Source organism: Ylistrum balloti, unplaced genomic scaffold (assembly GCF_031769215.1).
Source record: "Ylistrum balloti isolate Yb309-2 unplaced genomic scaffold, AGI_CSIRO_Ybal_v1 Utg369760, whole genome shotgun sequence".
NCBI lineage: Eukaryota > Metazoa > Mollusca > Bivalvia > Pectinida > Pectinidae > Ylistrum > Ylistrum balloti.
The window spans coordinates 152287-224375 of record NW_026781959.1 but is presented as its reverse complement, the minus strand read 5'-3'; the positions used below and the strand labels follow the sequence as shown (position 1 = coordinate 224375).

General features: G+C 35.9%; 1 protein-coding gene and 2 pseudogenes across 1 annotated transcript; 2 read left to right on the top strand and 1 right to left on the bottom strand.

Moving 5' to 3' along the window:
- Positions 1–13610, top strand: part of LOC132543660 (dehydrogenase/reductase SDR family member 1-like) — a 15483-nt pseudogene extending 1873 nt beyond the window's left edge.
- Positions 13611–25167: 11557 nt separating this feature from the next.
- On the top strand, positions 25168–34263 carry LOC132543630 (dehydrogenase/reductase SDR family member 1-like; annotated as a pseudogene).
- A 14495-nt stretch (positions 34264–48758) lies between these two features.
- Positions 48759–69401, bottom strand: LOC132543629 (calcium-transporting ATPase type 2C member 1-like). Its single transcript, XM_060207146.1, has 23 exons — positions 69216–69401; positions 68821–68910; positions 68236–68271; positions 67939–68000; positions 67295–67403; positions 66640–66795; positions 66442–66510; positions 64481–64623; positions 63883–64007; positions 62571–62668; positions 61903–62088; positions 61493–61597; positions 59890–60046; positions 58972–59142; positions 57824–57972; positions 57223–57314; positions 56294–56335; positions 55610–55678; positions 54833–54949; positions 54325–54472; positions 52846–52941; positions 49270–49411; positions 48759–48908 (listed from the first exon to the last, which is right to left on the bottom strand). The coding sequence occupies exons 1-23, from the start codon at positions 69399–69401 to the stop codon at positions 48775–48777; spliced, it is 2682 nt and encodes an 893-aa protein (XP_060063129.1). The 3' UTR covers positions 48759–48774.
- Between the last annotated feature and the right edge of the window lie 2688 nt (positions 69402–72089).

Genomic DNA, 72089 nt, shown 5'->3' with positions numbered 1-72089 from the left:
TGGTTAGTGTATAACATAACTTAATAGCTGGATGGTATGGTTAGTGTATAACATAACTTTATAGCTGGATGGTTTGGTTAGTGTATAACATAACTTAATGTCTGGATGGTTGAGCTAGTGTAGAACACAACTTTATAGCTGGATGTTTTGGTTAGTGTTTAACATAATTTCATAGCTGGATGGTTGGGTTAGTGTATAACACAACTTTATAGCTGGATGGTTGGTTAGTGTATAACACAACTTTATAGCTGGATGGTTGAGCTAGTGTATAACATAACTTTATAGCTGGAGGGTTGGTTAGTGTATAACATAACTTTATAGATGGATGGTTGGTTAGTGTATAACACAACTTTATATCTGGATGGTTGAGCTAGTGTATAACATAACTTTATATCTGGATGGTTGAGCTAGTGTAGAACATAACTTTATAGCTGGAGGGTTGGTTAGTGTATAACACAACTTTATATCTGGATGGTTGAGCTAGTGTATAACATAACTTTATATCTGGATGGGTGAACTAGTGTAGAACATAACTTTATAGCTGGAGGGTTGGTTAGTGTATAACATAACTTTATAGCTGGATGGTTGAGCTAGTGTATAACATAACTTTATAGTGAATGGTTGGGTTAGTGTATAACATAACTTTATAGTGAATGGTTGGGTTAGTGTATAACATAACTTTATAGTGAATGGTTGGTTAGTGTATAACACAACTTTATATCTGGATGGTTGAGCTAGTGTATAACATAACTTTATATCTGGATGGTTGAGCTAGTGTAGAACATAACTTTATAGCTGGATGGTTGGTTAGTGTATAACATAACTTTATATCTGGATGGTTTAGCTAGTGTAGAACACAACTTTATAGTGAATGGTTGGGTTAGTGTATAACATAACTTTATAGTGAATGGTTGGTTAGTGTATAACACAACTTTATAGCTGGATGGTTGAGCTAGTGTATAACATAACTTTATAGCTGGAGGGTTGGTTAGTGTATAACACAACTTTATATCTGGATGGTTGAGCTAGTGTATAACATAACTTTATATCTGGATGGTTGAGCTAGTGTAGAACATAACTTTATATCTGGATGGTTGAACTAGTGTAGAACATAACTTTATAGCTGGAGGGTTGGTTAGTGTATAACATAACTTTATAGATGGATGGTTGGTTAGTGTATAACACAACTTTATATCTGGATGGTTGAGCTAGTGTATAACATAACTTTATAGCTGGAGGGTTGGTTAGTGTATAACATAACTTTATAGCTGGATGGTTGAGCTAGTGTAGAACATAACTTTATAGTGAATGGTTGGTTAGTGTAGAACACAACTTTATATCTGGATGGTTGAGCTAGTGTATAACATAACTTTATAGCTGGATGGTTTGGTTAGTGTAGAACACAACTTTATATCTGGATGGTTGAGCTAGTGTATAACATAACTTTATAGCTGGAGGGTTGGTTAGTGTATAACATAACTTTATATCTGGATGGTTTGGTTAGTGTAGAACATAACTTTATAGTGAATGGTTGGTTAGTGTAGAACATAACTTTATAGCTGGATGGTTTGGTTAGTGTGGAACATAACTTTATATCTGGATGGTTTGGTTAGTGTAGAACATAACTTTATATCTGGATGGTTGAGCTAGTGTATAACATAACTTTATAGCTGGATGGTTTGGTTAGTGTAGAACATAACTTTATAGCTGGATGGTTTGGTTAGTGTAGAACATAACTTTATAGCTGGATGGTTTGGTTAGTGTAGAACATAACTTTATATCTGGATGGTTGAGCTAGTGTATAACATAACTTTATATCTGGATGGTTGAACTAGTGTAGAACATAACTTTATAGCTGGAGGGTTGGTTAGTGTATAACATAACTTTATAGATGGATGGTTGGTTAGTGTATAACACAACTTTATATCTGGATGGTTGAGCTAGTGTATAACATAACTTTATAGCTGGAGGGTTGGTTAGTGTATAACATAACTTTATAGCTGGATGGTTGAGCTAGTGTAGAACATAACTTTATAGTGAATGGTTGGTTAGTGTAGAACACAACTTTATATCTGGATGGTTGAGCTAGTGTATAACATAACTTTATAGCTGGATGGTTTGGTTAGTGTAGAACACAACTTTATATCTGGATGGTTGAGCTAGTGTATAACATAACTTTATAGCTGGAGGGTTGGTTAGTGTATAACATAACTTTATATCTGGATGGTTGGTTAGTGTATAACATAATTTCATAGCTGGATGGTTTGGTTAGTGTAGAACATAACTTTATAGCTGGATGGTTTGGTTAGTGTAGAACATAACTTTATAGCTGGATGGTTTGGTTAGTGTATAACATAACTTTATAGCTGGATGGTTGGTTAGTGTATAACATAACTTTATAGCTGGATGGTTTGGTTAGTGTATAACATAACTTTATAGCTGGATGGTTGAACTAGTGTAGAACATAACTTTATAGCTGGATGGTTTGGTTAGTGTATAACATAACTTAATGTCTGGATGGTTGAGCTAGTGTAGAACATAACTTTATAGCTGGAGGGTTGGTTAGTGTATAACATAACTTAATGTCTGGATGGTTGAGCTAGTGTAGAACATAACTTTATAGCTGGAGGGTTGGTTAGTGTATAACATAACTTTATAGCTGGATGGTTTGGTTAGTGTATAACATAACTTTATAGCTGGATGGTTGAGCTAGTGTAGAACATAACTTTATATCTGGATGGTTGAACTAGTGTAGAACATACCTTAATAGCTGGATGGTTTGGTTAGTGTATAACATAACTTTATAGCTGGATGGTTTGGTTAGTGTAGAACACAACTTTATAGCTGGATGGTTTGGTTAGTGTAGAACATAACTTTATAGCTGGATGGTTTGGTTAGTGTTTAATATAACTTTATAGCTGGATGGTTTGGTTAGTGTAGAACACAACTTTATATCTGGATGGTTGAGCTAGTGTATAACATAACTTTATAGCTGGAGGGTTGGTTAGTGTATAACATAACTTTATATCTGGATGGTTGGTTAGTGTATAACATAATTTCATAGCTGGATGGTTTGGTTAGTGTAGAACATAACTTTATAGTGAATGGTTGGTTAGTGTAGAACATAACTTTATAGCTGGATGGTTTGGTTAGTGTGGAACATAACTTTATAGCTGGATGGTTTGGTTAGTGTAGAACATAACTTTATAGCTGGATGGTTTGGTTAGTGTAGAACATAACTTTATAGCTGGATGGTTGGTTAGTGTATAACATAACTTTATAGCTGGATGTTTTGGTTAGTGTATAACATAACTTTATATCTGGATGGTTGAGCTAGTGTATAACATAACTTTATATCTGGATGGTTGAACTAGTGTAGAACATAACTTTATAGCTGGAGGGTTGGTTAGTGTATAACATAACTTTATAGATGGATGGTTGGTTAGTGTATAACACAACTTTATATCTGGATGGTTGAGCTAGTGTATAACATAACTTTATAGCTGGAGGGTTGGTTAGTGTATAACATAACTTTATAGCTGGATGGTTGAGCTAGTGTAGAACATAACTTTATAGTGAATGGTTGGTTAGTGTAGAACACAACTTTATAACATAACTTTATAGCTGGATGGTTGAGCTAGTGTAGAACATAACTTTATAGTGAATGGTTGGTTAGTGTAGAACACAACTTTATAGCTGGATGGTTTGGTTAGTGTTTAATATAACTTTATAGCTGGATGGTTTGGTTAGTGTATAACACAACTTTATATCTGGATGGTTGATAGTGTAGATAACTTTATATCTGGATGGTTGAACTAGTGTAGAACATACCTTAATAGCTGGATGGTTTGGTTAGTGTATAACATAACTTTATAGCTGGATGGTTTGGTTAGTGTAGAACACAACTTTATAGCTGGATGGTTTGGTTAGTGTAGAACATAACTTTATAGCTGGAGGGTTGGTTAGTGTATAACATAACTTTATAGCTGGATGGTTTGGTTAGTGTAGAACACAACTTTATAGCTGGATGGTTTGGTTAGTGTAGAACATAACTTTATAGCTGGATGGTTTGGTTAGTGTTTAATATAACTTTATAGCTGGATGGTTTGGTTAGTGTATAACACAACTTTATAGCTGGATGTTTTGGTTAGTGTAGAACATAACTTTATAGTGAATGGTTGGGTTAGCACATGACATAACTTTATAGCTGGATGGTTGGTTAGTGTATAACATAATTTCATAGCTGGATGGTTGGTTAGTGTATAACATAACTTTATAGTGAATAGTTGGGTTAGTGTATAACATAACTTTATAGCTGGATAGCTGGGAAACGGTAGAAGAAAAAACTGAACTGGATAGTAAAGCTAGCACAGATTGGTAGTAAAAGCAGCAGCCCGGATACGGCTAGGACAGAATGAAGAAACCTGATAGTTAAATTGGCAACTTGGGTACGGGTAGGGCAGAAAAGGAAACCTGATATCTAAATTAGCAGCTCAGCTCGGGTAAGAATAGAGGATAGAACTTAATGATTAACCTAGCAACTTGGGATACAAATCTACATATGTTGTATGTATAACGGTATGTATGGTACCTTAAGTAACAAACAATATCTATATAACATTCCACATTTTCTCCAGCAATAGACTGTGACTGTAACATTTAATCATGTGTCTGTGTTTAATCGGAAATGTGCCACTTATTGTACATAATCCAATTTAGAATATAACTTTTTAATTGATTGAAACTGGAACATATTTTCTCTGTTATTTTGATTGTCGATAAAGGAGCCCATCTCACTGTTTTAGAAAAATAAAATTAGTCGAAATTGAATGACGGAAAGAAACTAGAGACAATAAAGATGACCCTAGTAAGCCCCGTGGGAATACAAAACTTTGCAGTTAATGAGTCAGAAATATTTTACAGGTAGAACATTAGCAACTGCCAATGACAGCGTAGTAGGTGGGTCACTTTGTGAAACGGCCACACAGGTAAGTAGTAATTTTCCTTCAGTGATAATACATCATTTTTTTCAAGACATATATTACTTGCAGTCGCGGCAAGCTGCACTGAAAGCAAAGGGATCCACTATGTAAATCTTATAGGTAAAGGAGAGGGAAATGTATACCTGAACAATGTGACCACTATATAAATATCACAGGTAAAGGAGAGGGAAATATATACCTGTACAATGTGACCACTATATAAATATCACAGGTAGAGGAGAGGAAGTGTATACTTGTACAATGTGACCACTATATAGATATTAGAGGTAAAGATGACCACTATATAAATATCACAGATAGAGGAGAGGGAAATGTATACCTGTACAATGTGACCACCATATAGATATTACGGGTAGAGATGGCAACTATATAGATATTACAGGTAGAGATGACCGCTATATAGATATAACAGGTAGAGATGGCAACTTTATAGATATTACAGGTAGAGATGACCACTATGTAGATATTACAGGTAGAGATGACAATTATATAGATATTAAAGTTAGATATAACCACTATATAGATATTACAGGTAGAAATGACCACTATATAGATATTATAGGTAGATATGACCACTATATAGATATTACGGGTAGAGATGGCAACTATATAGATATTACAGGTAGAGATGACCGCTATATAGATATAACAGGTAGAGATGGCAACTTTATAGATATTACAGGTAGAGATGACCACTATGTAGATATTACAGGTAGAGATGACAATTATATAGATATTAAAGTTAGATATAACCACTATATAGATATGAAAGGTAGATATGACCACTATATAGATATTACAGGTAGAAATGACCACTATATAGATATTATAAGTAGAGATGACCACTATATAGATATTACAGGTAGAGATGACAACTATATAGATATTATAGGTAGAAATGACCACTATATAGATATTATACCACTATATAGATATTACAGGTAGAGATGACCACTATATAGATATTACAGGTAGAGATGACAATTATATAGATATTAAAGTTGGATATAACCACTATATAGATATGAAAGGTAGATATGACCACTATATAGATATTACAGGTAGGGATGACCACTATATAGATAGTATAGGTAGATATGACCATTATACAGATGTTAAAGGTAGAGGAGAGGAGACTGTTTACCTGTATAACGTATCCGCTGTATATATATATTATTAGTGGAGAAGAATGAAGTAATAAATGTACAATGTGACCACTATATAAGTATTTCAGATAGAAGGGATGTGAGGGAAGTTTTTACCTTCATGATACGACCACTACATAAATGTAAAATGTGAGCACTATATAGATAATACTGGTAGAGGAGAGGAAGTGTATATCTGTACAATGTGACCGCTGTATAAATATCACAGGTAGAGGAGTGGGAAATGTATACCTGTACAATGTGACCACTATATAAATATCACAGGTAGAGGAGAGGGAAATGAATACCTGTACAATGTGACCACTATATAAATATCACAGGTAGAGGAGAGGAAATGTATACCTGAACAATGTGACCACTATATAAATATCACAGGTAGAGGAGAGGGAAATGTATACCTGTACAATGTGACCACTATATAAATATCACAGGTAGAGGAGAGGGAAATGTATACCTGTACAATGGGACCACTATATAAATATTACTGGTAAGGGAGAGAAGTGTATACCTCTGCAATGTGACCACTATATAGATATCACAGGTAGAGGAGAGGGAAATATATACCTGTACAATGGGACCACTATATAGATATCACAGGTAGAGGAGAGGGAAATATATACCTGTACAATGGGACCACTATATAAATATTACTGGTAAGGGAGAGAAGTGTATACCTCTGCAATGTGACCACTTTATAAAAATTACAGATAGAAGAGAGAGGAGGGAAGTGTTTACCTGTACAATGTGACCACTATATAAATATTACTGGTAAGGGAGAGAATTGTATACCTCTGCAATGTGACCACTTTATAAAAATTACAGATAGAAGAGAGGGGAGGGAAGTGTTTACCTGTACAATGTGACCACTATATAAATATTACTGGTAAGGGAGAGAATTGTATACCTCTGCAATGTGACCACTTTATAAAAATTACAGATAGAAGAGAGGGGAGGGAAGTGTATTCCTGTACAATGTGACCACACAAAAGATGGAGAAGTAAAACAGCTTTTTGACAAAGTCAAGAGGGAGCAGGATGGTCAGTTGGATATCCTCGTCAATAACGCCTACAACGCTGTCAAGGTATGTCTAACCTGTCAAACCTATCAATCAGCTTAGGTATGTCTCACCTATCATACCGAAACAATCAGCTTAGGTATATGTCTCACCTGTCATACCGAAACATTCAGCTTAGGTATGTCTCACCTGTCATACCGAAACAATCAGCTTAGGTATGTCTCACCTGTCATACCGAAACAATCAGCTTAGGTATATCTCACCTGTCATACCGAAACAATCAGCTTAGGTATATGTCTCACCTGTCATACCGAAACAATCTGCTTAGGTGTGTCTCACCTATCAAACCGAACAATCTACTTAGGTGTGTCTAACTGTCATACCGAAACAATCAGCTTAGGTATGTCTAACTGTCATACCGAAACAATCAGCTTAGGTGTGTCTCACCTGTCAAACCGAACAATCTGCTTAGGTGTGTCTCACCTGTCAAACCGAACAATCTACTTAGGTGAGTCTCACCTGTCATACCGAAACAATCTGCTTAGGTGTGTCTCACCTGTCATACAGAAACATATCTTACCTATTGCACCGAAAAACCTGCTGAGGTATGTCTTACCTATCACACCAAACAATCTGAATATTTCTGTTTTACCTGTAACATCGAACAACCATTAATTAACAACCTGCTCCCTTATTTTTACAGGTCATCTTCGACAATTTGAATGTGCCTTTTTGGGAGCTCCCAAAGGACATGTGGGATACTGTCAACAATGTTGGACTGCGGTAATTTTTGTCACTGATGATCGTAAGAGTCAACTATATCAATGAAAAAACAATGACTCAAATCAAATTTAATGCATATCTCCCTTTTGTCCCCCAAGTTAATGACTTGTTGTTTGATTGGTAGTGTAGAAGTTAAAACGAACCATAAGATGGTAGCAGAGACTAATTCTGTATTGCTGTTCTTGTATCATTACCATTTAATCTTGTAATAACAATAAGAAACAATACTAGAGTGGGGTTTATGACAAAGTATCTCGTTATAGAAGATACCGTCAAGTAGCATCTTCTTAAATTCAAGAGAAACAAAAACGACCATTAATTATTAACAATATCTACATTAACTATACCGACCATTAGATATTAACAATATCTACATTAACTATACCGACCATTAGATATTAACAATATCTACATTAACTATACCGACCATTAGATATTAACAATATCTACATTACCAAAACTGATCAGTACTAATTAATATTACCGACCATTAGTTATCAACCATGCTGACCATTAGTTAATAACAATACCGGTCATTAGTTGACATACAATACCGGTCATCAATTATCAACCATACCGACCATTAGTTAATAACAATACCGACGGTTAGTATTAACAATGGTATTAGAAAATATAAAAACATCTTGTAATAAATGTGAATTCTAGACACTTGTATTTTCTGTAAGACCTATCTCACTAGATTACTTGTTCTTATTACTTCAGAGTTCCTCATGATTTATTATATAAAAGTTTGTCTGCCGATTGAACATGAGAGGCAGAAGCTCAGATGAGAAAATATATGTAATATTTTACTTTATTTCGGGGCTAGAGCATCACCACATCTAGATTTTAGCTTACTTGGCGTCTGTCAACATTTACTATACATTGCAATTATATATGTTATATTTTACTTTATTTCGGGGCTAGAGCATCACCACATCTAGATTTTAGCTTACCTGGCGTCTGTCAACATTTACTATACATTGCAATTATTCATGAACAACTGAGAATAGCATGCCTGAGTGAAGGAAAATCAGTTTTGTATGAATGGTGTGTCTTGGCCCCCTGGGGCCAGAGGGGCGGGGCCCGATAGAGAAAATTTGTCAACTTCTTTAAAATCCATTGTGTTCTTCAGTAATTGAAGGATATTGTCCATATTTGGTCTGAAGCATGCTTGGTGGATTTAGTTCTTTTTGATATCATTGCTTTGCGCCATCAACAATTTATTTGGATCCCCACTGAATAATTATAGCATTGCTGAACATCAGGAAATAAAACACAACCATAACTTATAATTTGTCCTGGGGTCTGGTCTCATCCAAGGACAGATTATATCTTTGAAGTCACTGAGATTACCATCCATAACTTATTAGCATTGCTGGACATCAAGAGATTTACAACTGATATAAGTCCCCACAGCTGTATCTGTTGGGTGGGGCTCATTAGGGGAAATGTTTAACTTATCAAGAAATGTAAAGCTATTATTTATTTGTGCGACATTTATGTAAAATCCTTTAAGACTGATTTGTTTGTAACAATTCAGATGCAGATCTGTTACCCTCCGAGCCAAGTACCAACAACAGCCTATACTTCAGTGTAATTCCTTATATAAACAATATATTCAGATGACCAATGCTTTCAGAAATCATTACCCGTGTACAACCCACGCTGCTAGGATGATGGTTCCCAGGAAAAAAGGACTTATTGTCAATATATCATCTATTTGGGGACTTACTTACATCTTAAATGTGCCATATGGTATTGGTAAAGAGGCAGTAAGTTTATTCATGATTCTCTTCAAAAGTTGTATGTATTTAACACTGTGAACAAGTATATAAAAAACCCGTCATTGTCATTGTGATACATAAATTGTCTTTTAAGTCCCTGCCGATGAAACCGAAGGGTACAATAGTGTTTGCCATTGTCTGTCCGTCTGTCCGTCCGTGGATGAATGGTTTCCAGATTATAATTTGAGTAAGGGATAGCCAGTTAGGTAGAACCTTGATCCGATCATAGTTTAGTTGCAGACTAAGTGTAGGATTGTGTTTGGGCTCAAATGGTCAACCACAAAGGTCACTGTTGCTGACAATAGATTTTTGATTTGCAGATAATTACTTGATTAGGGACGCTCTATTCGGATGAAATTTAATATAGTAATTAGGAGACCTACGATAGGATTGTATTGGTGGCCAAAAGGTCAACTACAAAGGTCACCGTTGCTAACAATAAATATTTGACTACTAGATGATAACTTGCTTGAAAGATGCTAATTATGGCAGGGGACGTGTGTTGCTCGTAACACTAACTATAAATTAGTTTAAACAGTGAAACTTAAAGCAGAACATTTTTGCAATCAGAATAGTGTCACTTCTTGTAATACTAAATATCAATGAGCATTAATTGCTTGTATTGTGTTTTATTGATACAGATGCAAATAATTTTTGAAAATGTTAAGAATCTGATCTCTAACGACAATAATCCTTTTTGTCTCTTTCGCAGTGTGATAGAATGGCTGTGGATTGTGCTATAGAATTGAAGAAACACAATGTAGCCATGGTCAGTTTGTGGCCTGGACCAGTTAAAACAGAACGTATTAACTGGTTCCTTAATCAGAGTAACTCAGACACCCATGTGAGTTTTAATTATAGTGATTTTTAATCATTGTTTAGTACAAGTAAGAACCTTGCTTGTTCGTCTACTTTCTGATATAGTTGCCCTGTATGATATGCTTTTGAAAAGCAAACCAGGAAACATGTTGAATATGCTACATGGAGTCAGTTAGCCATATAACTCACCTAAATATTTTTTCATTTCATGCTTTGTCGGCATTTATTGTCTTGAATTATGATGGAACAGAGCTGACTACCGATATCTTTGCTAAAATCTTTATTTCTTGATCAATTGCAATATTGCTACATATTAAACGTACTCATAACACCGGACTTTCACTTTGTATTAATTTTCGTGGTTAACTTCACATGATGTTGGATTAGCATAATTATTACTGATGTAACCTTGAAAATATACTGTTTTCAACTTGCAGTGTCAGTTTTAAGTATGTTATGTTTTTGTAGGGTGATGTTGATTTCAGGAGGTAATTTGAAGTTGGAGAGTCCATAGAGTACTCTGGTAAAGCGTTGGTCTGCCTAGCATCTGGTAAGACTGAATTTATTATCGTCTCATTCGTTGATCCAATTGTTAGTGAACTTTCCTGGCCTACTTACTAATCCATTTAGTAATGACCTTTCCAGACATATTAAATGACCTTTCTTGACCTACTTGCTTATCCATTTATTGATTACCTTTCCAGACCTACTTACTAATTCATTTATAAATGAACTTCCCTTAATAATTTTCCAAGACCGGAAACTCAAAGTGTCATAATATCGTTGACCCCGTGTCTGTCAATGATATATATATTTTTTAATTTTTGTAATCAAGTTTTATTTAAGAACCCGAGTATGATTAACCATTTGCTAGCTGCAGTTTGTATTTCTTTTAACTGCTTTTTGATATCATCCTTTAGATCCAAACATCATGAAGAAGACGGGAAAGATTCTGATGTCAGCAGACCTGGGATACGAGTATGGTTTCAAGGACATTGATGGTATGTTTTATGCACACTAGGTCCATACATCAAATCAGAGGTAAAATATAGGTTGACTTGTGCATTCCTTCTTTAAGAGTTGGTTCGGTTTGATTTCAAATCAAAATATGAATTCATTTGTGGTCTGGAGAAAAAGATTGACAGATAAAGAGATGAACGCCTCCCTAGTTAATACAGAATCCCAAGTACTGGGGCTATGATAGAGAGAGACTAAACCAAAGTCAATACAGAATCCCCAGTACTGGGGCTCTGATAGAGAGATGCTTAGCCCAAGTCAATACAGAATCCCCAGTACTGGGGCTCTGATAGAGAGAGACTTAGTCAATACAGAATCCCCAGTACTGGGGCTCTGATAGAGAGAGACTTAGTCCAAGTCAATACAGCATCCCAAGTACTGGGGCTCTGATAGAGAGAGACATAGTCCAAGTCAATACAGCATCCCAAGAACTGGGGCTCTGACAGAAGAGACTTAGTCAATACAGAATCCCAAGTACTGGGGCTCTGATAGAGAGAGACTTAGCCCAAGTCAATACAGAATCCCAAGTACTGGGGCTCTGATAGAAGAGACTTAGCCCAAGTCAATACAGAATCCCAAGTACTGGGGCTCTGATAGAGAGAGACTTAGTCCAAGTCAATACAGAATCCCAAGTACTGGGGCTCTGACAGAAGAGACTTAGTCAATACAGAATCCCAAGTACTGGGGCTCTGATAGAGAGAGACTTAGCCCAAGTCAATACAGAATCCCCAGTACTGGGGCTCTGATAGAGAGAGACATAGTCCAAGTCAATACAGCATCCCAAGTACTGGGGCTCTGATAGAGAGAGACTTAGTCCAAGTCAATACAGAATCCCAAGTACTGGGGCTCTGATAGAAGAGACTAAGCCCAAGTCAATACAGAATCCCAAGAACTGGGGCTCTGACAGAAGAGACTTAGTCAATACAGAATCCCAAGTACTGGGGCTCTGATAGAGAGAGACTTAGCCCAAGTCAATACAGAATCCCAAGTACTGGGGCTCTGATAGAAGAGACTTAGCCCAAGTCAATACAGAATCCCAAGTACTGGGGCTCTGATAGAGAGAGACTTAGCCCAAGTCAATACAGAATCCCAAGTACTGGGGCTCTGATAGAGGAGACTAAGCCCAAGTCAATACAGAATCCCAAGTACTGGGGCTCTGATAGAGAGAGACTTAGTCCAAGTCAATACAGAATCCCCAGTACTGAGGCTCTGATAGAGAGAGACTTAGTCCAAGTCAATACAGAATCCCCAGTACTGGGGCTCTGATAGAAGAGACTAAGCCCAAGTCAATACAGAATCCCAAGTACTGGGGCTCTGATAGAGAGAGACTTAGTCCAAGTCAATACAGAATCCCCAGTACTGAGGCTCTGATAGAGAGAGACTTAGTCCAAGTCAATACAGAATCCCAAGTACTGGGGCTCTGACAGAAGAGACTTAGTCAATACAGAATCCCAAGTACTGGGGCTCTGATAGAGAGAGACCTAGCCCAAGTCAATACAGAATCCCAAGTACTGGGGCTCTGATAGAAGAGACTTAGCCCAAGTCAATACAGAATCCCAAGTACTGGGGCTCTGATAGAGAGAGACTTAGTCCAAGTCAATACAGAATCCCCAGTACTGAGGCTCTGATAGAGAGAGACTTAGTCCAAGTCAATACAGAATCCCCAGTACTGGGGCTCTGATAGAAGAGACTTAGTCAATACAGAATCCCAAGTACTGGGGCTCTGATAGAGAGAGACTTAGTCCAAGTCAATACAGAATCCCAAGTAGTGAGGCTCTAGATTCGAACTTATTAGTGAATGCGATATGTATATTAGCTTGTATACTAATCAACAGATAACCCAACACATTGATTAATATAGTGTATATCTTTATCTATTTAAGGTAAGGAGAGGATATCTTTCCGGAACCTGAGGGAAGCCATGATGCTCTCTCCAAAGACACAATGGATAGGAAGGTTAATACCGGGTTTTATATACATCCCAAAGTGGATTGTGGCTTTGGTAGGGAATAAATTCTGAGCTGTTTGTGTAAGATTGTGTTGTTATAAAGATCAGATCAGATCAGAAACACTTTGCGATGACTATTTAATTAAACTCCTGGTCTTGGAAAGTTTCAAATCTTTTCAGTTACTGATCTTCAAATATTACTGTTGTGTACTAATTGACCCTCCATATCGACATAAATGCAACGACTATGGTTTCTCAATACTTATCATCCCTACTGTGTATCTTCGTCATAAAACTCCTACTTTGAACGACACTATATTCAGCAATGAAAGTGTCAGTTTCAGACAGGGTAACAAAGGTTTCAATGCGTCAGTTAGTGCAATAAAAACTAGAACAGATTAAGATAACAAATACAAAACAGGGCTTGTTACTTTGATTGTGGTTAAAATTTCTCAAAGAAACCTGTTACACACATAAAATCTTTAAAAAAAACTCAGTTCAAAGAGGTACTTGGTTGTGTGGCTATGCACACTCAAGGAAAAACAAAGCAGTGTGGAGGAAATAGTGAGAGAATGGTCAACAAAAAACTTCGAAAGTATCAAAAATTTTATGGATGTGATTTGTTACAACACAAGACTATCTTTTAAGTGTATTGAACGAGTTCGTATAGATAGGCCATCGGCGTAAAACAGATAAAAGATTGATAAATTAATTTATGAGTATGCATGTATGAGCGGAAAATATAATATTTTGTCTCACACACAATTTCCTATGAGGAAACGTTAACCGTTCGTACTTAAAACTCATTGTTTATAGTTTGGTCTCTAAAATATTGCTGTAAAAAGTCGCTGTTTCTTATTAAATTCGTCAAGTGTTGTAATTTTCAGGTGATCTACTAGGTAAAATCTAACAGATGTATACACAAATTTTCTGTGATGGTGAGTCGAACAGGGAGAAGGAGGAGGGGCGGCGGTTGGGGTGATGAGTCTACTCAAAATCAACAACAAAGAAAAGATCGCCAGGTCAACTGAATATTAACTCGAACTAAAATCAAATGAAACTACCAAAATAAGAAGATTTACACGGCAGCACCTGAAGAAAAACAAGAATACTAAGACCATGTGTTCCGGAAGGGCATGCATATTCAGCATCAACGACACCTGTCATGTACATCTTCCAAAATAAGAACAAGGTTAAACGACAATGGAACATACATACGAACATCAAAGCACTCTCAATTTCATATCATAGTTTCGGTAAGTAGGTGTGTTGTTATTTAGAAATGGAACATTCACAATAGCAACAGAAATATCGAAAACAAATAGATTGGTGAAAAGCTGCTTTTGTTGATGTTGGAAAATATGGAGGTAATTGACTGACATAGAAGGATCTCGCTGCTACTGTGTAACGGCGAAGTGAGTGTTATATCATTGTTGATTTTCTCGTGTTTATGTCATTTTAGCTCACCTGGCTTAAAGGGCCAAGTGAGCTATAGGGATGTTGCAGCGTCTGTCGTCTTTCATCCACCTGTCAACTTTTCCTACAAGTCTCTATTTGTCATGAACGACTGAACGGATATTGCATGTATGATTCAATCTTGCCCAAATTTTGTCTGATGCATTCTTGGTGAAGTGTAATTAATTTTGTACGAATCGGTAGTCTCAGTCCCCCTGTGCGGGAGGGACGGGGCCTAAGAGGGGAAATAGAGCACATATTTAGTCTGAAGCACTGGAGTGAATGGGAATCAAGTTTGTATAAATGGTCGGTCAAAAACTCCTAGGATACCAACAAAGTGAGTTAAATATAGTGTGTTAGTGTGACCTCTAGCAGCACTATTGACAGCTAGTCAGCACACAGTCGAACGGTATACAACACCAATACATATTACGTACGTAGCAATAAAATGTATAACTGTATGCCTGTCCGCAGAATTTAAGTCCAACTATACTTATCTCTGTTGTAAGATATATAAATCACCTCTGTAACATATATTTGAATAAGCAATGTTATTATTAATATTCTTGAATATATGACATAGATGTATGTCTTTTAAATGAAGTGATATGCATAAGTTTGTGGAATTGTAAAGTGTGGGAGTTATGTCCCTTGATTTATTTTGTGTATTCTAAATGATTGTATTGTCTTTGTATGGGGTTTGAAATATGATTTCATAGAAAAAACGAGAGCTTGAAGAAAAACCAAGTTGTCGGGTGTTTACATTCCAACCCAGTTATATTAAATGCTATACCATATTTTAACGCTTTATAATATATCTATATTCCACACACATAATAGTGACTGACGTGTGCGTAGTACCTTAATACATATTTATATTCCACACACGAAATAGTGACTAACGTATGCACAGTACCTTAATACATATTTATACTCCACACACGTAACAGTGACTAACGTATGCACAGTACCTTAATATATATTGATATTCCACACACGAAATAGTGACTAACGTATGCACAGTACCTTAATACATATGTATACTCCACACACGTAACAGTGACTAACGTATGCACAGTATCTTAATATATATTGATATTCCACACACGAAATAGGGACTAACGTATGCATAGTACCTTAATACATATGTATACTCCACACACGTAACAGTAACTAACGTATGCACAGTACCTTAATATATATTGATATTCCACACACGAAATAGTGACTAACGTATGCATAGTACCTTAATACATATTTATACTCCACACACGTAACAGTAACTAACGTATGCACAGTACCTTAATATATATTGATATTCCACACACGTAATAGTGACTAACGTATGCACAGTACACAGTAGATCAATTACATTTACATACATAGCAACTATTTTACAAAAGGGTAATTAAATTACTAAGACCAATACACTAATGATATTAAATATTATGCAACGTACATGTTTTACTGATATTCATATGTGATTGACTATCAAGTAGAGATATTTGGTCAACTTAACCAATAAATACATATAAATTCATGGTAGGGTTACATCAATATGAAATTACTTAGTTTATTCAACAAAAGTTACTTCCTCGTTACATCAACATGAGTGAACAATGAATAAAAACTTCTAGGCTGTCTAGCTATGTTTTATATCAATCACGGTTATCTATCTTGAATATCATCATGAACATATGGTAACAGTATTTCTTTTATTTCATTATTCAGTGTTTTTTACGTTAAGATTTCCGTCCTAATTCCTTGTATACATGTTCATGAGGTGTTCCTCTATGTAAACATTTAATTGATCTTGCAGCATCTAGTTGTATCGATTGTAATCGATTTTTCTGAGCCAGTGTACAATTGTCCCACACAACAATGGCACACTAAATAATTGGTCTTATGTAGGATGTATATTTCTATCAATTTTATTTTTCAATGACCTTAATGTATTTATTCTTTTCGAAGATATTTTTTATATGTATCAGATATATGTGATTTCCATTTAGCTTCATCACTTAGTGTTAGACCCAGCTGTGTATGTAGTTTACCGACTGTTTTATGTTACATATGTGCGAGTTCCATTTAGCTTCATCACTTAGTGTTAGACCCAGATGTGTATGTAGTTAACCGACTGGTATATGTTACATACGTCCAAGTTCCATTTAGCTTCATCACTTAGAATTGGAACCAGATGTGTATGTAGTTTACCGACTGTTATATGTTACATATGTGTCGGTTATTGGTTCATCGTAAAACGTTGTGATAGGGTTGTTTTAATCGGTTTTTCTGAAGAAAATTACAGATTCGGTTTTATGAGGGTTAAATTCGATATCCGATTTCTCGGCCCACAGTGTTTAATGTTGGTCATCAGAGTGATTCTGTGCCAATTCCACAGGATTACTATCACATTACCATAAAGTGAGGTGTCATCAGCAAATGATTTGATTTTGTTGGAAATGCATGCAACAATATCATTTATATATATTAAAAACAATAACAGAACCTTGTGAAACTCCTGCCCGAACAGGTTGATATATAATATTCAGTTGAAACTCTGTTTTCTAAAATATTTGAAACCAGTTTAGAAGATTATCTTTAACACAACGAGATTACAGAATAACTGATACTGTAGATAGACAGTTTCCTGTCACACAGGAAACAGAAAGTAAATGGAGTCAGTTCTATTTGAACAGAAGTTACTACAGGAATTCCTCAGGGAGCTGTAATTGGACAAGTGGTGTTGTGATTATCAACGACCTGCCCAGCATAGTGGACTTAGAGATATTTTTATTTGCAGATTGTACTAAAATCTTTTGAGTTGTAACAGACAGGAAGGGCCAGGAAATTTTACAGACTGATCTGGAGAAGATGTCAGTATGGAGTGAGGACAGATTGCTGAAACTTCATCCTGAGAAATGTAAGCATATGCATATAAGTAGGGCTCAAGACCTAGAACGAGTAAGAAAAAGCCCTGCAGCTTGCATTGGAGGGAAAAGACATTGGTGTCATTATTGACACGCAGCTGAAATTTTATGATCACGTCCATGAGAAAGTTTTAATAAATAAATTATATCTATGTTTGCCCTGATAAGAAGAAGCTTGCAGTATCTAAATGAAACGAATCTCAAACCACTGTACAAAAGTATTGTTAGAACTCAACTATAATTTGCCAGTCCCAAGCAAAGTCAAATATATCCAGATTAGAAATTGTACCTGTGCAGTAAGACCGGACACCTGTTCTATTCTGGTCGAAAGGTCAACGTTCGCGTAATGCAATGTATGGTGTGTTAGATCGTGTGAGTCAAGTTGCCAATGGTTTTCTTCGTGAGTTGTGTTCCTTAGTTCGGTCAGACAGAGCCGAACTATTCGATCGTGCAGAAAGGTTTTGACACTTAGCTCTATATTTTACACAATGTACTCGCTGCATTGTAGAGTATCTGTCTTATTCATATTTGTACACTAGTAAATGTAAATCTCTATCGCTGAATACAGCTTTTAAAGTACACATCTTAGTCTACGAGTACTTTTTCTCGGTCTTATTGGTTTTTATTTACCAACTGTCATAAATTCATTGCACAGGCCCCAAACAAATAATTGTTGACAATGCTAAATATCACAATATCAAACTTTGCATGAACAATATGACAGAGATGCAAACAACTTTCAAACAACAAGGGAAAACTTCAAAGATATATCAGGCACGCAATCTTATATCAATCAATTGTAAGACAGAGCAGTCATTGGGAGTGGCGGTACACCAATACCTTTTGCCTAATCAAAGGAGTCTTGAACAGAGGCAAATTAAGGCCTGATCCAGTAATAAAGTAATACCTTTCCTTTTAAACCGTCAAAAAACATTAAGAAAATAAGAACATGGTAATTTAATCATAATTCAAACATAAATTCCTCAAAACTAAGGCAAAATATGAACAAAAGAGAGGAGACTCCTGAAAATTCACAAGGTGAACAAGGTGTTCCGGAAGAGTAAGTCTTTTCTGTTTCTTCGACGACACCCGCCATGTACGCCTTGGCTAATCCAAGTAAGTAATGTCACATTCTCAAAGTTATCTTAATGAAAGTTGTTATACACCTTTGTTACTAGCTGCGATAATATGTATCGAGACAAAGAGGCGCTGATTGCAATTGACGTTTTATTAAGTTAATACCAACAACTAGATAAAAACTGAGAGAAATTCTGTGATCGAGGCATGGTGCCTTCTCCTTTCTCCCACTTTTTGAGAAAACATTAATGCAGTAGTTAAAGTCAGCTCATGTTTTACCTGTGTTGTTCTCCCACCTGTTTACCTGTATTCTCCCACACCACTTGAATTACACTCTCGTATATATATATATTCTTTACTCTTCAGTTTTAAATTATTTTACATTCTATGTACCAATTTCATCAGGTAGATCTTTAGAAAACAGCAATGTGACAAAGATGTTTATGATATTGTATAATAGTGTAAATATGTTTAATTGTTTGACTCTACGGTATCTAACTCTAATGCTTTGTTAAAAGCTGTTATTTACTTGTATATCTGTTGTACGAAATTGTAGAAAGTGATGCTATTGGCTCGAATGATTACTTTTGGAGAATAGATATTGCAAATATTTTCAATAAGCAAGTTAAATTCATATTAGAACATTATTTACGTATCTTCGCTCAAAAAACTTTTATTTTACTATTTTACACTTAAAACATAATAATTAGTTATGGTTGTGTTAGACAACACCATACTTTGTGATCCTGTAGAGATTATAAGATTATGAAATTGTGGGCTGATATTTTTAAAGTATATATACAGTGTATAAAAGAATGTCAGATGGTAACGTCTAGCTCATAATTAAATGCGTAGATCCAAGTGACTTAACAAGGTAGACAGAACATCACGTACACATCTACCAGAAACACACGCCATCCCTATAATCAGAGACCAGATGTAACCACTTGTATTCAGTCTACTTCCCTGCAAGAACCAAGCAACATACTAACCTTTTTTCATGCTACTCAAGACCAAGATAATGGAACTCTACCTCAACCTCAATTTTCTTGGCGTGCCAGGCCAGTAACGATGTAACGCACATCCAACAAGTAACAGGAAGTCAACCGAGACACTGGGTAAAACGATTACGTAACACACACATCAACCAATTCAAGGAACGTTTGGACAATAGTACGGTTGATGTTATCCAGTACAGAGAATCCCTTTTTATACATTTAGCTTATCGTGGACTTTCTTCATATCTTATTAGTGCTGTTAGGTTAGCACATGTATTAGATATGTATATATTTTAATTAAATGTATGCGTGTGTATTTAAAAAAAAAATATGCTTAATGATACAAACCCGTGTAACGTATCCCTTTCCAGTCTTGTCATTACAATATCATCGTATACGACTTTGCATCTAAGGATCTTTATATTTAAACAATGTAATACACTTATCCCCTCATTATTGAGCACCGCCATGTTGCTTCATAACATCAAAATGTCATTTCGTGCATAACATAGTCATAACTGTATGGTTTATTGACTTGGTATCTGATACAATAATTACAAGTTTTCATTAACGAATCTTAATGCTTTCTTATTAAAATGTACTAGAAATCTAGTGAACTACTTTATATTAAATTACCACATTCAGGAAAAGTAGTCATAAAAATTACAAATATGTCGAATACAGATATTTGTTTCTGAATATTAAATTTGGGATGTTTTAAAACTTACTTTGGAGAGAATAATGTGCCTTTTTCCCTTGATCAGCAACGTGCTTTTGGGTAAATTTTTCTATTGGAATTGAAAAGCATACAAAGGTAATCAGATTGGTTAATAATCTCGAGGTCTGTATCATTATTGTATCGTTTTTCATTATTTCTCATACCAACGCCATTCCTTAAAAAAGTGTAAGTTTATTCTCAGTTGTTTGCGATTTATTTAACATTCTCTGTATCTATCTGGCGATTCTGCAAATAGGACCATGTTTTCTGTATACGTCAAAACAAAAATATTTACCTTGTTGATCTCTTTCGATGGACGACCTTCCTTTGAAAAACAGAACAGGTAAACAATCTACCTGTAAATGGGTATGTCGGAACAGTACAGGTAAATAAACTACCTGTATATAGGTATTACATCATAACATACTTCAATGACACCAGATCGTCTTCCAGTGTTTGTATAAATAATTTGTTCTTGAAAAATGGGAGGAGGGAGAACAAACTGGATTCACTGGGCAATACCTGTCCGGGCCATTTCGTCTCTGGGATAAATCTGCCTCTACACATGATATACGGTAAAAACTCATGACGCATAGGTACATATCGGGTAGCTGGTATCTGGTTACAACATTGTTGCGTAAGTGAATAAAGATATAAGCTTAAATGCGAGTTCGCGTCTCCAGGTTTTGAGGTATACCTTTTTGCATAGATTGAAATTTGTACGCAGCAACCAGAAGATGGAAATTCGATTTTCCTTTGATTTGTGTTCGTTTGGGTTACACAGGAACGGTATCCAAACCTTTTGCACGCAACCCGGTTCGCACCAAGTCCCCAAGCACCATTCGCATCAAGACGTTTCGTAAGTGCCAAACTGTCCGCAACCTATATGTTTTATTATGCGTATAGATATAACGAATTCTGATTATATGTATATTGTGTCTATATTTTGTGTGTAGATATATTTGTTGAACTCGTTCGCGTGATTTCTACCACTTTTCATTGGACCAGGAAGTAAAGACTAAACGGGATTGCCTGACGTAGTTTTTCTTCTCTCCGCTAGACTTCGCTTTGAAAATATGCTGAGCACAGTCTAGCGGGAAAAGGCTGTAAATAAAGGAAGGTAGTCCAGAAGTGACGACTTGCTATCTAAACAATAGTAACCTCCCTGCAAACCATGATTTCCAATGATATTTAAGTACAGGTAAACGTAACAACTTGCACCAGGAAGAAATAATTATCCATTACCGAGATGGAACACACAGAATTCTTTATGTTTTACAGAATCTGTAGCACATTCCACATTTATCTTGTATTTCTTCAGTAATGACATTTCATATACAAAAACATGTACACCCCATATTGTTTTACTGGTAATAAAAATCACACAAGACTTCCATGTACTACTGGCATCTCTCACAAACAATTTAGATTAATCATTTTACATCAACAGGACATCATAAACAAAGCTGGCAACAAATCAAAATAATAATTCCATTAAGACAAGAAAAATATATTGTTTTTATTTCGTATTTACTTGAACAAGTGATTTGTTCTATATATAATCAACCATCCAGAAAGATATTCATGTTACTGAAAAGCCGAACCGAATAAAATATGAAAATATATGGCAATATGTGCATCATATAAAGTAGTCTTACCTTTGCAATGGAAAGTAATGTCCATCATGTGTGTTGTATACTTATTTTTAATTCTCACGTATAATAAATATTTAAGTTGAAAACGATTTCCATTTGCATTGTTTTGTGTCGTGTTTCACACCAGGTAAATTCAGTTATGAGTGGAATCATATTTTAAATTTGATTGGAAAAGGAAAATATACACACCAAACATATATAGAAAATTATCAACAAGATTAATCCGTAGCATTTACACCAAGAGGAGATGAACAAAGAAATTCAAATTAATACACTGATCAATTGACCTTTTCATAGTGCTACATCTGTCGTTTGATACAGAATCATAATTAGCGCCATTATTCAGTCTGCCAAAGCAAAAGGATGCCGCATGATTGCATTATGATAGTTGCTTATGATTTTAAACACAATGAACATGTTCTGATTATGACAGAAATACGTGGAACTGGTCACAAATACACAGTATATCAATGACTCCAATTGTTGACTGTTTTATATAATCTTGAAATAAACACGAAAATGAATTTCACGCTTGTAATTTTTGTTCCTCAGTAAAAAAACCCATGACACTTTCCTACTAATTTCAAAAACTGTGTCGCAGGTTATTAGCATGCCGCAAGGAGTGTTTCTTTGTCCACACCATTAACGGTGATGTTTCTTCATCAACACAACGGTATATGGAAAGATAACATGATTTTACAATTTCAAAAAAGTTAGCGCAAAAAATGCCTTCCAGAAAAACGTGGTTCCCTTCATCCTGTACATACACCATAAGGGCCTTTAAAGGTAAACCGAAAATTTCCGTCTCTAAAATGTTTTAATTGTGTATTTTGTAATGTAATTTAATGTCATTCATCGTATTAATTCTGCTGCTATAGATATTTACATTTTATCGACTATGCTCAAGCATAATAAATGCGAATATGAAATTATCATTTTAGAGACGGAAATTTCCAGAGGTCTACTTCAAAGGCAATACTGACCTCGGCAGTGAAAAGGCAGACTGTACACTTAAAAAAATTAGAAATGATGTTAGTCTCAAATGTATTTTTTTATCTGTTACTATTTCATAAACCAATTGATACCAGTATCATTCGTTGTGGGCGAAACGTCATTTCTGAATTTTCAATTTTTGGCGAACCGTCTGAAGTGGGTGGAAATTTCATGGGAAAACACCAAGACTGCCATGCCTCATTGACATCACTTATCTCCAAATTGGTTTGGTGTTATTACTGTCGAGTCCTTGTTGGACTATGTTGATTGTGTAAATGTCCAGTTTCACCACATGTGGTGGAGTCTTATGGGCCTGATCATGCTCTTTGGGTTCTCATTTCAGCAAAGGCAGTGTCAAGAGGACAAATTCATCAATTAGTTTCTTTAGGGATGACATTCATTCCTTCCCTCATTAAACAGGCTAATGTTGCTTCTGTTTCTGAAGCATCGCTCTCAAAGTAATTCATAGTTTTCTTCCCAAATAACCAGCACTCCTATAATTTCTGCTTGTTGTAATGAGGTTACTATATATAAAATAATATTTATTTTTACCGGCACATTCAATAACAATGGTTTTTCCCAATTTCTGTCACCAATAATTGTGCAATAGGTTAGAGAATCTAACATCTTCTGTCTTTGTCAAAACCAAGAGTGTTGTAGTGATGTCCTTTGTACCCCACTTAGCTTTTCAGTCTGGTGTCTGTTGGTGATATTAACCACATGAACCAAGAGGAAGATTTCAGAAGGAAATCAAGATAATGTAATTATTATGTGATATGTATTTTGGCAAGGGTGAAAAAAAGACAAAAGTGGTGAGTAAAAATGTCGCTTATATTTGAAAATACTGGTCTTATATTCTATTTATCCTGCAACATTTACTGGAAATCAGACAATCAAAACTTCATCATTTTGTTGTTCAATCTTTGTTTACCTGACATTAAAGTTATGCTGAATTTTGCCTGATGACGCCAGAATAATTGCTCCGGTCAGAAATATGGTTCCAAACTTCAACAACTATGACAGCAATTTTATGAATTTCTGGAAAAACCTTGTTACAAAATACAAAGTTGCTTATTTCAACTGCTATTCTTTATTGTTAAACTGAATTTAAAGTAATTTCCAAAGTAATTCTGTCAAATTGCTGCACAGGCTAAAATACAGCTGTTTCCCATAGCTGCAAAATACAGCAAACATATTATGGTTGCAGAATAAAAATCTTTATTTATACCCTAATCATGATTCTGAGAAAACACTTAGAAATTTATTTTTATAACTGAGCGTGCCCTTTATAAACATATTATTCATAATCACATGTCTTTTGGTTGTTATAAACAACCTCTGTTTAAACATTTTGTTTCTTGAAACCATTCAACAATTCCTTAATATAGGTTTTGAAATTGCCTTTTTTCAGAAGGTTCACACACATTGTAAAATGTCTGTAAAGTAAAGTTGTTTATGATAAGCAGGAGTGATGTAAAAATCAATATAATATACCCTGTACTGAATTGATGGTTCAGTATATAGGACACACTCTGTCGTAAAATATAAAGAAGTTTTGTAAAATGGAGACAGTTCTAATTTCCAAGGATGTTTCCAACCTGATAATGGGCTCAAACTCCCTACCAATCCAGATATGTACTTAAATGTGTTACATATACTACATGTTCATCTTCTTTATGTTCATGTAGTCAAGTCAAAAGCAATTAAGCTATTAAGTTATATATATATATAAACAGAAAAAAAACAGTCATACCATTACTACAGACCCATTTTATGGCAATATCTTTGGTATGTATACAGGAGATGGCTTCTTTGGGAAGAAAGCTTGCTGGCAAAGTGTGTATAGTAACCGGTGCCACCCGAGGGATTGGGAAAGGTATAGCTTTACAGCTGGGAGAGGCTGGAGCTACTGTCTATATCACCGGTAAGTATAGTGACTGGAGCCACCCGAGTGATTGGGAAAGGTATAGCTTTACAGCTGGGAGAGGCTGGGGCTACTCTCTATATCACCGGTAAGTATGGTGACTGGAGCCACCCGAGTGATTGGGAAAGGTATAGCTTTACAGCTCGGAGAGGCTGGGGCTACTGTCTATATCACAGGTAAGTATAGTGACCAGAGCCACTCGAGGGGTTGGGAAAGGTATAGCTTTACAGCTCGGAGAGGCTGGGGCTACTCCCTATATCAGAGGATAGTGACTGGAGCCTCCCGAATGATGGACAAAGGACACAGCTTTGTAACTAATCTATACTATGAAGAAATAACGAAAATAAAGTACTATTAGTCTGCCTTGAGGCCAACACTATACCATCAAACTTTATATATTAGCATTAAGTTAAGTTAAGTATTAAAAGGTGAATGTCTTCTTTTTCATCTATGAACTCTTTGAAAATGAGTCTGTAGAAGCAGACAGAAGATAAAATTATTTATACTCTTTAACCTCGTTGCAGGGTGAGAAAATGTTCACTGATTTTTTTACATGTAGGACATTAGTAGCCGACAAGGACAATGCAGTAGGAGGGTCACTCACTGATACAGCTAAGCAGGTAAATAGTTATCTGGCATTAAGTCTAGAGGGCAAATTATGACACAAGTAGTGGCTGGGCTCATTCAGGATGGTGATATAGCAAATGCTTTTAATTATACAGTACAGAAATATATATGTGTGGTCTTATTACCAGTTGTGAGCTTATTCTTTGATTGATAAATACAATAACAATGTATATGTAGTTACAGGTACATGTATATATATCACAGGTAGGGGAGAGGGAAGTGTATACCTGTAAAATGTAACCACTATATAAACATCACAGGTAGAGGAGAGTGAAATGTATACCTGTACAATGTGACCACTGTATAAATATCACAGAAAGCGGAGAGGTGACCACTATATAAGAATTACAGGTAGAGGAGAGAGGATGGGTGTTTACCTGTACAATGTGACCACTATATAAATATTACAGGTATAGAAGTGGAAAATGTATGCCTGTACCATGTGACCACTATATAAATATCACAGGTAGAGGAGAGGGAAATATATACCTGTACAATGTGACCACTATATAAATATCACAGGTAGAAGAGAGGGGAGAGAAGTGTATACCTGTACAATGTGACCATTTACCTATAAACATCTTGATGGTGTAGATGCGTCGTGGTTCCGTCATCAGGTGGATCCTCCTTCCTCGGTTGTTTCGGCGCTGTCCACGACAACCTCCAGAGGTGCGCCTATTGGGGTGATCAGGTCCCAGCCCGAAACCACTCGGCTATCCGCTAGTGACACTGTTGGGCTTTTTACTTGGTGTTATTAAAAGTTCATATGCCATCTCCTACGATGTTATGTCTCCGATGTTTCTCGAGATCACTGATGTTTGATCCACTTCTCCTCTCTCTTCCTCCATAGCCACAATGAAGCCATCTCAGCTTCTTTACAGAGACAGCTTATGAGCTGCAACCTGGCTGCACCAATGATGCCTATGACCCGCATAGCTCTCCACATCGACTGGCCCACAAATCCTCTGCAACCCACCTCCACTGGAAAGCACCATACTTTCCATCCTCTGTTTTGGCAGTCCTCCACTAGACCCTGATACTTACTCTTCTTGCGCTCATAGGCTTCCTCCATTCTTTCTTCCCATGGTACAGTAAGTTCCGCCAGGACAGCCTGTTTAGTGGACAAAGACCAGATGACGATGTCTGGCCTTTGATTTGTAACTGCTACCTCTGGTGGAAACTGCATACGACCATTCAGATCTGCTTTCAGTTGCCAATCCCCTGCTGTTCCTAGTAGCCCAGTCCCTTAAACGGTCCCTCCTGTGGTAGGCTCTCCTTCCCGGACAAAGTTTACAAATTTCAGCTGTCCCTTGCCCCTTTTTGGTTTCCTCCTGCACTTTTCCAAGGCATCTGCAATGAAGGACAAAACTTTGTAAAACAAAACCACTTTATAAATATCACAGGTAGAAGCGAGGGAAGAGAAGTGTATACCTGTACAATGTGACCACTATATAAATATTGTAGGTAGAGGAGAGGGAAATGTATACATGTACAATGTGACCACTATATAAATATCACAGGTAGAGGAGAGGGAAATGTATACCTGTACAATGTGACCACTATATAAATATCACAGGTAGAGGAGAGGGAAATGTATACCTGTACAATGTGACCACTATATAAATATCATAGGTAGAGGAGAGGGAAATGTATACCTGTACAATGTGACCACTATATAAATATCACATGTAGAGGAGTGGGAAAAGTATACCTGTACAATGTGACCACTATATGAACATTACAGGTAGAGGAGAGGGGAGGGTGTTTACCTGTACAATGTGATCACTTTATAAAATTTACAGATAGAAGAGAGGGGAGGGAAGTGTATACCTGTACAATGTGACCACACCAAAGATGAAGAAATAGAACAGCTTTTTGACAAAGTCAAGAGGGAGCAGGATGGTCAGTTGGATATCCTCGTCAATAACGCCTACAACGCCTTCAAGGTATTAAGGTTGAATTTTTATGAAGTATGTTTATAGCTGGTCATGTAAATCTAACAATTTTTGTGAATATTTTGGGGACAATGTTGGGTCTACTTCTCTATTTAAATTCTTATTTACACATCATTTCCAGAATTTTTTACTAATTAATCAGTATTAGTCATGAAATAAATGAGTCCTCATTCCATATTGACTATTGAATAAAAAGCCCTGAAATGTGATCCTAGACTGAGGCAGCCACAAATTTCTTTTTCTTTTTATTGATTTAGCTTTAACTATTCAAAATACTTTCTTGAGGACACATGATAAGATTCTCAATTACTAGAAATATTAGATAAGCATGTTCTCAAACAAAATATCATTTTTTATCAATTTGAACAAAAGCCTGATATGTCACTAGTAACAGTATAAGGTCAGTTTGATGTATTTTTTTTAATGTTAGTCAAAGTAAGAATTGTATGATAGCACTATGTTGTTACTAGCAACCATACAAATCCAAATGGTTTAGACAAACCATCAGATTGGACAATTCAGAGGTCAAGTCACTGTTGCTAAAATTAGAAATTCCAAACATTTCTTATTATTAGCAATTTTGTTATTTATATAATATTTTTGGGTACATCGTGAAATTTGACCAGTGAGTCAGGTGTTTTGTAGATTATTGACAAATATTGTAATTTCTTGACTGTCAGTGCATGCTTATCATTTATTTACCATACTGATACTATGTTTTGCAGGCTGTCTTTAACAATTTGAATGTTCCATTTTGGGAACTCCCTATGGATATGTGGGACACTGTCAACAATGTGGGACTAAGGTAATATTGACATTAAATTGTCAACACAGTGGGACAGTGTCAAAAACCTAGAACACTGGACTCTTCTGTCAATCCAATCACGTGCTTTTCAAAACGCAACATTCTTATCTTTCTAAATATAGTCATGAACAATTCTGTGAAACTTGGGCTATAGTAAATGCTGGGACATTATCCTGCCCTTTGCTCTTTCAACCATGAAGTGCTTGTTCATATATTTAAGTGCATTTTTCCTTTTATATAATTCTCGAATGACAGCCAGATTCTGCATGCAGTGGTAAATATTTCTTGTCTTCCAACTATTACAGTTATGTCCCTTTGTTCACAATATCTTACAAAATATATCGTCTGTAATTGTTAAATTTGTAAGGATAAGGATAATTTGGTGTTGGATCCTTAAATTTGAGAAAGTCTCAATTATATAAAGAAGTAAATTCCTTTGTTAAATTATACTTTGTATTACCAAAGTTTTGTGTAGTGGTCATTTAAGTACCATTTTATCTGGCAATAAGCCGATGTCTGGTAGTAAGCCCACTCGTTCCTGGTCTGTAAAATTTACCAATGCTTTTTCATTATCCTGTAATAAGCCCACTCTCCTGACTTTAAGTATAATGTCATATATTGGCTGATTGTACGATAAATACGGTACATGTACCATCATTTACAAGTGATGTCTGACTTTATACAATATTGATATTTAGAAACCACTACCTGTGTACAACCCATGCTGCCAAGATAATGGTACCCAGAAAAAAGGGACTTATTGTTAATATATCATCATTTGGTGGACTTTCCTATCTTTTCAATGTGCCGTATGGCATTGGCAAGGAGGCTGTAAGTATTGCAGTGCTATTTACATTTTTTCTTCCATTCAAATAGTAAAAATTGTTTGAGTTTTTTGGGAATCTTTTCAAAAGTGTGAAATTGAAGATATTTTTCTGAAAAGTGTTTCACAATAGAATATACTTAAGTGAATTATGTAATTGATTTGTTATAAAAAATATTGCTGGATCTGTTTGTAACTGGTAATATTTGATAGTAACAAAACTTGTCCCGATGTCTCAATCCAAGTATCCCTTGATCCCATTCCTTATATACAAACTGAAAGTCATTATGGAGAACTACCTATTTTATATATACTGAGTAGAAAAAGTTAGGAATCATAGATTTAACTGTATCAAGCTATATACTGTAGCCATTAACAGCACTTACTGATACTGACAAACTCAGGAATCTTATGATCTGTTAGATATACAGACCTGACTGAACCATAGCTATATACTGTATTCATTAACAGTACTTACTGATACTGACAAACTCAGGAATCTTATGATCCGTTAGATATACAGACCTAACTGAACCATAGCTATATACTGTAGTCATTAACAGCACTTACTGATACTGACAAACTCAGGAATCTTATGATCCGTTAGATATACTGACCTAACTGAACCATAGCTATATACTGTAGCCATTAACAGTACTTACTGATACTGACAAACTCAGGAATCTTATGATCCGTTAGATATACAGACCTAACTGAAACATAGCTATATACTGTAGCCATTAACAGCACTTACTGATACTGACAAACTCAGGAATCTTATGATCTGTTATATATACAGACCTAACTGAACCATAGCTATATACTGTAGTCATTAACAGCACTTACTGATACTGACAAACTCAGGAATCTTATGATCTGTTAGATATACTGACCTGACTGAACCATAGCTATATACTGTAGCCATTAACAGCACTTACTGATACTGACAAACTCAGGAATCTTATGATCTGTTAGATATACTGACCTGACTGAACCATAGCTATATACTGTAGTCATTAACAGCACTTACTGATACTGACAAACTCAGGAATCTTATGATCCGTTAGATATACAGACCTAACTGAAACATAGCTATATACTGTAGCCATTAACAGCACTTACTGATACTGACAAACTCAGGAATCTTATGATCTGTTATATATACTGACCTGACTGAACCATAGCTATATACTGTAGTCATTAACAGCACTTACTGATACTGACAAACTCAGGAATCTTATGATCCGTTAGATATACAGACCTAACTGAACCATAGCTATATACTGTAGTCATTAACAGCACTTACTGATACTGACAAACTCAGGAATCTTATGATCTGTTAGATATACAGACCTAACTGAAACATAGCTATATACTGTAGCCATTAACAGCACTTACTGATACTGACAAACTCAGGAATCTTATGATCTGTTATATATACAGACCTAACTGAACCATAGCTATATACTGTAGCCATTAACAGCACTTACTGATACTGACAAACTCAGGAATCTTATGATCTGTTATATATACTGACCTGACTGAACCATAGCTATATACTGTAGTCATTAACAGCACTTACTGATACTGACAAACTCAGGAATCTTATGATCCGTTAGATATACAGACCTAACTGAACCATAGCTATATAATGTAGTCATTAACAGCACTTACTGATACTGACAAACTCAGGAATCTTATGATCCGTTAGATATACAGACCTAACTGAACCATAGCTATATACTGTAGTCATTAACAGCACTTACTGATACTGACAAACTCAGGAATCTTATGATCCGTTAGATATACAGACCTAACTGAAACATAGCTATATACTGTAGCCATTAACAGCACTTACTGATACTGACAAACTCAGGAATCTTATGATCTGTTATATATACAGACCTAACTGAACCATAGCTATATACTGTAGTCATTAACAGCACTTACTGATACTGACAAACTCAGGAATCTTATGATCTGTTAGATATACTGACCTGACTGAACCATAGCTATATACTGTAGTCATTAACAGCACTTACTGATACTGACAAACTCAGGAATCTTATGATCTGTTAGATATACTGACCTGACTGAACCATAGCTATATACTGTAGCCATTAACAGCACTTACTGATACTGACAAACTCAGGAATCTTATGACCTGTTAGATATACTGACCTGACTGAACCATAGCTATATACTGTAGTCATTAACAGCACTTACTGATACTGACAAACTCAGGAATCTTATGATCCGTTAGATATACAGACCTAACTGAACCATAGCTATATAATGTAGTCATTAACAGCACTTACTGATACTGACAAACTCAGGAATCTTATGATCCGTTAGATATACAGACCTAACTGAACCATAGCTATATACTGTAGTCATTAACAGCACTTACTGATACTGACAAACTCAGGAATCTTATGATCCGTTAGATATACAGACCTAACTGAAACATAGCTATATACTGTAGCCATTAACAGCACTTACTGATACTGACAAACTCAGGAATCTTATGATCTGTTATATATACAGACCTAACTGAACCATAGCTATATACTGTAGTCATTAACAGCACTTACTGATACTGACAAACTCAGGAATCTTATGATCTGTTAGATATACTGACCTGACTGAACCATAGCTATATACTGTAGTCATTAACAGCACTTACTGATACTGACAAACTCAGGAATCTTATGATCTGTTAGATATACTGACCTGACTGAACCATAGCTATATACTGTAGCCATTAACAGCACTTACTGATACTGACAAACTCAGGAATCTTATGACCTGTTAGATATACTGACCTGACTGAACCATAGCTATATACTGTAGCCATTAACAGCTTATTTTACTGTTTATCTACTCACCTATCATTTTTGTATCCCTTAGTTTATAACTTCTAATAACTTTTGGTCCTATACCATATTTGATGTTGGCATCGCCAGTTCAGTTAAATGCTGAAGATGTTACTTAAAATTTTCTGTTGTAAAATGCCATGATTTCTAATATAACCCAGGCCTTGTTCTGGTAAAATTGTGTTCTTAGACTTGTTTTAATTTTGGTAATTGGCCAAAGTAAAATATTTACTAACATTAATATTTTCAGCATCATTTACTTTACATATTTACATACACGTATTAGTAATTGTCACGTGTTGAACTGATTCTGTATGCCTTATGTATCGACTGATCAGGGTTGATTACTGTGACCTGCTAACTTTCTACTAAAGATTTCAGGGTTTGGAGGGTTTGGAGGGTTTGCCTGAAAGGTAAGTGAGCTATGCAGTGGTGTGGAATCTGTCCAGCATAAACTTTTTTCATTACATGACTTTATCTAGACCTAGAGTTGTGATATTAGGGTAAGTTTATTGGGGAAAAAATATGAAAAGTATTGACTTGACCCATGCTCAAGATCAGAGGGGTCAAATTTGTCAAAACGTTTAAACAGCTTCTTCTGTGAAGAAACATAATATTTGGCCGGTAGATCATAGGTATACATTTTAACAAAGTTTGCTAAAAGAAATAACCTTGATCTATGTTCAAGGTCACATAAGTGAATTTGTCAAAAACTTTAAAGGACTTTCTCTGATTAACTAAAAAGTCTAGAAGCATGAACGGATATGTTCCTGGAATGAAGTCAGACAGAATTACAAAAAGGAATGACCATGACCCATATTTGAGGTCACAGGGCTCAAATATGTTGATAGACCAAAAGTCAAGAAAGCATATTGTTTAAAAGGTGTTCCTGGATCAAAGCTCTCAAATTTTGATAAAAATGACATTAACCTTTAATCTATGTTACAACTGTTATTGTTTAGAGTAGGCACTAGCTTTGGGCCTTCTGTTCCTTTGCTATTTGAACTTTTATGCTGTGTGTTGTAATAAATCGTCACATCTTCTATATACTAGACCCAAATATCATGAAGAAAACTGGAAAGATTCTGTTATCAGCTGAACTTGGATATGAGTATGGTTTCAAGGACATTGATGGTAAGTATGTATGAAGAGTAAAGTAGATATCACTTCTGTAGGTAGGCAGTCAATCTCTTCACAAAGATATACAATGATTGTAGTGCTTATTTGGGCTGTCACATATCAGTTACCATAGCTATCACTTTAAAAACTCAATTTTTTTTCAAAGGTTTACTGTAATTAACAAATGTTTAATAAGGTTATGCTGAAAAGGAATTTGAATTTTATGCAAAATTAGAAATACTTTGTCAAGTATTTGAATAAAGGTACAAATAAAATTTTATAGAGAACAATGGAAAGTATGCCACCTAGATAAAGACTGACATTTGAACTTGAAAGGCCCCTATATTCAACCTGGTTCAACACTAATACGGAAAGTCAAGTCATCAGACTCTTACTTAGAATCAATAAAGAGAAGCATTCCTTTCTTATTCTAGTAAATTTGTTTTTTCAGGTTAAGAGAGAATATCCTTGAGGAACCTTAAGCAAGCCTTGATGTTCTTTCCAAATACACAATGGCTTGGAAGGCTATCACCAGGATTTATATACATCCCAAAGTGGATATTTGCTCTACTGGGAAACAAGTTCTGAGTAGTGTATGTAATATGTCAGTGCTGACAGTATATCAACAATAATCTATGCAATGTGGTGTGTTTGAGAGAAATAAAGTGATAATATTTGTTCAATTTTACCAAGATGTAAGCTGTCGAAAGGTACTGAACTTGCCAGGTACTTAATTTACTGTATTTACTGTTAACTCCAGTTATTTTGGAAGGATGAAGAAATCATTGTTGCAAATTCTTAGAACAACATCAATGAATTTAAATATTCCCTTGATCCCTAGTTGGGCCTGTTGGATTTTGGGACTGATGAGAAAAACAAAATGGCCAATAGGCAGCCATCTTGGATTTTGACTTTAATTTGGCTACTTCTTGAGAAGTGCTTATTGGATCTCTCTGAGATTTCATGTACACATTACTCCTTGTCCCTAGATGTGCCTGTTAGATTTTGGGACTGATAAGAAAAAAACAAAATGGCTTCAAGGAGACCACCTTGGAATTGGCAAGTAAAGATTATCATCACCATTTCTGCAAAGGAATGTTCAAACTTCATCAAAATTCATTAAGAGCAAAAACAGAGAAGAGAAAATAAGGAAAAATATCCATCTTTTCAATAGCAAATGAAGATCAAACAATGGTAGGCATTAAGATCCCTTTGGGATCTCTTATTGTGATGTGTTATATCTGAGCCGAAATAAAAGAATTCAGGAAATGCTGATAATAAAATGATTATAAACATGTTATGGCATAAGAGAAAGCTAAATAACTGGGTTATTTATAAGCAAATTTCAAGTTTCCTATAAGGATTTGTTTAGCTCTTTGTTGATATACGATGTACATTCTAGATTTCAATTACATTTAACTTTTTAGTCAGATACAGACAACTGTTTTGGATGAAATCATATGTACTGTACGTTTGAGATTTTATTACATTTGTGTATCACATCAGTAATGCATGCAGCGATTAACTTAATTACAAACCAAATACATGTGAAAACCACTTCCATTCAGGAAAAACATAACACACCTGTGTTAACATTATTTTCATGGTGACGGCTGTACTTATTTGAACATGGAATCTAAAGAAAAATTTTGACATGATCTACTATTAGTCATAATCAATAATATATTGACAGTAATCATGGGAATAACGTTACTATATAATGATAATTTCCATATCTAACTTTTTCCATTATATGTCAATACAAAATATATTTAATAAAAAAGCTCACTGTTGGGTCAAAGGTCAGATTAAAAAACATTCTTAATTGTTTGTTTAGTTTGAAATTATTTTTACAGGTCAATGCTGGATAACATTCCAATGAATCAGATATCCTTGGTTTTTCGTTAGCATTTACTGTTTACGTTGGACGCAATTTTGAAAGTTTCCTTTGATCTTTTAAAAAAGCTGACAAATTGGTAAAGCTTCTCTACTTGTGCTTCATTTAATTGTTATGGAAAAAATTTCCTCAGATGTCCTCTACCGTCTTGTGACAGTTTCAACTTCATTAGGAAAACAAAATGACCACCACGACATCATATCTGCTTTGGCTGTACTTGCAGTATCACTTAAATGGCTGAATGTAAAAAAACCAGTCAATAACATTTCTAAGGAAACATTTCATTTGTAAAATGTCAACTTCAGGTTTACAGTAGAGGTAAAAGTAAACTGGAAATTTTATGAAGCAAGTTTAAAAAAAATTCTAAAGGTCTGCAAGGTATGCAGTCTAAATATTCCATTGGTCATTGGCTTTCAAGTTTTGCAATATAAATGACCTTGACCCACTTTCAAAGTCACCAGATTCAATTATGTCAAAATATTTAGATAGTATGTTCTCAATAACCAAGAGCACATGGTGATGAAATTTTGTCAGTAGCATGTTGTGATCAATTTCTATTGAATGTATTAAAAAGGTCACGTCTGAAAATTCATCCTTTGGTTCTAATAGGGGTCAAATTGGAAAATTGCTTTTTAGGGTTACAAACTTTGGAAAACTCCTTCTCATGTTCAACAAGGTCTAGAGTTTTGATATTTTTATATTTAGGAAGCTTTGGTTATTGGCTCTCAAGTTTGATAATATAAATGGCCTTGACCCACTTTCACTGGATTCAAATGACAATAGGTTTGAATAGTATTTTCTCAACCAAGAAGCACATGGTGATGAAGTTTTGTGTAAGTAGCATACTGTGATCAATTGCTGTTCAATGTATTTATAAAATCATGTCTGAAAATGCAACTGCTGGTTCTCGATAGGGATCAAAGTTATCGCTATTTTGGGTAACAAACTTTGAACAACTTCCCAAGTTCCATAAGGCCTCGATCTAGCCTTGATATTTCATATGCAAAAAGTCCCTGTTGTTAGCTATCAGGTTTGATAATATCCAACACACCTGACCCACTTTCACCGTCACTTTTCAATTTTTTAAAATTCTTCAAATGGCTTATTTTCAGTAACTAAGAGCTACAAAGTTATGATGTGTGCTCATTTGCATATTGCGTTTGATTGCTATTGATCACAGTAAGAAAATATTGTGTCAAATGTCAACTTTCAGTTTTAGGAAGGGGTCACATTTAGAATGTTCTCAGGAAACACAAATAAATACACAGTTGTACAGAATAGGGTCTAGATACATTATGGTTAGCTATCATGTTTGTGGAAATTATTGACCTTCAGGGAAGATGTTGTGTATATAGGTGAAAAGTCTGTCAAATTGCTGGCCAGTAATTTCTAATTTTAGATTTGTATCATTAACAGTTATTTTCTTTGTCTATGATTTTTGAGTAGTGTTGTCAACGTTATTCCATCTGTCTGTTATTTGACAGTAGGGGTATTATGTAAACCTCAGGTTTATAGTTTCTCGTCTTTATTTGATATCAACAGCAGTCAATGACAACAAACCAACGTACCACGAATTGCATGAGTATTTATTTCAAATTAACAATCGTGAGATGACCAACTAGTTTTACTGGTCAGTACTACTTAAAACACTAAAGTGTTCTATTGTGATCTTACTAAAGCTGTACGTTTTTATTAACAGGATGTAGTACTCCTAATTAACGTGATTAGAAATCACAATAATTGACACCTAACTATGTATTTCCTTACACAATGTATCTGTACAATAGTGATATCCCTGGAGAAATTTTCCTAGTTTGTCAACCATTTCAATTCTTAAGACATTCCAAGCTGTGTGGTAGTAAGGTAATGTATATCGTTGTTCTACAATCATCCAAGAATTAAAAATAAGTAATGTAGTGTATATCATTATATAGATGTACAATGGTTTATATGTATATTGTCAACATCAGCAGTCATGCATGACTGACTACGAGTTCTGAGGAGTCACATCAATTGTTTTAAAGGACATTATACAAAAGGAAATGAATGAGAAAGACGAGTCTTCACTAAGAATTATTTGCACGTCGTTCAAAAATCTCTTACTTTTTTTTTATATATAATGTAAATTAGATGAAGGTATTTTGGTTCAGGGTTGAACAGGTTGTGATTTTACACTAATCTCTTTCATCTAAAATCAGATTTCTAACATGCCAGGAATTCATTAAATGAAATTATGAGAGTGATTTGTACTAATGTATGGTCAGATCAAAAGAAAAACAAAAATTCACACATAGTGATATAAATATGATAAAATAATCTGATATCTCCTTGTCCACTCCCCCCTCCCCCCCCCAAAAAAAAAAAAATAGTTGTTTTGTATACTCTTTAACATTGTACAATGACCTTTTTTAACCTGTTTAAATACCATGGTTATTTTTTCTGTTCAAAGTTAAGAAACCATAGTCAGAAATAAAATCTCAGTTTGAAATATTGATTCTGAGTTTAACTAGTAAATAACGATGTTCGAAAAAGAGTGAGGAAAATAACATTAAGGCAATGCATTTGAAGACTTAAACTGTAAAACATGAACAATGCTCACAATTAGAGATTAAAACTGTTTCCTGGAAAGTGATAGGTTTTGTGTATTGATCCAATATCAGACCTTCGTCCCTACAGGAGATATGTACCGGGTATATTGTTTTTAAATTTGAGAGTCGGTATTGTAATTCATGGTTATTAAACATTAGAGATCAGAGACAAAATCTTCTGATCACAAATTGCAGGCCTCCATGTAAAATGCATTGATAACAATTGGATGCTGTCATACAGTCAGCGTTACTCAATATAACAATTTGTTCTATATTGCAAATGTCATTAAAAAACACAAATCATTTGAAATCCACGGAGCTATATCTATTACATAATTATGCTACTCGCAAAATGTCATTTGTGTGTAACACATGAGAAGACATTTTGATGGTGATTGACTTGGTAAGTGAGTATTGTCATTGTTCCTTTATTCAGGTGAGTATTGAAATACCTAGTTGACTGATGGATATATTAAGGTGGCTAGTGTATGATGAACATAAGCTAGCTACATGTACATATGTTAAGACAGTTCTTCATCTACTGTAAATGGTACTGCCTTCAACCAAGCAAATACATTGTATGTGATAAAGTAAAGTTTATAAAGCTTCAAAAGGTCTATAATTTTGGTAATCTGTTCTATATCATTCCTACAGACTGTATTTTCCCTGCCTATATCATTCCTACAGACTGTATTTTCCTTGCCTATATCATTCCTACAGACTGTATTTTCCCTGCCTATATCATTCCTACAGACTGTATTTTCCCTGCCTATATCATTCCTACAGACTGTATTTTCCCTGCCTATATCATTCCTACAGACTGTATTTTCCCTGCCTATATCATTCCTACAGACTGTATTTTCCCTGCCTATATCATTCCTACAGACTGTATTTTCCCTGCCTATATCATTCCTACAGACTGTATTTTCCCTGCCTATATCATTCCTACAGACTGTATTTTCCCTGCCTATATCATTCCTACAGACTGTATTTTCCCTGCCTACATCATTCCTACAAACAATATTTTCCCTGCTTATATCATTCCTACAGACTGTATTTTCCCTGCCTATATCATTCCTACAAACAATATTTTCCCTGCTTATATCATTCCTACAGACTGTATTTTCCCTGCCTACATCATTCCTACAGACTGTATTTTCCCTGCCTACATCATTCCTACAGACTGTATTTTCCCTGCCTACATCATTCCTACAGACTGTATTTTCCCTGCCTATATCATTCCTACCAACAATATTTTCCCTGCTTATATCATTCCCACAGACTGTATTTTCCCTGCCTATATCATTCCTACAGACTGTATTTTCCCTGCCTACATCATTCCTACAGACTGTATTTTCCCTGCCTATATAATTCCTACAGATTGTATTTTCCCTGCCTATATTAATCCAATGAACAGTATTGTTTTGTTGCCTATATCAGTACAAACAGTATTTTCCCTGCCTGTAACAGGTTGAGGATCAGTCATATACCATATTTATCCTTTAAGAAGACCATGGAGCCAACACATCACTTCTGACTTGAAGTCAAGGGATTCATAAATGATTAATGAGGAAGGAATATGATTTTTTTTTTTTGGTACAGCAGCTTGTATGGTTGGTCTTGTATCCAAGGGTGGACTTATCGTGGATAAATGTGGTATTGGTAGTGACATATTGTCATTAAGTACATAACTACATTATGCAAGTAATAAATTTGCACCAATCTACATTGAAATTACAAAATTACAAATTTATAATGGAATGTCATCTCAAACCATAATACTAATTGTTTTGTTTTTTATATAATTATTACAGGGACTGTAAGGAATTAGTGTACAGTACATGTATTTGTGTTTCATAATCAAATGAAAGAGCCAAATGAAAAAAATCTTTCCTCATTTTCAACAATAGTTAACATCTCATTCAATGTGGTGATCCATTGGGGCATGATTTCTGTAAGATATGTTACAGTCAGTTTTGACTGACTGGAGAAGAATGTGATAGTACAGGTAATGCTGGCAAAGTTAAAACTGATTCATACTGGCTGCGGTGTCAGATTAGTAAGCCAGAGATCCTGAGTTACAACTCTAGCAGAAGCATTAAAGTAGATAATGACCTCTGTTACAGCAGTACCATATAATACTGATCAAAATCAAAGTAATGTACATGTACTTCTCCTTATCAAATCACCAAGATATACCTTTATAAACCAATCCGAATAAAATATGTTTAATGTTGTGAACTACACCATTCCAAAATGGTTCTTCCTGTTCTATATACAAAGTACATAACAGAATTACTATATACATTATACAGCCCTTATTCCCACTAAAACGACAGTATGCCCTTGGTTAATTAATGTCAGGCAACTTTTGTTAAATATTAACTTCATGAATTCACCATCATCTCTAGGGCAAAATAAAAAAGAAATGATGACAATTTTCCTTCAATAACGTTAACTTCAAGAAATTAACTTTTTATCTTTTGATGAACAATTCAACTTCAGGTTGTTCAGTTATCGAATCTGTTATAAAAGGTGTCCGGTGTTTTCTTAAAAATTTCTCGAATGTAAACACTTAAACATACACCTAATTAATGGTAAGTATTTAGAAACACATACCTAATCATTTGTAGGTATTCAGAAACTTCTACCTAGTTATTGGTAGATGTTTAGAAACATATTCCATGTTATTGGTAGATGTTTAGAAACATATTCCTAGTTATTGGTAGATGTTTAGAAACATATTCCTAGTTATTGGTAGATGTTTAGAAACATATTCCTAGTTATTGGTAGATTTTAGAAACATATTCCTAGTTATTGGTAGATGTTTAGAAACATATTCCTAGTTATTGGTAGATGTTTAGAAACATATACCTAGTTATTGGTAGATGTTTAGAAACATATTCCTAGTTATTGGTAGATGTTTAGAAACATATACCTAATTATTGGTAGGTGTTCAGAAACATATTCCATGTTATTGGTAAGTATTTAGAAACATATTCCGTGTTATTGGTAGGCGTTTAGAAACATATACCTAATTATTGGTAAGTGTTCAGTTTTTATTATTTTCTGTGCCAAGACATGATGCATTGGAGTTTATGAGGAAAAAAGGTGCAGCTTACAGTAAGTAAAGCATCATTCAAGTTTCAATTTTTAATGCATCTCCTCTTTAAAAAATCTGTTAATGTGTACTCCATATGAGAGATCCTTAAATTACCAGACTATAACCTCAGTTTACACCTAGCAATCTTCTATTCTGTGAAGCTTATGGTAGAATGAAAAGAATGAGATGAATTTCCAATGGACAAACTTACATTAATACATCAATTACCGAAACACGATGCAAACTTACATTGATAAAATACTAAGTTATTCTAAAAAGCCAAATCAAAAGGCACTCAGTGTGATTGAACACAACTTACACACATTATAGTAACCATTAAAAAACACATCATCAAAATATACCTGTATGAATTAATTCAGATAATGTATCACAACCACAGGAAGTTCTTTCCAGAACATATATCAGACATTCTGTTTCATACAAACTGAAGACCAAAGGAATTTCTAGTCTATACAGATTATAGACTTCAGGAGTTCTTTCATAAACAGACTATAGACCAAAGGAAGTTCTTTCTCATTCAGACCACTGACCACTGGAATTTTTCTCCCATACAGACCACAGACCACTGACCACTGGAATTTCCCCCATACAGACCACAGACCACTGGAATTTTCCCCCATACAGACCACAGACCAAAGAAATAACAGACCACAGAACACTGACCACTGAAATTTTCCCCCATACAGACCACAGAACACTGACCACTGGAATTTTCCCCCATACAGACCACAGAACACTGACCACTGGAATTTTTCTCCATACAGACCACAGACCACTGACCACTGGAATTTCCCCCAAACAGACCACAGACCACTGGAATTTTCCCCCATACAGACCACAGACCAAAGAAATAACAGACCACAGAACACTGACCACTGGAATTTTCCCCCATACAGACCACAGAACACTGACCACTGGAATTTTCCCCCATACAGACCACAGAACACTGACCACTGGAATTTTTCTCCATACAGACCACAGACCACTGACCACTGGAATTTTCCCCCATACAGACCACAGAACACTGACCACTGGAATTTTCCCCCATACAGACCACAGAACACTGACCACTGGAATTTTCCCCCATACAGGCTATAGATTGCAGGAAATACTCTGCCATTTAGATTACTGATCATAGAGTGTTCTATCTCTACAGAATACAGACCACAGAAAATTCTCCCTGATACAGATTATAGATCACAGGAAGTTCTCCCCTATACAGACTACAGACCAAAGGATGTTCTCTCCCATCCTGACTATATATAGATCACAGGAAGTTCTCTCCCATACAGACTATATATAGATCACAGGAAGTTCTCCCTTATACAGACTACAGACCAAAGGCTGTTCTCTCCCATCCTGACTATATATAGATCACAGGAAGTTCTCCCTTATACAGACTACAGACCAAAGGCTGTTCTCTCCCATCCTGACTATATATAGATCACAGGAAGTTCTCTCCCATACAGACTATATATAGATCACAGGAAGTTCTCCCCTATACAGACTACAGACCAAAGGCTGTTCTCTCCCATCCTGACTATATATAGATCACAGGAAGTTCTCTCCCATCCTGACTATATATAGATCACAGGAAGTTTTCCCCCTTTTTTTCCCTCCCCTTTACAGACTACAGACCACATGAAGTTCTCACCCATCCTCACTATATATAGATCACAGGAAGTTATCTCCCATACAGACTATATATAGATCACAGGAAGTTCTCCCTGATACAGACTATATATAGGTCACAGGAAGTTTTCCCTTTTACAGACTACACACCACAGGAAGTTCTCTCCCATCCTGACTATATATAAATCACGTGAAGTTCTCTGCCATACAAACTATATATAGATCACAGGAAGTTCTCCCCTTTGCAGACAACAGATCACAGGAAGTTCTCACCCATCCAGACTATATATAGATCACAGGAAGTTCTCCCCTTTACAGACTACAGATCACAGGAAGTTCTCACCCATCCAGACTAAATATAGATCACAGGAAGTTCTCCCCTTTACAGACTATATATAGATCACTGGAAGTTCTCTCCCATACAGACTATATATAGATCACAGGAAGTTCTCTCCCATACAGACTATATATAGATCACAGGAAGTTCTCACCTTTACAGACTGCAGATCACAGGAATTCTCACCCATCCGGACTATATATAAATCACAGGAAGTTCTCCCCTTTACAGACTATATATAGATCACTGGAAGTTCTCTCCCATACAGACTATATATAGATCACAGGAAGTTCTCCCCTTTACAGACTACAGATCACAGGAAGTTCTCACCCATCCAGACTAAATATAGATCACAGGAAGTTCTCCCCTTTACAGACTACAGATCACAGGAATTCTCACCCATCCGGACTATATATAAATCACAGGAAGTTCTCCCCTTTACAGACTATATATAGATCACTGGAAGTTCTCTCCCATACAGACTATATATAGATCACAGGAAGTTCTCTCCCATACAGACTATATATAGATCACAGGAAGTTCTCCCCTTTACAGACTACAGATCACAGGAATTCTCACCCATCCGGACTATATATAAATCACAGGAAGTTCTCCCCTTTACAGACTATATATAGATCACTGGAAGTTCTCTCCCATACAGACTATATATAGATCACAGGAAGTTCTCCCCTTTACAGACTACAGATCACAGGAAGTTCTCACCCATCCAGACTATATATAGATCACAGGAAGTTCTCCCCTTTACAGGATACAGACCAAAGGCTGTTCTCTCCCATCCTGACTATATATAGTTCACAGGAAGTTCTCCCCTTTACAGACTACAGATCACAGGAATTCTCACCCATCCGGACTATATATAAATCACAGGAAGTTCTCCCCTTTACAGACTATATATAGATCACTGGAAGTTCTCTCCCATACAGACTATACATAGATCACAGGAAGTTCTCCCCTTTACAGACTACAGATCACAGGAAGTTCTCACCCATCCAGACTAAATATAGATCACAGGAAGTTCTCCCCTTTACAGACTACAGATCACAGGAATTCTCACCCATCCGGACTATATATAAATCACAGGAAGTTCTCCCCTTTACAGACTATATATAGATCACTGGAAGTTCTCTCCCATACAGACTATATATAGATCACAGGAAGTTCTCTCCCATACAGACTATATATATATCACAGGAAGTTCTCCCCTTTACAGACTACAGATCACAGGAATTCTCACCCATCCGGACTATATATAAATCACAGGAAGTTCTCCCCTTTACAGACTATATATAGATCACTGGAAGTTCTCTCCCATACAGACTATATATAGATCACAGGAAGTTCTCCCCTTTACAGACTACAGATCACAGGAAGTTCTCACCCATCCAGACTATATATAGATCACAGGAAGTTCTCCCCTTTACAGGCTGTTCTCTCCCATCCTGACTATATATAGATCACAGGAAGTTCTCCCCTTTACAGACTACAGATCACAGGAATTCTCACCCATCCGGACTATATATAAATCACAGGAAGTTCTCCCCTTTACAGACTATATATAGATCACTGGAAGTTCTCTCCCATACAGACTATATATAGATCACAGGAAGTTCTCCCCTTTACAGACTATATATAGATCACAGAATTTTTTCTCCCATACAGAATATAGATAATAGAAAGTTCAATTTGTTTGAGACATGAAAATAATTTAATATACAGTCTAACCATAATCTTTAGACATGGCTTACCTTTGGATAACAAATGTTAAAACTTAATTTTGTTCATATCTGAGTTACATAATAAACAAGTCAAAAAAGAAAAGATAACATATTCTTAAGAAAAAACAAGTCTGAGAAAAGACAGTAGTCTCTGTTACATTCCCTTTCATACTAAAATTATATTGTCAAACACGTAATCAAAAACAAGCAATGTCATAATTACAACAAATGGCACATCTAAAAAAAAATATGCACAAGAGAAAACTGATTTAACATGCTGAACAGAGTTCATTAATTCAAAAGTTGGACTAGGAATTACACACTTTAACTCGGGATTTTCACTCAAAAAATCCATTACTTGAATATGAATATGATTGGGAATAAGCAAGCAGGCCTAGTATTCATTAATACAGCTGAGCAAACTATACAGCAGTTAGTTTATAAATTTAAACTCCTTACTTGTCTGTTGCATAAAACTTTTTCATTATTGCAAAATTAAAACTGAGACCTATGACAACAATACACTGTACACTTTGACATAGTTAAAACATAAATTAAATTTCCATCCTGATTACATACAACCAATATCAAGTCAGTTACTTGTCACATAATTATTAAAATGAAAAATGACACAGAACCACTAAACTGTTATAGTATCATACATATCATCTCAAAGCAAGGTACCAAATAAACAATAATAATCCTACTTATCTCGTGGACTTAATACTTATACCTGATCTTTATTGCTCCCATCAAGTCAACCACATATATAGTTCCTATAATATCAGATCTCAAATAAAGTTTCTTATACACCACATTTTGCATTACCATATTTATCCTCAAATGAGACCCCTCCCCTAATGTCAAAGTTAGAAGAAATGGACTTATTTATAGGCATGGTAAATTTGTCATTCATACGGTACAATAAAGCTGTTCAAGTGTTAAGTTACTATTGTTGATTTCCTGTGCCTGATTTTTTGAAAATATTTTTTTTTTCTAACGTTATCTAGACCGGGAAATTAGCTATAGACAAAGGATTTTGTAAGTGTCTTCTTATTTGCTTGCTGGGATGACTTGGCAAGAGTGATGAAAGGAGGTATGCCTTGTGAGATATTCATTTAGTTCAGTAATCTCAAAAATAATTCATATCACCAAACAATAATAAGTAACGATGAAACACTGTGACACCCTTCGCTGACATCACACATCTTTAACTATCCATGGGCAATAAGGCAACTCTCGTCACTGACACCACACATCTTAACTATCCACATGCAATAAGGCAACTCTCGTCTCGGACACCACACATCTTAACTATCTACGGGCAGTAAGGCAACTCTCGTCTGACACCACACATCTTTAACTATCCACGGGCCGTAAGGCAACTCTCGTCTCTGACACCACACATCTTAACTATCCACATGCAATAAGGCAACTCTCGTCTCGGACACCACACATCTTAACTATCCACGGGCCGTAAAGCAACTCTCGTCTGACACCACACATCTTTAACTATCCACGGGCCGTAAGGCAACTCTCGTCTCTGACACCACACATCTTAACTATCCACGGGCCATAAGGCAACTCTCGTCTGACACCACACATCTTTAACTATCCACCGGCCGTAAGGTAACTCTCGTCTGACACCACACATCTTTAACTATCCACGGGCCGTAAGGCAACTCTCGTCTGACACCACATATCTTTAACTATCCATGGGCCATAAGGCAACTCTCGTCTCTGACACCACACATCTTTAACTATCCACGGGCCGTAAGGCAACTCTCGTCTGACACCACATATCTTTAACTATCCATGGGCCATAAGGCAACTCTCGTCTCTGACACCACACATCTTTAACTATCCATGGGCCGTAAGGCAACTCTCGTCTCTGACACCACACATCTTTAACTATCCACGGGCTGTAAGGCAACTCTCGTCTGACACCACACATCTTTAACTATCCATGGGCCGTAAGGCAACTCTCGTCTCACACCACACATCTTTAACTATCCACGGGCCGTAAGGTAACTCTCGTCTGACACCACACATCTTAACTATCCACAGGCCGTAAGGCAACTCTCGTCTGACACCACATATCTTTAACTATCCACGGGCCGTAAGGCAACTCTCGTCTGACACCACATATCTTTAACTATCCATGGGCCGTAAGGCAACTCTCGTCTGACACCACATATCTTTAACTATCCACAAGTCGTAAGGCAACTCTCGTCTGACACCACACATCTTTAACTATCCACAAGTCGTAAGGAATGATTCTATTATGATAAATACACTGGTAATGATATTTACATCAGATATATCATGGCTATAAAGTAGCAACATGATTTAAAACAAAAACAAAAAAAACCTAGTACAGTAAAGCTAGAATGGCTATGTAGTCATTGTATTTGGTATTGATAGTAAAAAAAGACTTGCTTGCCAGATATAATATTAAGTTCTATTTTCAGGACACCCAAAACATTGACTTCATGTATTTGCTTATAGTAACAATTTCTATCAAAAACTTTCCACAAAAACATGTAGTCGCACTAACATGTCACAGGTGTCACAATACAGATGTTTACAGTCTAAAACATGTGTCACAGGTTTCATATGGGAACAAGGTGTCCATGGTCACATTACAGATGACCCCAATTACATCACATATGTCCTTAGATACAACACAGGTGTCCACATTCACATCGCAGGTGTCCTCAGTCACATCAAAAGTGTCCCTAGTCACATCACAAGTGTCCCTTGTCACATCACAGTTGTACCCTAGTTGAATCATAAATGTCCTAAATCATAGCATAAGTGTTCTTAGTCACATTACACGTGTCCAAAGTCACATTACAGGTGTCCTTAGTCACATCGCAGGTGTCCTCAGTCACACTGCAGGTGTCCTCAGTCACATCACAGGTGTCCACAGTCACAACACAGGTGTCCCTAGTCACATCAAAGGTGTCCACAGTCACATCACAGGTGTCCACAGTCACATCTCAGGTGTCCACAGTCACATCGCAGGTGTCCACAGTCACATCACAGGTGTCCACAGTCACATCACAGGTTGCTACAGTCACATCACAGGTGTCCACAGTCACATCACAGGTTGCTACAGTCACATCACAGGTGTCCACAGTCACATCACAGGTGTTCACAGTCACATTTCAGGTGCACCTCAGTTGCATCATAAGTGTCCTCTGTCAAGTCACAGTACAGGTGTCCACAGACAAAATTACAGTCCTCAGTCATGTCACATCTTCAGTCACATAATTCATTACTACATTGACAAGCATCTTGGAGACAAGTCTAAAAATATGGAAACAGTCCTCACTTGTCACATCAGCGGACAGATTTAGTCAAAGTCCTTTGAAAGGTGTCATCTATTACAAAAAACTATAGTATGACACATGTCTTAAGCCTCGGATAAGTATCCTCAGTCAAATAAAATAAGTCTATTGTGAGGTGTCATCTATTATACATAACATCTGACATCTGTCACACTAATGAGCAACACTTGACAAGAGATACAACAAATATAAAACACTAGTACTTCAACCTAAGAATGATATCACAATTGTTTTATAAAACATTGTTTAGTGATCACAGGTATTACATTTATAATCATACAAGTACCACACTTCCTGGTGTGGTTTACATATGTTAATGTGTGACCAGGTGTGACACATGGTACAGTCACACATCCAGGTAAAGTGTACATGTGTCACACTTCCAGGTAAAGTGTACAGGTGTCACACTTCCAGGTAAAGTGTACAGGTGTCACACTTTCAGATGTGACACATGGTAGAGTCACACATTCAGGTTAAGTGTACAGGTGTCACACTTCCAGGTAAAGTGTAAAGGAGTGACATACACTAGTATCAACACAGACATATAAGTATCACTATATTTTCAACATAAAAAGACAGGTAACACATTAAGGGTCTCTACACTAGCTATGGTGTCACACCATGTGGTCAGGGTAATACATGCTTGAGGCCTGTAGTTTCTTCCTCCGTTCTGTTACTCGGTATATTGCTTTTTTAATTTCATTTGCTATAAATACACTAGAGGTCAGGAATATTAGAAACACAAAATCTGCAAAAAAGGGAAAGGTTTCCATGAATATGTACCTAAACATCAAATAGTAATCAACATAAAGTCATACAGATACAGTTATACAAATTAATGATTTAAAAGCATTTTCACTTCTAACTACTTCAATCAAAACATTTTAGCTTATCAACAGTTTCATTTTTCATGAATGCAGTAGAATATTACTCCTTACACTTAAGGATGATAGCTTTCATTCATTCATGACTGATAGAATGAATTTGAAATCATTGTAAACTGAAGAAAATCTACAAAAAATAAGATTAAAACACTGTTCCTAGCACTGATGTGTCTTAAGTACTGTATATCTTTAGTAAAGCCAGCAGGTTGATCATATATTGTGTACCTTGAAAGTAAAGAGCCTCAGTCTGGAACACAGCTTGTAGTGGAGGGAAGTAGATGACAAGGAGCTGACCAATGATGGAACCAATCACAGCTGCCAGAAATACTTTATTGGAGAAAATTCCAATTTGAAATATTGACTTCTCCTTGAAGGAAAAAAATAATAATGCATTTCAAAATGTATAAAGAGAGATGAATTTTAACCTACAAGGAATATGTTGAGCATTGTCATCTGATATAGTGTTAACAGCATCCCTAACTTCTAACCCTACTTTTAGTCTAGAGATGACGGTATCATGTCTAACCTTGCCTGAAGTCTAGAGATGATGGTATCATGTCTAACCTTGCCTGAAGTCTAGAGATGACGGTATCAAGCCTAACCTTGCCTGAAGTCTAGAGATGACAGTATCATGTCTAACCTTGCCTGAAGTCTAGAGATGACAGTATCATGTCTAACCTTGCCTGAAGTCTAGAGATGACGGTATCAAGCCTAACCTTGCCTGAAGTCTAGAGATGACAGTATCCTGTCTAACCTAGTCTGAAGTCTAGAGATGACAGTATCATGTCTAACCCAGTCTGAAGTCTAGAGATAACAGTATCATGTCTAACCTTGCCTCTAGAGATGAAAGTATCATGTCTAACCTTGCCTGAAGTCTAGAGATGACAGTATCATGTCTAACCTTGTCTGAAGTCTAGAGATGACAGTATCATGTCTAACCTTGTCTGAAGTCTAGAGATGACGGTATCATGTCTAACCTTACCTGAAGTCTAGAGATGACAGTATCATGTCTAACCTTGCCTGAAGTCTACAGATGACAGTATCATGTCTAACCTTGCCTGAAGTCTAGAGATGACAGTATCATGTCTAACCTTGCCTCTAGAGATGAAAGTATCATGTCTAACCTTGCCTGAAGTCTAGAGATGACAGTATCAAGCCTAACCTTGCCTGAAGTCTAGAGATGACAGTATCATGTCTAACCTAGTCTGAAGTCTAGAGATGACAGTATCATGTCTAACCTTGCCTCTAGAGATGAAAGTATCATGTCTAACCTTGCCTGAAGTCTAGAGATGACAGTATCATGGCTTACCTTGCCTGAAGTCTAGAAATGACAATATTATGTCTATTCTTGCCTGAAGTCTAGAGATGATGGTACCATGTCTAACCTTGCCTGAAGTCTAGAGGTGACAGTATCATGGCTTACCTTGCCTGAAGTCTAGAAATGACAATATTATGTCTATTCTTGCCTGAAGTCTAGAGATGATGGTACCATGTCTAACCTTGCCTGAAGTCTAGAGGTGACAGTATCATGGCTTACCTTGCCTGAAGTCTAGAAATGACAATATTATGTCTATTCTTGCCTGAAGTCTAGAGATGATGGTACCATGTCTAACCTTGCCTGAAGTCTAGAGATGACAGTATCAAGCCTAACCTTGCCTGAAGTCTAGAGATGACAGTATCATGTCTAACCTAGTCTGAAGTCTAGAGATGACAGTATCATGTCTAACCTTGCCTCTAGAGATGAAAGTATCATGTCTAACCTTGCCTGAAGTCTAGAGATGACAGTATCATGGCTTACCTTGCCTGAAGTCTAGAAATGACAATATTATGTCTATTCTTGCCTGAAGTCTAGAGATGATGGTACCATGTCTAACCTTGCCTGAAGTCTAGAGGTGACAGTATCATGGCTTACCTTGCCTGAAGTCTAGAAATGACAATATTATGTCTATTCTTGCCTGAAGTCTAGAGATGATGGTACCATGTCTAACCTTGCCTGAAGTCTAGAGGTGACAGTATCATGGCTTACCTTGCCTTAAGTCTAGAAATGACAATATTATGTCTATTCTTGCCTGAAGTCTAGAGATGATGGTACCATGTCTAACCTTGCCTGAAGTCTAGAGATGACAGTATCATGGCTTACCTTGCCTGAAGTCTAGAAATGACAATATTATGTCTATTCTTGCCTGAAGTCTAGAGATGATGGTACCATGTCTAACCTTGCCTGAAGTCTAGAGATGACAGTATTATGTCTAACCTTGCCTGAAGTCTAGAGATGACAGTATCATGTCTAACCTGGTCTGAACTCTGGAGATGACAGTATCTGTCTAACCTTGTCTGAAGTCTAGAGATGACAGTATCATGTCTAACCTTGCCTGAAGTCTACAGATGACAGTATCATATCTAACCTTACCTGAAGTCTAGAAATGACAGTATCATGTCTAACCTTGCCTGAAGTCTAGATATGACAGTACCATGTCTAACCTTGCCTGAAGTCTAGAGATGACAGTATCACGTCTAACCTTGCCTGAAGTCTAGAGATGACAGTATCATGTCTAACCTTGCCTGAAGTCTAGATATGACAGTACCATGTCTAACCTTGCCTGAAGTCTAGAGATGACAGTATCACGTCTAACCTTGCCTGAAGTCTAGAGATGACAGTGTCATGTCTGACCTTGCCTGAAGTCTAGAGATGACAGTATCATGTCTAACCATGCCTGAAATCTAGAGATGACAGAATCATGTCTGACCTTGCCTGAAGTCTACAGATGACAGTATCACGTCTAACCTTGCCTGAAGTCTACAGATGACAGTATCACGTCTAACCTTGCCTGAAGTCTAGATATGACAGTACCATGTCTAACCTGGTCTGAACTCTGGAGATGACAGTATCATGTCTAACATTGGCTGAAGTCTAGAGATGATGGTATCATGTCTAACTTTGCCTGAAGTCTAGAGGTGACAGTATTATGTCTAACCTTGCCTGAAGTCTAGAGATGACAGTATCATGTCTAACCTGGTCTGAACTCTGGAGATGACAGTATCTGTCTAACCTTGTCTGAAGTCTAGAGATGACAGTATCATGTCTAACCTTGCCTGAAGTCTACAGATGACAGTATCATATCTAACCTTACCTGAAGTCTAGAAATGACAGTATCATGTCTAACCTTGCCTGAAGTCTAGATATGACAGTACCATGTCTAACATTGCCTGAAGTCTAGAGATGACAGTATCACGTCTAACCTTGCCTGAAGTCTAGAGATGACAGTATCATGTCTAACCTTGTCTGAAGTCTAGAGATGACAGTACCATGTCTAACCTTGCCTGAAGTCTAGAGATGACAGTATCATGTCTAACCTTGCCTGAAGTCTAGAGATGACAGTATCATGTCTAACCTTGTCTGAAGTCTAGAGATGACAGTATCATGTCTAACCTTGCCTGAAGTCTAGAGATGACAGTATCATGTCTAACCTTGGCTGAAGTCTAGAGATGACAGTATCATGTCTAACCTTGCCTGAAGTCTAGAGATGACAGTATCTGTCTAACCTTGTCTGAACTCTGGAGATGACAGTATCATGTCTAACCTTGGCTGAAGTCTAGAGATGATGGTATCATGTCTAACCTTGCCTGAAGTCTAGAGATGACAGTATCATGTCTAACCTTACCTGAAGTCTAGAGATGACAGTATCATGTCTAACCTTACCAGAGTATTCCCTGTAAGCTCACCAGGGGTTTAGAGGAACAGGTATTCCCTTTTTATCTTACCTGAGATGTAAAACTTCAAAGATTCCTTATCAATCTTACCTGAGATCTACAGCTGAGAGCATTAAACATGTCAAAGAACACAAAACAGGTGAAGGTCATTGTGGTATCCCTTGGTGTGATCTTGTTGTCACTCATCTGGAACATAGCAATATTTTTCAAGTTAAATATGGTACTTGTTTTGTAACATTTTGTAAGATAAGACAGAGTAAAACCAAATAAAAACATCTGATGGTAGATATATATTCATTTAAACATTCCCAGTCAGGAGGGATGAGAAAGTATAGTATACACACGAGTGTGAAAAGCATACTATCAATATTCATAGGTATAGCTTCATACAGCATAAGGAAAACAGTGTGTGAGGTATGATCAGGTAAAAGTGAGTAGAATATGTTAAAGGTATGTGTAGGAGAGAATAGTGGCTGTGTTAAAGGTATGTGTAGAAGTGAATAGTGACAGTGCTAAAGGTATGTGTAGATGTGAATAGTGACTGTGTTAAAAGTATGTGTAGATGTGAATAGTGGCTGTGTTAAAGGTATGTGTAGATGTGAATAGTGGCTGTGTTAAAAGTATGTGTAGAAGTGAATAGTGGCTGTGTTAAAGGTATGTGTAGAAGTGAATAGTGACTTTAATAAAGGTATGTGTAGAAGTGAATAGTGACTGTGTTAAAGATATGTGTAGAAGTGAATAGTGACTGTGTTAAAGGTATGTGTAGAAGTGAATAGTGACTGTGTTAAAGGTATGTGTAGAAGTGAATAGTGACTGTGTTAAAGGTATGTGTAGAAGTGAATAGTGACTGTGTTAAAGGTATGTGTAGAAGTGAATAGTGACTGTGTTAAAGGTATGTGTAGAAGTGAATAGTGACTGTGTTAAAGGTATGTGTAGAAGTGAATAGTGACTGTGTTAAAGGTATGTGTAGAAGTGAATAGTGACTGTGTTAAAGGTATGTGTAGAAGTGAATAGTGACTGTGTTAAAGGTATGTGTAGAAGTGAATAGTGACTGTGTTAAAGGTATGTGTAGAAGTGAATAGTGACTGTGTTAAAGGTATGTGTAGAAGTGAATAGTGACTTTAATAAAGGTATGTGTAGAAGTGAATAGTGACTGTGTTAAAGATATGTGTAGAAGTGAATAGTGACTGTGTTAAAGGTATGTGTAGAAGTGAATAGTGACTGTGTTAAAGGTATGTGTAGAAGTGAATAGTGACTGTGTTAAAGGTATGTGTAGAAGTGAATAGTGACTGTGTTAAAGGTATGTGTAGAAGTGAATAGTGACTGTGTTAAAGGTATGTGTAGAAGTGAATAGTGACTGTGTTAAAGGTATGTGTAGAAGTGAATAGTGACTGTGTTAAAGGTATGTGTAGAAGTGAATAGTGACTGTGTTAAAGGTATGTGTAGAAGTGAATAGTGACTGTGTTAAAGGTATGTGTAGAAGTGAATAGTGACAGTGTTGAAGGTAAGTGTAGGAGTGAATAGTGACAGTGTTAACGGTATGCATAGGAGTAAACAATAGAGACTCACCTCTCTCCAGAACACCCATAGTGTCCCCAGGACGATGATAGTAGCTGACATGAGGACACTACATATGAGACTTCTAGTGATGATGGGGTCCTTGACTTTACGAGGGGGTTGTCGTATCACATCATGGTCCACTGACTCCACACCCAAACTTAAAGACATCAGAATTTTACCTCACTTTTCACCTCAGGACAGAATATAGATGTATTGACCATGAATAAGTAAAGAATATTCTAATAACTGATTTTCTTACAGACACAAACCAGTATATGTATTTCACTAATTTGACAAAATGCGATCATTTGACATCTGACAGGAAAGGACACTTATATCAACAAGGGCCTTATTTACTGTCAGATATGATTTACTCACTCTACAAAATGGACTTTTACAGCAAATACTACTCCAAAAACTACATTGAACATAATTCCATTGGAAAATATATCCTTTTCTACTCTGCCACAGAAATTCATATTTTCTTGTTAAATCTTCACAAAATATAAATTTAAACCTCTGTGCTGGAGGGCCATCCATAATTATGTTGATCCACAGAATCTGCATGGCATTCAGTGGGTTGGGTAGCTGCATCAAGGTAGACAATGCTATCAGAGATAGGGCTGCTATACTCCTGTTTAACAGATGTCAGGTAAATATATATAAACTGTATTTATTTTACAACAATTGTGAAATACATAATTCAACATATATCAAGCATTCTTGTTGGAGGAAATAGGAGTAACCAGGGAAAAACCATGTGTACTGGCAGGTGATCCCCCTCACCCCATACTTTTTCAGGTTAGTTCTGAGATATTCCACCTGGCCATCCTAAAATTCAGGTATGGTATGTGTGTTCAGACAGGGACCGGGCAGCTGTAGTTAGGCATAAAGCTATTTTTTTTCAGAATATTTACTGATAGGTTTATATTGAAATTAAGGCTAATGATAACTTGTTTTATGTAGATAGTGCAACAGCATGGTAAACAGCAAGGTGAAGAAGTTGAGATACAGAAAAACTATTAGGTAATCTTTGTATGTATACAATTACGGCAATTATGTGTCCCTGGTTCTGTTTGGATACTAAACACACAATCTGAACAAATCACTGAAGCAGCAAATGGATATCAAATATTAAAAAAAAACAAAAGGTATTTGTATAAACAGTTAATAAAGTGAGAAATGTTCACTGGACATACACTATCACAAAAATGGTAGACATTCATCATCAGAAAGACAGGGAAAATACTTAATGCTGTATATAAAAAAAGGATAAGAAGTTCAGTCTACTCACGTGCTAAGCTGAAACCTGACAAAATTTCTAATGTTGTAGAATATTGCTTTTCCTTCTTCAATGGCAGATCTGTAAAAATGAACACATTTTCAACGAATGATATAAACAGTATTAGAAGTAGCAATCTTATTTTAGCAAGTTATCATTCATGAATCAGCTTTACATTAAAATATAATATATATTGTGTGTGTGTATGTGTGTGTGCGTGTGTGCGTGCGTGTGTGTGTGTGTGTGCTTGTGTGTGCGTGTTCATGTACGTGTGTGTGTGTGAGTGTGTGCATGTGTGTGTGTGTGCGTGCGTGTGCGTGCGTGTGTGTGCGTGTTCATGTACGTGTGTGTGTGCGTGTTCATGTACGCGTGTTCATGTACATGTGCGTGTGTGTGTGTGTGAGCGTGTGCATGTACGTGTTCGTGTGTGTGTGTGTGTGTGTGCGTGTGTGTGTGTGTGTGTGTGTGTGTGTGCGTGTGTGTGTGTGTGTGTGTGTGTGTGTGAGTGTGTGTGTGTGTGTGTGTGTGTGTGTGCGAGTCAATAATGTATATTGGAAATGCGTGGCGGACAATTGCAAGTCATATGCAACATCTACATGTGTGTGTGTGTGTGTGTTCAGTGTGTACAACTATGCTATTGAACAATAAAAGTGGTTTTGTTTTTCCTTATTGGGTAGAGAAACTCATTGTATTCACAATGTGAAAAAGTCATCATCCACCATGTATATTGGAAATGAGCTAATTATTGGCCAGGACAATTGCAAGTCATATAACAACATCTACATGTATTATACATCTTTATCACTTCTTCAACAAATCCATCTACAACTATGCTATTGAACAATGTTATCAAAACTAGTTTTGTTTTTCAACATGTCCTAAAGACTAAATGCAACTTAACAATGTGACAAAAAGTCATACCCACAACATGTCCTAAAGACTGTAGGACCTGGACATGGAACATTGTTATCAAAGCTAGTCATACACACAACATGTCCTAAAGACTGTAGGACCTGGACATGGAACAATGTCATCAAAACTAGTCATACCAACAACATGTCCTAAAGACTGTAGGACCTGGACATGGAACAATGTTATCAACACTAGTCATACCCACAACATGTCCTAAAGACTGTAGGACCTGGACATGGAACAATGTTATCAACACTAGTCATACCCACAACATGTCCTCAAGACTGTAGGACCTGGACATGGAACAATGTTATCAAAACTAGTCATACCAACAACATGTCCTAAAGACTGTAGGACCTGGACATGGAACAATGTTATCAAAACTAGTCATACCCACAACATGTCCTAAAGACTGTAGGACCTGGACATGGAACAATGTTATCAAAACTAGTCATACCAACAACATGTCCTCAAGACTGTAGGACCTGGACATGGAACAATGTTATCAAAACTAGTCATACCAACAACATGTCCTAAAGACTGTAGGACCTGGACATGGAACAATGTTATCAACACTAGTCATACCCACAACATGTCCTCAAGACTGTAGGACCTGGACATGGAACAATGTTATCAACACTAGTCATACCCACAACATGTCCTCAAGACTGTAGGACCTGGACATGGAACAATGTTATCAAAACTAGTCATACCAACAACATGTCCTCAAGACTGTAGGACCTGGACATGGAACAATGTTATCAACACTAGTCATACCCACAACATGTCCTAAAGACTGTAGGACCTGGACATGGAACAATGTTATCAACACTAGTCATACCCACAACATGTCCTCAAGACTGTAGGACCTGGACATGGAACAATGTTATCAAAACTAGTCATACCAACAACATGTCCTAAAGACTGTAGGACCTGGACATGGAACAATGTTATCAAAACTAGTCATACCCACAACATGTCCTAAAGACCGTAGGACCTGGACATGGAACAATGTTATCAAAGCTAGGAATATTTGATGGAAATGTATACTCATAGAAAATGAAACAAGGATTCACATTTGCACTATAAGCTGGCTTCCTGCTATTGTGGCTGGAATAAAACTTGTTCGGAGAAAATTGTAGATAACAATGCAAGTAAGTGAGCCAGACTCTTGAACAAAGACCTTCAGATATATTACAATAGCAAGGAAATTTCAATTCAATTACATTTTTCCACTTTATTTCTATGGGTAAGCAGTGTACAGCAGAGTGGGGGTTTGTTGGGAGTGTCTGAAAGCTGAGAAATTTGTGTTACCTTTACAATTTTGACTTTGTGTCTTGGCGTTGTTCTATAAAACACTGTTGTGTTGTTCATGATGTTTTTAAGTGATTCTGTGTCCATACTATCTACCTGGTCACCAGACAAAGTTCTGTTTCCCATGGCGTACAATCCCAGTCGTGCACCTATAAACACAATTAGATAACTCAACAACACTGTTACCTACAGCATACAATCCCAGTCGTGCACCTATAAACACAAACAGATAACTCAACACTGTTACCTACAGCATACAATCCCAGTCGTGCAGGTAAAAGTGTTCAATTTCAAAACTAACATTGCCTGCCAAATTCTGATGGCTTAAAAAAATCTGTTTTATAATAAATTGCACATATGTATAAAATTAAGACACTTGTCCCACATTTTCCAAATTCACAAATTGTCCCACATTTTCCAAATTCACAAGCCTCTAATTATCTGACATGTTGCAAACAAATTAGGCAAAGAGAGCACAGGAGATTAGAGAGATCAGACACTTTCTGGTAATATTCATTAAAGGTCATTGGCAACAATATTTTGCAGATCTGTCTATATTGACGTAGATATCATCTGGGTAGTACCCTGAATCAATTTTCACCTCTCGATACAGTCGTCACAGAGTGAATTTGGCTACAGGTGAGTTTAAGTACCTATCAATGCTTCAGCTATTTCTGGTAGCTTTTTGGAATCTTCGGTCCACATAACCTGTGACGTCAATTTGCCAGGTGGTAGTGACTGATGTTAAGTGGAAGTCTCATATAATATGTTCTTATTTCAGCAGTGATGGTACGATGTGTTGTGTAGGGGTATTATAAAACCAGACTAAGTGAAAAATCATAGATGTTTAAATGAACTGTTTTATTATTATCATTTAATTTAATTTTTAAAGCTTTTTCACATAAATTTAACAGTATACATTAATTCATTCACCAATCCATCATCATCACCATCATCATATATACTCTTCTAAATTCACATTTATGTATTTCATTATTATGGTACATTATATAAAGCTTATTTATTACAGGGATGTATAATATGTTTACATCCCTGATCATTGCATGCAATTAAAAGTATTAATAGACACGAAAGCACCATGGAATGAGTCTCATATTTACAGTTAGTTAGCTGTGAAGTAACCATACCTATTGCCTTGGCAGTTTCTTCTGCATCTCCAGTCACCATCTTTATGGATACTCCTCCACTGATGAGTGTGGAGATAGATTCCCTGACTCCAGGACGAGGTGGGTCAATAATCCCCACCATACCCACAAACACCAGACTATGAGGGTCAGGACCGTATGCCATCGCCAGTACTGTAACACAAGAACACAGCATGATCAGAGTGGTCTACAGGTAACCATGACAATCAGGGTGGCCTACAGGTAACCATGACAATCAGGGTGGCCTACAGGTAACCATGACAATCAGAGTGGTCTACAGGTAACCATGACAATCAGAGTGGGCAACAGGTAACCATGACAATCAGAGTGGTCAACAGGTAACCATGACAATCAGAGTGGCCTACAAGTAACCATGACAATCAGAGTGGTCAACAGGTAACCATGACAATCATGGTGGCCTACAGGTAACCATGACAATCAGAGTGGGCAACAGGTAACCATGACAATCAGAGTGGTCAACAGGTAACCATGACAATCAGAGTGGCCTACAGGTAACCATGACAATCAGAGTGGTCAACAGGTAACCATGACAATAAGAACAGTCTACAGGTAACCATGACAATCATGGTGGTCTACAGGTAACCATGACAATCAGAGTGGTCAACAGGTAACCATGACAATCATGGTGGCCTACAGGTAACCATGACAATCATGGTGGCCTACAGGTAACCATGACAATCAGAGTGGTCAACAGGTAACCATGACAATAAGAACAGTCTACAGGTAACCATGACAATCATGGTGGTCTACAGGTAACCATGACAATCAGAGTGGTCAACAGGTAACCATGACAATCATGGTGGCCTACAGGTAACCATGACAATCAGAGTGGCCTACAGGTAACCACGCAATCCTGCACTGCCCAATATATTGACTCACCACGCAATCCTGCACTGCCCATCCTAGTTGCCTGCTCTATATATCCCATCTTTTGTTTATCAGAAATGGGAAGACAGGAGCCCTCACTGTTGTATCTCACACAGTTACTCAGCACTTTCTCGATAGCTCCCTTCACAAAGTAAATTATCTCCTTACTCTGAAAAATACATTGTGTATGGTAAATTAAGAATCAGTCAAGTTCCCCTGTAAGAATACAATATCCTTAGCTTATATGACTAATACATACTTAGTAAAACAATTCAATACATTAAGTCTTATCATGAATGTTTTACAGATTTCTAATATATGAGCTGCTAAAACAGAACCAGTGGAACATATTAATTAAATTGTCAAGAACCACATATATCATTTTGAACAAGCGTAAGGACTCGTAAGTTCTAATCAGACGATACGTCATATCACACACAAAAACAGACATCAAGCAATGTGTAATCAGTGAGAAATCAAACCAAAACTAAAAGGTGTGTGTCAGTTTAGTAATTCAGCACGGTGATAAAACACTCTTTGTTAATGTGACATGAATTTCCACTACATGTGTCCAGTTTCCTAAGCTCTCTAACATCTTGCTTCAGGAGTGACACACTGCCATGTGAAGAAAACAAAAGTTTCTAGCATGATGTAAAATTAAAGTAAAACTTTTATCAAAAACACAATTAACAACATTGACTTTCATTAAAGTCTATAATTAAAAAATATAAAATCGGATGATCATAAATATGTCATACCATCGGGGATCAACGTGATTTTAAAAATACTTTGATGGAGTGATGCAATATATGCTATCAGGACATACACACAGGCAACATACATCTGTCTGATAACTACACTTACTTGAACTTCCTGTAGAGCACAAACAATATATTTATATCTAAACTGTATTTTTCATTAAAGATTCACATATTTTAACTCATATTTTAACTAATACACAATACTGTTATGAAACGTTTGTGAAACATGTTTGCTACTATGGAAGTAAAACACAAAGTCATATTTTACAAGAAAAGTCAGCCAGACATATCTGATAAAAACTGTAATTGAAGTCTGTCAGAAATTCACAATGTTTCATTTTATTTTTATTGTAAATCTACATCAACATTTAAATCAAAAAGTATCTGAAACATCAGCATCCTTAAACAATGCTTCATTATAGATGACCTAAGGATACAGCTTTATCAGAGTATAAAAAGCCTAATGTATGGAGAGACCAACAGGGTGTAAACTAAGAAACCAAACCATCTCATAGTAGAAATATAAAATTATCCCCTACTTATATGATGACTGAAATGTTTATCTAACTTAGCCTGTAAGTCAGGAAGTGCACTGCAGAATAGGACTTCAATTGACAATTGGAATGCCAAAATTAGCTCTTCTTTCTGTTTAGTCAAGTGCAACATGTAAAATATTTTTGCAATGACAATCAGTTGTTAATGTCATAGATATTACAAGAGTCCCACAGGGCTTGTATCACTTACCTGATAAATTAATTTTCCATACCGTAAACATCAATCTTAATATCAGTCATTTTCTGCAGTATGATGGATATAAATATTTTTCATTTAAAGGGGAGACAACTGTTACTTACATTTCCATACTGAGGTGTACACTTCACAGTCATACACTTGGTTTCAGAGTCGAAGGGCTTCTCCTCCAGACGTGTATACAGGTCGCGGATGTTATGAATGTTCATCTGAAAAGTGATAAGTATATATGAATACCTCACTTCAACTTTCCCTAATGTTAAATCAGGTTTGATTTCACTGTATTTGAAGTTAATAAAGATAAAACAAAATGAAATACTCAGCAAACACAGTGAATCAAAATCTTGTTATCATCCCTGTATTGGTAACAATGTATAGATATGCATGAAACTTAATACTCCTGAACTTGCCCCAACCCAGGACATCTGTGAAAAATTAGCCCTGCGAAATTCAAATGGAGGATATTTTAAAATCTTATTTATTCATAAAAACACTTTTTCTGTCAAGTTTTTACCTTCCATGCACATGCTATAAGAGCACCTTCAGTTGGCTGTCCGTGTAATCCATCAGCACATATGTCAGCATCATTACAGATGCAGCCGACCTCTATGACCTTTACCAGAGAGGGATGAGAGTTATCTCTTACTTCCTGTCTCTGACATGTCACCTCTCCTGAAGCATTGTAGCCTACACCTGTCACCTATACACAGAGACAATCAGGAAATTTAGCATCAGGGACATAATCCTTTATCAAAGCAGCTATGTTAGAAGAACTGATATCAACAGTGCGATATCAAAGCATACAAATAATTAATACCTAGTCTCCCAGAGTTTAGTCAAGAAAAATGTTCATATCATTGCAGAGATTTCTTCATGCCTGTCTTAATGAATATCTGATTCCATTTCCAGTAAAATTAAAATGTCAAATTAATACTGTCCCTTAGAGATCAAATTTCATAAACTTTCCATATGAAATCATATTTATACAATATTTCTGTACTGAAGAAACTATTGTATTTATCTTGCAATATGCCCAGGCAGCCTACACATTCCACAGAACAGCAACATATATGGTTGGGTCTATTACCAGGCATGGTCATATTGCTGCTAACAGTATATCTTATTTTTTTTTTTTGAGAATCCAGGGCCAGGGAAGAATTTAGCCTGAAGTAGTATACATACCTCCGCTATCAGCCCATCTGATGAGTATATTTGAGTCACTGTCATTTCATTCTTGGTTAATGTGCCAGTCTTGTCAGAACAAACAACACTTGTACATCCTGTGATAGACACAAGATAGGTCAAAAAAATTATTTCATCCACATAAGGAGCCAAGTAATATACATGGATACAATTTTTGTATAAACATATGGCCTTCAACTACAATTTTTCAGCTAAGAACTATTCGTCTAAAGTGAATATTCCTTCATTTCAGAATGTTAAGGTAAAATCAGGCCCACAAACCTCCTTAAGCCTTAAGCCTTAAAATAAAAATAAGTAACCATCCTTGCAGCAAGTTTCTAGCTAAATGTCATTGAAACCTTTCAACATATTTACTGTGACCTAGAAATTGAGTTATTCACTAAACCCTACAGACGATAACCTAGGTATGCTACTAACTTTATTACACGATACAATGCCTCATTGTTATGAAAATAAATAGTTTTCTAAATTTACAGCATTCCTACATGCTTCTGGCACAATATCATGACCCTAGACCTCTCGTTTATTTAGACGAAATAATTTTGATATTTCAAAACATTTAAATGTTACTTTGAAAATCATTTTAAGCCATTCATCCAAAAACCTTTGAGTTAATTCAAATATATGCTGTGAAAAAAGCTAAGAGGCCTAAAGGGCCTGTATCACTGTCTCATTACTGACTTAACCTCTGTGCACTAAAAAGCATGAATGAGTAAATGAGTAATTTATCAAGGTATATTATTCCCCCATATTTCACAGGTGCATTCCAGTTTTTGATAGGGAAAAGATTTTTTTTTTACCTAGGTTGGGAAAACACAGTAAACATGTCCTATGATGCTTTTCATAATTGGGTAGTGCCACCATTTTATGTATAGTAACATGTCTCAAATTGATAGCATCATGAATTTCGACATACATTTCATAGAACAATGATAATGGTGCAAGGAGTAGGTTTCACAACAACTTACCAATAGTTTTTTTCAAGTATACAAGAAAAATAAAACATAGTTCTGTTTCTGTGGAGGGAATATTTCAACTCTTGTTCTGACCAGCCAAACTCTACCACTTGTGTTGTGATATCCCTGTCCACTGAACAGACCCACATAAGAATATATTATCCTATGCTATTGATGAAGAGGGGACTTAGTTAATGAAATAGCTTATTTATGTGAATTTTAAAAATGACATCACACAATAAGAAGATCAGAAGAGTACCTGCCTTTCTGGCAGGTTTATTAAACTTTAAAATAGTTTTAGAAATTAGTCAACATTTGCTCCATTACTTTATTACCTAAAGTTTCTACGATTGGCAGTTTCTTCACAATGGCTTTTCTGTTGGCCATCCTCATCACACCCAATGCCAGTGTTACTGTCACTACAATAGGCAGGCCCTCTGGGATAGCAGCTACTGCCAGACTGAAAATGACAAACATCACACAACACTGATTATCTCATTTGAAAATCTTTTCTCATTTGTCATCTCTGACAATAATTTTCCAAAATCTGTCTAACACATCTTCTCTCTACTACAATGTAGATCAAACATCTATCATCTCATCTTTTTTCAAACCTATTATCTCAAACACCCTCTCATCTACTTTCTCACATATGCGTTCCTCTATCATCTCACACACAGATTTACCAGTCCTCAGCCATCTTACACTTTATCTCATCCATCGTCCTGCACATTCCCACTTTTTCTACCATCTTCTATGTTTTCTCATCTACCTTCTCAGACACTCTCTCATCTACCATCTTGAAGATACATATACTTTCATTTACATTTTCATTCATAACCTCTCATTTACCTTTTCATAATCCCTTTCATTTCCTTTCTCACAAATTTATTTTCCTTTCATTATGGTACTTCAAAGCCAGCCTGTACTCACCTGACCCCTATGGTAAACATGTCCAGTAGGCCCCGTCCCTGGATCCAGCCCAGAAACATGATGCCCCCTATTATACAGAAGGAGTAAAAAGACAGCTGTTTTCCTAGGATGTCCATACTCTTTTGTAGAGGTGTCTTGGGTGACTGTAACACAAAGAATTTTATAATTGGAGCAAGTATAACACATCACATCTACAAATATGTAACTCAGTACAGCATAAGATCTTTACTTAGTTTCTAATAATGCTATTAACATGGTAATTTAAAGCAAAATTGAAAGAGGAGTAGCTGAGGGCCAAAATATGAATTTCTGGATCTAGGGTTAGACAATTATATCTCTCTATTTAGTGGATCAGTCCCTTGTTAATAACGTATATCTATTTAGTGGATCAGTCCCTTGTTAATAATGTATATCTATTTAGTGGATCAGTCCCTAGTTAACTCTGTACATCTAATTAGTGGATCAGTCCCTAGTTAACTCTGTACATCTAATTAGTGGATCAGTCCCTAGTTAACTCTGTACATCTAATTAGTGGATCTGTCCCTGGTTAATCTTGTATATCTATTTAGTGGATCAGTCCCTGGTTAAGCCTGTATATCTATTTAGTGGATCAGTCCCTCGTTAATCCTGTATATCTATTTAGTGGATCAGTCCCTCGTTAATCCTGTATATCTATTTAGTGGATCAGTCCCTCGTTAATCCTGTATATCTATTTAGTGGATCAGTCCCTGGTTAAGCCTGTATATCTATTTAGTGGATCAGTCCCTCGTTAATCCTGTATATCTATTTAGTGGATCAGTCCCTGGTTAAGCCTGTATATCTATTTAGTGGATCAGTCCCTCGTTAATCTTGTATATCTATTTAGTGGATCAGTCCCTGGTTAAGCCTGTATATCTATTTAGTGGATCAGTCCCTGGTTAATCCTGTATATCTATTTAGTGGATCAGTCCCTTGTTAATCCTGTATATCTATTTAGTGGATCAGTCCCTTGTTAATCCTGTATATCTATTAAGTGGATCAGTCCCTGGTTAATCCTGTATATCTATTTAGTGGATCTGTCCCTTGTTAATCCTGTATATCTATTTAGTGGATCAGTCCCTGGTTAAGCCTGTATATCTATTTAGTGGATCAGTCCCTTGTTAATCCTGTATATCTATTTAGTGGATCAGTCCCTTGTTAATCCTGTATATCTATTTAGTGGATCAGTCCCTTGTTAATCCTGTATATCTATTAAGTGGATCAGTCCCTTGTTAATCTTATATCTAATCAGTGGATCAGTCCCTTGTTAATCCTGTATATCTATTTAGTGGATCAGTCCCTTGTTAATCCTGTATATCTATTAAGTGGATCAGTCCCTGGTTAATCCTGTATATCTACTTTGTGGATCTGTCCCTTGTTAACCCTGTATATCTATTAAGTGGATCAGTCCCTTGTTAATCCTGTATATCTATTTAGTGGATCAGTCCCTGGTTAATTCTGTATATCTATTTAGTGGATCAGTCCCTGGTTAAGCCTGTATATCTATTTAGTGGATCAGTCCCTTGTTAATCCTGTATATCTATTTAGTGGATCTGTCCCTGGTTAATCTTGTATATCTATTTAGTGGATCAGTCCCTGGTTAAGCCTGTATATCTATTTAGTGGATCAGTCCCTTGTTAATCCTGTATATCTATTAAGTGGATCAGTCCCTTGTTAATCCTGTATATCTATTTAGTGGATCAGTCCCTTGTTAATCTTATATCTAATCAGTGGATCAGTCCCTTGTTAATCCTGTATATCTATTTAGTGGATCAGTCCCTAGTTAACTCTGTACATCTAATTAGTGGATCAGTCCCTAGTTAACTCTGTACATCTAATTAGTGGATTAGTCCCTTGTTAATCCTGTTTATTTATTTTATGGATCAGTCTCTGATTAACCTTATATATCTATTCAGAGGATCACTAAATGAACAAAAGCATACCTCTTCTTCTTGCATCATCTTGAATATTTCTCCAAACTCAGAACTTTCACCAATTCCTATTACAAACCCCTGAAAAGTAATTCAACAACATTTCATTTACTTTCACTTTTTCATGGTTTATTAAGTAAAGAATCTGATAATTCCACATTGATCTGCTACTATAAAACATGCCGAGACTACTATCCTATCGAGTAATACCTTTCCTCGTCCACACCGAACTTGCGTCCCCATGTATGCGATGTTCTTTCTGTCATTGATGTCTATATGCTGTTGTTTTGGTAGAGCACTTGTCACCTTTGATCGAGGTATAATTTCTCCTGTAAAACTTGACTCATCTATTGCTAACTGATTTGACTGAAACAGAATAAGAAAATTATGTGACTGTTTTTAAACCTTTTCAATGTTAGGATTCAGGTGTTGTACTGGCATTCTGATATTAGAAGGGAAACAACTAATCTAAAGGGAGATAACTATCAGAATTATGATCAACTGATTTCGTCAATTTTGAAAAATAATTAATAATATGTCATGAAGATGTATGAAATTGAGAACATGATTTTTGTATCCAACAATTGGATCTTATACCCCTGACTCATAAAAAGTAAAAAGTGAGACCTGGAAAGTTTTATTGCTTAATTCCGTATAAACAAGATTAAATCATTTTTTCAAAGTGAGTGGCAACATTACAGCAATCCAAATATCTTTTGACTTCAAATTTACAAAATAGTGTAACTGTCCTCCATTATCATAACTAGAGTGGCTTGGTTCTTGATTATATGAACTATGACCTACCTTGGATGTCTACATGTCGGGGCAGTGTGACATTACTCAAGACAAGGACAGTATGACCTACCTCAAATAGCCTGATGTCAGCAGGAACTCGGTCACCCATTGCAAGGTAAACTACATCTCCAGGCACAAGATCTCGTGCTAGAAATGTCTCCAGCTTCCCTTCTCTCAGACTGGAAACACAATAACCTTATAATTCTCCAAATATTTAAAAATATATATATATCTTTTTTCCTCAGATTGACCTGAAGTCTTTTTTACAACATGTCAACTCTATATTACTTGTGTGTGGAGTGTGGCAGACTTAAAATTTACATTTCATCGAAATAACTTGGTTTTTCTCTCCCCAACCACCTAGAAACATAGGCATTATTATGGATTTTCGGGCTTTCATCATCAGTAAGAACACGCATTCTTACATTTTAGTCAAAAATGAGATTAATATACACTGTACATAAATATAGTTGGTCAAATTTGATAATAAATAACTGTCAGAAAGTTAATGGATATATCAAAACTAAATAGTTAATGAATTCAAATGTAGTTACTTTGATAAAGTGGATGAGACAATGAGAATCTTCAGCCATTCCAATACTTATACTTAAACTGAGCAACCAAACTTATATGCATTTTTGTGAATAATTGAACCCGCAATATTTTTGCAACTACCACCACTAAAACTGTAACATTATCAGCAGTGTATATTACCAGTGACACTTCGGAGGGACAAGTTTTGTCAGGGCTTCTAGTGACTTCTCAGATCTGTATTCCTAGACACACAAAACAAAGGATCATTGTAATATGACAAGATTTTGTTGAAGTTCATTATAAGGTCAGTTTAATTAGTGACTCTGGTATATAGGAAAATTGCTCATATATGTCTGCTATGCTATCAATAGATTCATATGGTAGGATATGTGTTTGCTGTTATTTCAGTATCCCTATCAAACTGTCTCAGATAAATGAAAATCAGAAATGGTAGAACAGATCATGGTTTATAATTACCTGAACAAATGCCACAGTCACCACTATAATGATGGCCTGGAAAGAAGTGAGACAACATCATAAAATCATAGCTATCAGACAAAGAAACTCAATAACCACACAAACGTCCCACAATCGATTAAATCCGGTGAATTCTTCTTAGAACTGCTGTGGATAATTGAGGTATACCGATTCCTCGCTAAATGAATGTAATATAACCATAAGGAGTGACCTGAAACATGCAAGCCACTTGTGGCATGAATAAATCGTGTATTGGATCGGAACTGGTCGTGTTGTGCTAACTCCTTATGGTTATATTCAATAACCAAAAAGTATACATCAGAGCCATTTGAGAATAGTGAGTCTAGAGAATTTTGCAAACATGAATTCATCAGAAAACTACTGTTTATCACAGCTCTGTCAGGTGTAGCATGTTAACATTAAAGTAATATTTTAGCAGTTTATTGCTCACATACATTATCCTATATTGACATATGCATTATTTCAATCTGTAAGTGTTATTACTGGTAATCACAAGCTGTTCTAATGTTAAGTCATAATCACAGATTTTTCTTTCAATGTAAATTTCTCAGACATGAGACTTACCACTGTTATGCTGATGGCATCATCAAACTGCTTCATAAATATACTGATAAACGCCGAGGCCAGGAGCAGCAGGATCAGTGGATCGTTAAACTATAGACAGAGTCAGTTAAATAGGTCAGAAGGACAAAACATTTATAAAAGTCTGATTCTAAACCTGAGTCTAACTGGAAGGTTCTTTGATAAAGTATTACTGCTTAATGTTTAATAGCATTACAACTGTGAACTAAGTAGTAATTTTTTTATGTTGTGTGATGGGATGGCCTCTAATTGGTGATTATAGTAATCTTTTATATCTTCCAGCTACATAGATGTTGTTTTTCTTTATTCAATTCAAATAAAATTTGATTCATCATATTTTACAAAAATAAGGACAGCTCACTAAACTTCAGGTTTACCTGTCCCAAATACTTTCTCCAAAGAGGTTCTTCTTTAGTAATTTCAAACTCATTGTAGCCATGCACAGCTCTACGTCGATTGGCTTCATCCGGATCCAGGCCCATGTCGGCATCTGTTCTTAAATGGCTCTCTGTCTCTGTCACCGACAGCTGACACGCTTCTTCGGAACATATTGTTGACATCATTCCAGACAAATACTTATTGGTTCTGTCCACTGTTTGTTTTGTGTTTGTAGAAAATGATATGTATCGGGCCTTTTCAATGATGAAAGACTGCTTACATTGTGATTACGGCTCTGCTGTACTCTCAATATAGGAACTGTAGAGTAAGAAAAACATAATGGTTATAATAATTTGATCAAGATTTGGTCACACTATGATATTCTGATAAGTAAATAAAACGATGATGATAACTGATAACTTCATACAGAAACCTGACTTTCCTCTATAGCTAACAACAGACTTTGGACATTTCTTCTATATTGTGAAAAAAATATTGACAAAAGATAAAAAATTTCTATCTTGGAACAATAACTGCATATCTTTCTATAAATACTCCTAACACTTTATATTCTACTCATTTTGATTATACCTGCTAATTTTGGTATGAAGGATAAGATTTAATCATTAAAATCTGAAAGAAAATTTATTAATTACTCAAAACAAATCTGTTAATCTTAATTTCATCAGTAAAGGTCATATTTCTTTTCACTGACAGGTCATAGAGTAAGTCAGCTCCATCTTATCCCCTGTTTTGATATTTATAACAAAAAATAGATATCTATTTTACATTAACCACGAAAGATTTTAGGTCAGAAAATATGTTTTTCCATTCAAGGTATCAATTCAGAAGAATCTAGAATCTACACCTTTTTCCAATTCTTAAGCAAAATATTAGAACTCTCTCCCCGAAGAAATAACATGTATAAAGTTTGAAGTTATGATTACAAAATATTAAAATATATAACAAAAGGTGATTTTATGTACTACTGATTATTTGTTTTATTAGAGAAGTATTTATTTCATAAAACCTATCGCTAAGCAATTCTTGTGCAATTCCCGATAATAAAATCAATCGTTTCAAATAATAAGATCAATTGTTTTGTTACTTTCTTTAAGTCCAATTTTACAAGGACCCCATTGGAAATATGCTCCATTGTGGCTTTATTGGATATCTGAGGTATAATAACTGAATAAATACTCTTGTTCTGTGCTCTTAGTTTTCATATTACTACTGTATGTTCTGCATTAATCGTAACATTCATTTTTATAATGAACATTTAAGTCTTGATCTCATTCACTATGATAATTAAGTAATTGAAATAATTTTAAATTCCATAATGCTATGTGATATTTTATTTTATTTGCTGTTCATTGATATAAAGCTGCGGAAATCCAGTTTAGATCCTTATCATACTAAACACAGTTAGAAAAGACTATAACAAAATAAACAGATGATCAAGTCAATGTAAATGGCTATTATCTCAAGCATTACCAAGTGTCTTATTCAATTTGACATCATATTGACAAATAATGACATTATGATGGATATCCCCAATTGATGAGAAAATACAAAAACAGGCAATAGCCTAAACACAGCAAATTTACTTTTTTTTAGATTTTATCACATTGTGCTTGCTGTTACAGCCTTAGGCAATGCATATTTCATCTTGGTATTATGATTTACGAGCGGGATAACTTATAGTGCAGGAGGCTTATCAGGTATTAGCTTTTGTTTGTTCACTATGCCATGAAGTTATCAAACCTCCCTCTCCTCTATTGATTGTTATCTTAATCTTATCTATAGCTACCTGAGCCCCATGCACTTATAGGCTGTAATAAATTATAAGTATCAAATTAGCAATGAACAGCCTGACCAGAGTAATTTTGTCAGTCAATGGGAATTGAAGCCCATGTTCAAAATAATACATATAATTAGTGTGATTAATCATAAAATATGTGTGTCAATTAAAATTAATCAGTTTTTCAATACCAGTGATAAAGAAAATATTTTTTGCATATTATGGGCTATGAGTGGTACGTGTCTAAAATACATGGCAATATTTCTCGTCACCATAGCCTGGGTTTCATTAAAATGTATCAAACGTTAATAGAAACTATTACTTCACAAAAGTAGGTATGCTCAATATGAAAAATATTCAGGTTTCAATATTAGTTAGTATACAATTACAAGGTTTGTTGAATCCAATTTCTCTTCTATACGTCCATGGCTACAAGGGTTGAAAGGAAGATTATTATGATTTACCTGGAATCAGAGAATGTACTGGAACTTCAAGCTCTAATGTATCAGCTCAACTGGGGATATGATCATCACCTACTGCCATGCATATCGGCTGTAGGTTATTCTTTAGCTTGACATCAAACTTTATCAATCACTGTTCAATGACTATGACAGTCCTAACTGATCGAATTCGAGCCAACTATAAAATAGCAAATGAGTGAGACTGATACGTACTCGGTATTGTCAGTTTGAGCTGAAGGGGACGAAAATGCAGTAAATCACCGGTTAGCTAGTCACCTTCACAAAATGTTTTAGAGATGGGCATGACAGCTTTTGACAACACATTTCAGCGGAAATGTAATCATTGTTGTAAAATACCTTTCTCTTCAAGCCAGAGTTACTTTCCGAACAAACGTTTACAAGATCCGAAGATTTTTTTCCAAAGGGAGTTAAGTCGCACTTACGTTTGAAAAAAAGACCCTATGCAGTTACCGAAAAAAATTAGTATTAAATGCCAATTCAAAACAAGCAAAAAATAAATATACTATTATCTAGAAGTCATTAAAAAGGATCCTAGTTAAATAAATAAATATGTATCAACTACAGTGATGATGAACACATACGGTGCGTTT

Excerpts from the sequence above, each read along its gene's own strand:
- LOC132543629 (XM_060207146.1), bottom strand. The coding sequence starts at position 69,401 with ATGATGTCAACAATATGTTCCGAAGAAGCGTGTCAGCTGTCGGTGACA. Across the intron at positions 56,336-57,222 it reads GTCTTGAGGACATGTTGTTG|CTCATTTCCAATATACATGG; the intron begins GTATGACTAGTT and ends GCCAATAATTAG. Across the intron at positions 49,412-52,845 it reads CTCTCAGCTGTAGATCTCAG|GAGAAGTCAATATTTCAAAT; the intron begins GTAAGATTGATA and ends TTTTCCTTCAAG.